This window comes from Gossypium hirsutum, chromosome A13 (assembly GCF_007990345.1).
Source record: "Gossypium hirsutum isolate 1008001.06 chromosome A13, Gossypium_hirsutum_v2.1, whole genome shotgun sequence".
NCBI lineage: Eukaryota > Viridiplantae > Streptophyta > Magnoliopsida > Malvales > Malvaceae > Gossypium > Gossypium hirsutum.
The window spans coordinates 14625438-14697526 of record NC_053436.1 but is presented as its reverse complement, the minus strand read 5'-3'; the positions used below and the strand labels follow the sequence as shown (position 1 = coordinate 14697526).

At 33.3% G+C, this 72089-nt stretch overlaps 5 protein-coding genes and 1 non-coding gene across 8 annotated transcripts; 2 read left to right on the top strand and 4 right to left on the bottom strand.

Annotated features, from left to right (window-relative positions):
- Window positions 1-14027: 14027 nt before the first annotated feature.
- On the bottom strand, window positions 14028-14134 carry LOC121213102 (small nucleolar RNA R71). The gene has a single exon (XR_005908470.1). It is a non-coding gene; the product is annotated as a small nucleolar RNA R71 (small nucleolar RNA).
- Window positions 14135-24441: 10307 nt separating this feature from the next.
- LOC107894007 (calcium-dependent protein kinase 26) lies at window positions 24442-28505 on the top strand. Its single transcript, XM_016819182.2, has 9 exons — window positions 24442-24783; window positions 25041-25735; window positions 25890-26033; window positions 26128-26280; window positions 26414-26529; window positions 26715-26882; window positions 27087-27311; window positions 27595-27743; window positions 28293-28505. The coding sequence occupies exons 2-8, from the start codon at window positions 25093-25095 to the stop codon at window positions 27715-27717; spliced, it is 1572 nt and encodes a 523-aa protein (XP_016674671.1). The 5' UTR covers window positions 24442-24783; window positions 25041-25092; the 3' UTR covers window positions 27718-27743; window positions 28293-28505.
- Window positions 28506-32671: 4166 nt separating this feature from the next.
- LOC121212278 (uncharacterized mitochondrial protein AtMg00860-like) lies at window positions 32672-34032 on the bottom strand. The gene is made up of 2 exons (XM_041084729.1): window positions 33599-34032; window positions 32672-32678 (listed from the first exon to the last, which is right to left on the bottom strand). The coding sequence occupies exons 1-2, from the start codon at window positions 34030-34032 to the stop codon at window positions 32672-32674; spliced, it is 441 nt and encodes a 146-aa protein (XP_040940663.1).
- A 332-nt stretch (window positions 34033-34364) lies between these two features.
- Window positions 34365-35087, bottom strand: LOC121212277 (uncharacterized). The gene is made up of 3 exons (XM_041084728.1): window positions 34973-35087; window positions 34663-34930; window positions 34365-34548 (listed from the first exon to the last, which is right to left on the bottom strand). Exons 1-3 carry the CDS (start codon window positions 35085-35087, stop codon window positions 34365-34367), a joined length of 567 nt encoding a protein of 188 aa, XP_040940662.1.
- Window positions 35088-43728: 8641 nt separating this feature from the next.
- On the top strand, window positions 43729-50868 carry LOC107894632 (CMP-sialic acid transporter 2). The gene is given in 15 exon segments (XM_041084970.1): window positions 43729-43816; window positions 44143-44207; window positions 44319-44367; window positions 44471-44582; window positions 44659-44741; window positions 47328-47400; window positions 47495-47595; window positions 47833-47904; window positions 48267-48315; window positions 48428-48469; window positions 48733-48854; window positions 49099-49158; window positions 49667-49715; window positions 50094-50188; window positions 50305-50868. Coding segments are annotated over 14 exon segments (987 nt in total). The 5' UTR covers window positions 43729-43816; window positions 44143-44179; the 3' UTR covers window positions 50357-50868.
- Window positions 50869-51941: 1073 nt separating this feature from the next.
- LOC107894008 (damage-control phosphatase At2g17340) lies at window positions 51942-56730 on the bottom strand. Of its 3 annotated transcripts, none has more exons than XM_016819183.2 (12): window positions 56339-56730; window positions 55759-55824; window positions 55012-55078; window positions 54855-54923; window positions 54347-54487; window positions 53699-53872; window positions 53493-53579; window positions 53101-53175; window positions 52931-53008; window positions 52765-52842; window positions 52383-52445; window positions 51942-52290 (listed from the first exon to the last, which is right to left on the bottom strand). In XM_016819183.2, exons 1-12 carry the CDS (start codon window positions 56506-56508, stop codon window positions 52210-52212), a joined length of 1149 nt encoding a protein of 382 aa, XP_016674672.1. In that variant the 5' UTR covers window positions 56509-56730; the 3' UTR covers window positions 51942-52209. The 3 variants fall into 3 exon arrangements, with proteins under 3 accessions (XP_016674672.1, XP_016674673.1, XP_016674674.1); XM_016819184.2 differs by having other exon boundaries at window positions 53699-53827; XM_016819185.2 differs by lacking the exon at window positions 53699-53872.
- Window positions 56731-72089: the final 15359 nt, after the last annotated feature.

Below are 72089 nucleotides of genomic sequence, written 5' to 3'. Positions count from 1 at the left end.
ATCGTCAATTCTAGGCCGTGGATACTTGTTCTTAATAGTCACCTTGTTAAGCTGCCGATAATCTATGCACAATCTCATCGAACCATCTTTCTTTTTCACAAAGAGCACTGGTGCACCCTATGGTGAACAACTGGGTCTTGCAAAGCCTTTCTCTGTTAGTTCCTGCAACTGAACTCTCAATTCTCTCAATTCCATAGGAGTCATTCTATAAGGAGAAATAGAAATGGGTGTTGTACCCAGAACCAATTTAATACCAAACTCAACTTCTCTGGTAGGAGGCAAACCTGGTAGTTCTTCCGAAAACACATCAGGAAACTCACATACCACAAGCATTGATTCAATTTTCAACTCTGGATCTTTAGTATTCAACACAAAAGCAAGATAAGCTTCATATCCTTTTCTCAAGCATTTCTGAGCAGACATAACAGAAATCATAACAATTGTACTGTCTGACTCATCTGAATTAACCTGAAGAATTTCACCATTTTTGCATTTCAACTCAATGAATTTCTTTCCACAATTCACTATCACATCATGCGCAGTCAACCAATCCATATCAAGAATCACATCAAACTCACTAAATGGCAATAGCATGAGATCGGCCAGAAAGCAGTAACCTCTAATCATCAAAGGGTAATTTTTACATACTTTGTCTACTAATACATACTGACCCAATGGATTTGATACTTTAATCTTAAATCCCCTAGACTCTATGGTCATGTTCATACTAGGCATCAATTTCATGCAAACATAGGAATGGGTCGAACCTGGATCAATCAAAGCAATAACATTAACATCAGGAAGAGAAAATGTACCCGTAATTACATTGGGGAAGGATGCCTCTTCACGAGCACAAATAGCATAGGTCCTTGCAGGTGATCTAACATCTGGTCTCGCTACTGAATCTCTAGATGCACCTCTACCTGCCCCTATTCCCGAACTTCTCTGAGCTCTGCCTTTAACGGGGGCATTGTCTAACCTTACACTTGGTATTACTTCTCTTTTAACCATCTCAGGACACTCCCGAATGAAATGATCCGATGCACCACATCGAAAACAACCAGTCTCAATTGCTCGACATTGACTTGGATGACATCGACCACATTGAGGACACTCGGGTCTATCAAGCTGAATACTACCAACACTCGCAATTAAAGTGGTCTGAACTTTCTGACTCATAAATCTTCTACCTCTGTTTTGGCTAGAATACCCTGCTGAAAAATTAGATCTCGTAGAGAACTCTCTAAGCCTCTTGGATGTAGACTGAAATGACTTGCTCATCTGTCTTTTATTCGTGTCTTGCATCTCAATTTCAGCTTTACCCTTTCCTTTCAGAAACTCTTCTGCCTTACAAGCTCTTTCACCTAAAATGACGAACTCTTTTATTTCTAAGAAACCGACTCACAGTCAAATATCATCATTGAGCCCATCTTCAAATCTCTTACAAATAATAGCTTCAGTAGACACACACACTCTCGAGCATAATTACGGACCCTGACAAATTTACGTTCATATTCAGTCACTGTTATCTTACCCTGCTTTAGTTCAAGGAATTCTATTCTTTTTTGATCGATTAACCTCTGACTAATGTATTTCTTACAGAACTCCTCCTGAAAGAAATCCCAAGTAACCATCTCTTTCGGTACTACAGACACAAGTGCCTTCCACTAATGGTAGGTCGAGTCTCGTAAAAGTGATACAACACACTTCATGCACTCCTCAGGTGTATAGGATAACTCATCAAAGACCCTGATAGTATTCTCGAGCCAAAATTTAGCTTTCTCTTCATCGTCATCTTTAGTAGCCCGAAACACTTTGGCCCCTTATTTTCTAATTTTATCAATTAGTGGCTTCTCTCTTCTAACTGTATCTATGACTGGGGAAGCTACATGGGTAGTCTGAGGATCATGAGGTGGAAGTCTAACGACCGGATTCGTACGAACGAACTCGGCAAACCATTCATTCATAGCTTGGAAGAAACTTCTCAAGCCCCTTCTCCCTGACTAACTGTAACGGGCCTTTCACTACTATTTAGTGGCACCATCCCTTCTGCGGGAGCGGGTACGTTACTTTGTACATCATCTGCACCAACTCGTTTGGGATCCATAACTATAAAAAGAAAATATTTTAAAATCGTCAGGAGTCGTCACACTATCAAAATATAAGTATGGCATGTATAGCTAGACTCTTACTCATACTGAATATTCCAAGAACCGACTAAACTCTTGCACTGATACCAATAAATGTAACACCCCTTACCCGAGACCGTCATCGAAGTCGAGCAAGAGGCGTTACCAGACTTATCTTACTTGTTCGGGGCATAAAAAAATTTACTTTTAAAAAAATTTTAATTTGCTCACATTATCCAATGAATCCCTAAAAAGGGCCCTCGAGGCCCTAAAATGTGCAATCGGAATGGTTCAGGACCAAATTGGGAACATTAAAAATTTTCTGATTACTTACACAAATCAAAACAATTTATTTCACTATTCATAATAAAACTGTCCATCTACGTAATAGTTACTAAATTAATTATAACTTGAGTTAAAAAAATTAAAATTTAAATCTGTAAATTTTCCCTAAAACTAGACTCATACATATTCTTATCATAACTTTTCCAGAATTTTTGGTCTGGCCAATTAGTACAGTTTATTCATTAAAGGTTCCCTTGTTTTGCAGTTCAGCGAACCTGACCTCTCTTCACTAAAAATTGATTATCTCATTATACAGAATTCGGATAATGTTTCCATTTATTTCTAATGAAAATAGACTCAATAAGATTTAATTATATATCTCATTCACCATTTAATTTCTTTTCTATAATTTTTAGTGATTTTTCAAAACCACGTCACTGCTGCTGTTTCCTAACTGTTCCATGGCCAACTCTTACTCTTTCATAGTTTCTTTGTATCAAACCTCATTTAGGCATACATAATACCAAAACATGTTCTTATTTAGCTATATCATAAGCTAATCATTACCAAGTATTCACATGTCATTCTTTAATCATATCATAAGGACATACACACAAAATAGCCAAGTCCCTTTACATGGCATAACTTAAAGTATTTCTAGTCACAAAATACTGAGATAGCTCGTTGAGTGAAGCGATCTCTGACGTCCTTACGATTTTCTGAGTTGGCTTTGCGATACTATGAAAAAGAGAGAAAAGAAAGGGAGTAAGCATAAAGCTTAGTAAGTTTGCATGTAAATAAATAACAACCTTCTAAATGAATTATCAAGGTAACCTGAACCTTTCGAACATGGACTCATCTTACCTTCCCTTTCGTACACTCTTTGAATTTTCCGTTGAACCATTTGGAATACTAAGGATACACAGGTACCTTTCCTTTTTAAACTTACCATTTCCATGTCTTGACATGGTCTTACGTGGTATCCTTGCCTTATGAACTTACCATTGCCATGCCTTGGCATGGTCTTACATGGGATCTTTGCCTTATAGTAGTTTATCAATGCCATGTCTTGACATGGTCTTGCATGATTTCCTTGCCTTGTAAAACTTACCAATGCAATGCCTTGGCATGGTCTTACTTGGTATCCTTAAACCCTAATGTCATGACATTTGTATCCTACACATTCTTAAGGTTCAACCGGAACTTTTTAGTATCATTTCTCTGTCAATTCTTACTTGAATCATCAAGGAACAAATTTACAAAATAAATATATAGATGCTGAAAAATAACAGCATTAATTATAAATAATAAAACATTGCATTTATTTACTGCAAACTTATCTCGATACAAAATACGATCAAATATTTTGATTTAGTCCTCAACCTTTTTCTTTCCTCGGTCTAACCCCGAATTTTGTTCTTCTTGATCTATAATAGTAAATTTAACTTATTTAATATTCACATTTATCAAAATAGTCATTAACTATAACTTTGGAAAAATTAAGATTTTACCCCTAAAATTTTACATATTTACACTTTTGCCCCAAGGCTCGTAAATGAAACTTTATCCCTAATTCTTATGTTTTATGACATGCTGATCCTTTTTTACCTACGGCAACATCAAATTCCCACTCTAACATCTACTTATGACCATTAGGTATTTTTACCGATTATGTCGTTTTACTCGTTTTCGTTTAAAATCGCTTAGCTCAAGTCGTTTAACATAATTTCAAGTTTCATATTCTACCATAAAACATCAAAATAAACACATTTTACCTATGGGTATTTTTCCAAATATGAACCCTAGGTTAAATTATTGCTAGAATAAGCTAAACCAAGTTACCGGGACTTCAAAAACGTAAAGAACATTAAAAATTGGGCTTGGAATCACTTACTATGAAGCTTGAAAGCTTGACAAAACCCTAGCTATGGAGAACCCTTGAGATTTCGGCCTAATAAAGAAGATGGGCACATTTTGCCATCTTTTTCCCTTTTTTAATCTTTTAATTACCAAATGACTAAAATACCCTTCATTAAAACTTTAGTTATTTTTATCTATGTATGTCCATTTTTGTCCATGAAAACATAATGGTTTAATTACCATTTAAGGACCTCTACTTCAATTATACTCTTCAATTTAATCCTTTAGCATCTAAAACTTATATTTATCAACTTTTGCAATTAAGCACTAGTAGGCAAATTAAGCATGCTATCTATAAAATTTTCCGTCGATACTCTAACACATGCATCTAATCACTCGGTAAATTATAAAAATTAATCGAAATAAACTACTCTATCTCAGATTCATGGTTTCGTAACCACTATTCTATTTAGGTCTTATTTTGGGATTTACAACGGTGACCACCACTGTTTCGTACTGCTTTAATTCAGTTTTTGAATTTACATTATTTTTGGGTATTGCTGTGTAATTTTGGGACTTTGGACAGATTGGTTTTAAATTTTGGATTTTTAACTGCTTTACAATTTTATTACGGCTAGACGGTAAAAACTCGATTTTTCTAAAAACAAAGGTTTCCTTCACCACTAACGGTTTTCCAAAAATAAACGTTTCCAAAGCTTACGCTAAATAGATACGATTTTAGACATAACAAAGAACATGCATTTTACTCCGAATTAAGATAAAGTTTAAATAACTGGAATAGTTTTAATTTGATAAACTCGTTTTCTAACCCCATTCCATGTGACATCGACAGACTCGACCATAACGTCTAGGCTAGGTTTGGGATTTTACATCCTATCTAAACCAACTTGGAGATGGCTCGCGGCACGCCCCTCTGTAGAGACTACCAAAACATAACCACCTTGTACAATCCTGAGGAAAAAAATTTCAAAGCAGGACCACACAATATACTCTATAGTGACAACTAACATGTAACAGTCTTGCCATCTGGCCAGCGTGCATAACCTTGCAGGACATTGCATTGTTGACTATATGGCACTACAAGGCAAGAGATGACCCCCTATATAATCTTAATTGGACGAGGTACCAAAGATAAGCCCCATTTACTCTAAAAACCCTATGTAACAACTTTACAACCTGTTTGGTTCAATAAAATGGCTATGCTATTACAACTTAATTCTTTGGGCCCACCACAAAGCATTGTTTAGTTCAGCGGAATGTCTATTATAGGTGCTGTTGTTTAGCTCTCTATTCCCACTAATAACTTAATAGAGGCTAAATACCATTCTTTGCCCTAACCTTTGAATTGCTCGTTCAGAGCACTATAGGAATGCTGAAAGATTACTTTTCATATTTTCCCTCATTTTTGTCATCATCGTTCTTTTTGCACTTTCAACTACAACCTCCACATTCATTCCTTTCTCCATTTCCAAAGCCCTAAAACATCGTTGCCCCTCACCAATTTTTTCAATCTTTTCCTCATAGGAATCAAGATCGTAGAAATTTCTTAATTAGAGGCAAAATCTTCTGCAAGGAAAAAAATCCAGACTCAATTGAAGAACATTAGCTCATAGAATTTCGAATAAATCTATCAGTATTGATTTAGATTTCTTGAACCGAAAGAAAGTAATTTTCAAAGGAGCTTGTGCAACACACGTAACCCTAAAACTGATGATTGTCTTGATATTTTCTTATGCAAATTAGTATATCAAATCACAAGTTTATTTCTCTATTTTGGGATCAAGATTTTCCTCATTACTTTTTTTTGAAGTTTAAATCTTCAGTGAGTTCTCTTCTCCTTGTGCTTTGCTTATGAAATGTGTTTCCTACTAGTTTTTTATTCCTTTTATGTCTTTATTCTCTTTGTTGTGTTAGGGAGTAGGTTCCAAAGCTAAGACATTATGCTCCAACAGTGTCGATTGTTCTTGTGGGGACCAAACTAGGTGATGGATTCTCTCCCCCTTGATGTATTACTTCTACAATTGGTCATGCCTTTACTTATCAATCCGTGTTCAAAATGCTCTGAATAATTGAGCCATGTCTGATGAAAATAAACTGGAGCTCACTAATATGAAGTGCTTTCTCTTGTTTTTTTTTCCACTGCTTACATTCATAAAAGTTGTTTTTCTTCTCTTTATAACTCTATTTTTCCTGAAAAGTCATCACTGTATTCTCATCCATGTTTATGATTAATTCAACAAATTTATTTCACTTGTATCCAACATGAACAGCATAAAAAAGAGCGCAAAAAAATGAAGCACATAATGTATACATACTTCAATTACATTTGATTTTCTAGTTACAAGCTCTATTTGATTATCTATCATCATGCATGGACAAGCATGATTTTTTTCGGTTAATAAATTTATACTAGATGTAAATTTAAAATATGACAGGCAGTGCCACTTGGATTATCCTGGGGCGTGTACTATTTCAACAGAACAGGTATGTCCTCATTCTCTACTTGTTTGCAGCACCATTAATTTTTTCACTACATAGAACAGAATCTGTACAAGTTATGATTGGGTAGTGTAAGTTGCTGCAATTATGAAAGCTTTACAGAAAATAAACAAAGAGAAACTTTTTTTTTAAAACATGTACAAGTAGACTCCAGTGGGGAATGGACTCGTTCCAAATTTTTAAAGTTTAGTCCATCCTTTCATAAATTTAGTGTTATGTTCATCTAATGAACCAGGTATAGAGTTTTAATCCATTCCAAATAGTGGATATTGTATCTGCCATCATCTGCCGTTACCATCTTTAGGTAGACATGTTCAACTTTTGCCAGCCTAAATTCAACCACTAAAAATATAGTGTTTTTGTAATGTGTCAAAGAAGAAGATAAATTCATCAATTGTGCTTCTTGATTGCAAATCATACATTATTTTTCTTGTTGTAATCTGAATATTCAAATATTATAATTTTATTGCCTTGAACTGAAGCAAATAGGAGCACTAGAATACATAGAGTGCAGCACAAAGACATAGCAGGTTTGTATAACATTTATGTTATTTGTGATGAAACTATTAGCCTGAAGTGCCTATCATATGTACTTGGAGGATCCCAATATACTTCCATTCCACCCAAGTGCAGTCTTACAATGTTTAAGCTAATAGAAAGATCAAATGATGACAAAATCAATTCATTGAGCACCAGCACTAATTTGACATCTTGCTTTGGATTTAAGTTAGTACTTTGGAGGAATTAATGAATGACAACATTAATTTAAAAGTTCATTCTTTCTAGAAATTAAAAAGTTATGTGTTGGATTTTGCAAAATGTTAAAGTTGTATTTGATGCTGCTATCAAGGTTGTTCTTCTGTCACGGGGATAGAATCTTTTGTCTCGTGATCCATGCGACCTTAGGGGATCTATTCGTCCAAACCTAAGTCAACCTTTACTCAAGTGAGGATTCCTTAAGAACTCCTTCAAGGCACCAATTTGTAGAGCGGAAGCAATTTATGCCAAAAGAAGCTTACAAAGAACAATAGAAGAGCACACATAAGGTGTTTGAGTAAATGCTCTTAATATTCTCTTATTCACAAAGAATAATGAAACAATGAATGGAGTGAGTACAAACGAGAGGGAGGCTCTCTGTTTATAGTTGAGCTCCCCCAAAACTGACGGTCAAGATACATTTACATCGACAGACGAGATTAATTATATCCCTTAAATCATGGGATTTACAAGATATGTCATATCAAATCTAATCTAATCTTTACAAGATATGATTCTATCAATCTTTTAAGATTAGTTACCAAAATAGCTTAAGTTGCCATATCTTCATTGTCTGGCCGACCAGGCTTCAATTTGACAGGCTTCTCCAACAAGTTACCGAATCAAGCTAGTTCTTACAGGCCAAATAATCTCCATCTACACAATAGACCTCCATCAGATGCATTTGGTGCGATGGTCACGGGGTTTGAACTGCGGCCCGTGACACTTCAGCCTATAAAGAAAAAGAAGTAAAAGAAAAGAACAAGTATATTCCTTGTCCTATAAACATAAACTCCCAAGTGGAAAACCAATGTGAAGTTGACAATGTGATTCTTTTCTTATAATTCTATGCAGTCTTGATCTTGTTTATTAGAAATCTTTTTCGAGTTGATTTTGAGTGCTTGTTGTCCTTATGAGGCAAGGACTTTGTAATAGTTTGATCAGTGTGAACTACACTTGTGTATTATCTTCAAGAACTTAAGGGTGTTTCAATTTTGTAAATTGACTGCATATTGCAATGATTTGATATGAATGAAAATTGCTTCGTTTTAAACATATTGGTAATATGCCCTGCTTTTCCACCCATATTGATATCATCCATAAACAACAGCCAAACTGTTCTGCAATGGTTTGTGCTCTTCAAATAACTCTTACCACTTAACAGATTGAAGGCATAACCACCTTTATGCATACAAAACAAAACACCAGCTTTGAAGACTTCTTTTGCTAGCTAGTAATCACAAACCATAGCCGTAATATACATACCAATTCATGTAGAAACAATGAAAGACAGGGTTTCTCTACTGGTTTAATCTAAAAATGAAACTAAAATTACAGTTCCTTTGTTGATTCCTACAACTATACAGAGACATTTGTTACGGATAAAAAAAAGTTCCCATGTCATCTACAAAATTGTCAAGATATGTTCTTGATAGCGGAGCAAAGCAATCAAGGGGGGAAGCACTTACATGTTACACCTAATATCAAACAAACAATGTTCTTATGCCTAAATGAAAATTACAACTAGAAAACTAAGATTTGAAGCAAAGTTCATAAAAGAAAAAGAAAGTTATATTAATTTCAGAAAAAGAGGCAAAAGCTACAACCAGATGCACTATTGTTATCACTCGATAATAAATTAAATTATATATTATTCTTATAATATTATATATTATGATTTTTATTTATTCATATTTTATTAATAATTATATTAAGAATGTTATTAAATTATATATTATTTTATTAAATTTTATTTAATAATAATTATGTTAAAATATAATTAAATTATTTTTTATTATTTTTATTAAATTATATATAATATTATTATTAAAATTTAATAACAATAACAATAATCATTTACCTAAAAAAATTCTATTAAGGGTCCTTTGGTCATTTAAGCTTTTTTTTATGCTATTACAACATATATTTCATTCAACCAACACAAGAATATCGTTACAACTCTATCCCATTCCATTGAACTAAACAATTAAATTACTGATTACAGTTTTATTCCATTACAGCCCTATTCCATTCACCCCAACCGAACATGGTGTTAGTAGTCTCTTTCTCCTTATTTGGCTCTCTGCTTGTTACAGGTGAACTAAAATTCCTCTCAATTGGCCTTTCCTCCTTGTAGGACGATCCATAGATGACCCCCTATGTATCATGTTTAAACTAGCCAAGAGACAACTTGCTACACTCTCCTCCCCATAGGGACTACCAAAGCATAACAACCTCGCACAATCTTGAGGACGAGAATGTCAAAATAGGGCCACACTGTACACTCCATGAAGACAACTAACCTATAACAATCATGTCATCTGGCCAGGTGTAAAACCTTGCAGGACATTGCATTTTTGGCTATATGGCATTACAAGACAAGAGGTGAACCCCTATATAAGCCCAAGTGCACGATGTACCAAGGATAGGCCTCTTTTACTCTGAAAAACCTACACAACAACCTCAGTGGTCTCTTTCTCCTTCTCTGGCTCTTCATCTATCACAAGTGAACTAGAATTCCTCTCCACCGGCCTCTCCTCCTTGTTGATTACTTTTATCAACATAATTATATACAAGTTAACATTCAATTATCACCAAAATTTATCTTCAACTAATATTCAACCGAAAATCCTCCATCTAGATCAACCATATTGGATATACTTATCTTAAACCATTAGAAGATATTTCACCAATCAAAGTGTTTCCAAAGTTGAAGTGTCCTTGTTTATCACTATTGGGGATCAAGTGATTGAGCAATGAATAAGTAAAATTATCGAAAGAATTAAGAAATTGAACACATAAATTTAATGTGGAAAAACCCCTCCAAAGAGGATAAAAGACCACAGGTAAAGATAATTTTACTATAATGGCAAAAGAACGAAGAATACAAAAGATAGAGATAAAAACTAAATCCCAATACTCAAAAAAAAAACAACCCTCAAAATGTAAACACTAAATTCTCCAAAAGTGTTACGAGTTCTATTCTTTAATGGGTGTTTTTTCTAAGGTTGTAAAAGATCCTATTTATAGGCTAAATTCGTAGGTCAAATAAATTATGATAATAAATGCTAAAAATATTATAATAATAAATACTAAATCTTGTAGAAAGAGAATATATTTTGATTAACTTGACTTGCAAGCAATCTCTTATTTTATTTAACAGGAATTTGAGTCATACAACTCTAACAATTTCTCACAACGCCATCTTTGCCAAAGCCTACCACGTGCCTATCTTGAACTATGTAGACAATTCATTGAATAGAATACGTACTTAGAAGCTAAAAGACCTCTAACCTTTGACTTGTGCACTTCCAAATTAAAACTAAATTGAGTCTGATTTTCACAAACACAATGCCCTAACCATTCAAAACCTACATCCAAAAGAGAATCTCTCTTCAACAAAATGATCATACATTTTTTCCTCCTATAACCCAGTTGCCTCTACTCCAAACAAGTTGACTTTAACTCCGTAACTGACGAGGGACATCCGATTTTACCAATCATTGTAAAACCTTCCAGAATATAAAGATTTTCATCCCTTTACCTTTTAACAAAGTGAAAGATCCATGTGACACCTTAATATCGCTCAACTTGATGTTGATTCTACAACCTTTTGAGTCTAAAATCCTCAAGGAGATGAGATTCTTTCTTAAATCAGGTACATACTTGAGATCTGAGAGTGTCCTAATTGTCGTATCGTGCATTCTAATTTTAACAGTTCAAATACCAATTACCTTACTGGATGAATCATTTCCCATACGTACGCATAACTCCACCTTAAAATGAATTGTATGTAGAGAATCATTCTCTGTTGGGACATATGTGGAAAGAACATCCTGAATCTAGGATCTACTCGGACATAAACTCGGAGATATTGCACGTTGACACTAACAAGAAATCATCACCATTTTTGTTGGCCAAATTTAACACCAGCTACATCTTCCTCATTACTCTCAGCAACCCTTGTATTTCGCAATTTATAACAATCTGCTTTGACATGACCTAAATTCTTACAATAATGACACATTTTGTCTCACTTATTTGATGCTACCAAAATGGAAGCTTGCATATTTGCCTTACTATCTGAACCAAACTTATTGTCGAGTTTGTCTTTACTCAACAAATGACCCTTTACATCCTTGAACGAGAGTTTGTCTCTACCATAAATCAAGGTCTCTCTTCGTTCATACAAAACGTAAATAGACGTTGTTTCAACACAAAACAATTAGCCAGAGACATAGTCACATAAAGAGTTTCTAACCTTTTTGACAAGATGGATGAGGTTTTATCCATCAATATCTCCTGTAATACCCTATTTGTGAGGCACAATTGGATTGCAAACAGGGCCTTTTTATTAAGGTCTTCCCATTTTGTCTGATCTAGATTCTTAGGCTTTTTTTCAGTAACAACTTTTTTCAGGCCGATCTAAACTAGAATTATCATCATTCGAACTTGAAACAAATTGAAATTTACAAATTTTAATTGGGGACACTATCAAAATTCTCAATGTCAAACCTTGTTGTTATTGATAAGTCATAAAAGTCACATATTTTTAATCTCATTCTTGATGCTTTTTTGGATTATTTATTATGTGAATTAGTGAATTTGATACTTCTAATCCTTTAAATTTATGTTTCTATACTTAAGTGAGCATAGTGGAGTGAAAAGAGCAATCGGAAAAAAGGAGCTATTTTTAGTATCTACACAGCCTGGGCATTTACACACGGGCTGGCCACACGCCCATGTGCCAGCCCATGTCGATTTCGCAACCTACTTCCCAGATACGCGGAAAAGCTCAATTTTTAGGCTTTTTGAGCATTTTAAAGCCTATAAATACCAATCAAAAGAAGACTTAATGGGGCAGACAAAGAAGATCGAAGAAAAGACTCGAAGAACACCATCAAAAGCAACTCGGAAGTGGATCTCCTTCAAAATTGAAAATCATCATTTAACTTCCTTCTAAGTTTTATTGAGTTTCTTTATGTCTTTTTGTTATCCTAATTTTGAGATGTTTCCATTCCAGATTATGAACTAAATTCCCTAGATACCTAAAGAAGATGAAACCTATGATGAATCTTATTATTTAATTTCGGATTTACATGATAAATATTTGATTCTTGTTCTCAATTATGTATGCTTATTTCGTGTTTTAATCTTTCAGTATATTGATTCATGTTTAATGTGCTTATTTTAGTGGAGCAAAAGTCTCTATTTAATAGCAGATCTAGCATAATTGAGTGGAGTTACATGTAATCCTAGAAATAGGATGACATAAATCTACCAGATTAGAGTCAAATCTCATAGGGGAGTCCATAGATCGAGTTAATGCGACAATAGAGGTTTTAATTAGAAAGATATTTCAATTAATCAATGTAGAGTCAATTGTTCTTACTCTTGAAAGAGACATTAACATAATTTAAGGATTCCTACGAATCAAGACACAAGTGAACAAATAGTTTAATTCAGATTTAGAATAATAGGTGAAATCTAGGTGGATCCTTTCCTGGGTATTCTCTATCTAATTGATTATCTTCGATTATTTTCCTATTTCATTCTCTGTTGCGTTCGTAGTTAAATTAGATTAGTAAATTTAGATTAAAAACAATCACTTCAATTTATCGGCTAAGTAATAGAAAAACGGTAATTACTAGTACTTTTAGTCCTCGAGGATACGATATTCCCTACTCACCATAGCTATACTATTGTTCGATAGGTGTGCTTGCCTTTGTCGTAATTATAGTTAGCTTAGTGACCATCAAGTTTTTAGCGCCATTGTTGAGGACTAAAATATTAGGAACACTCAATTTTTATTAATTTAGCCATTTTTATTTTATTATATTTTTACTTTTAGTTTAATTTTTGTTAACTAATTTTTCTTTTATTTTCTTCTGGCAGGTTCCTTTAGTTTATGACTAGAAGAAACCCGTCGGGACCATTACTGTTTGACAGTGAAATTGAAAGTACAGCTTGCAAAAATCGTAGAGAAGCAAGACAGAGTCGACAGAGTATAGTAGATGAGTAAGAGGACGTTATTATTATTACTGAAGATATGGGTGATAATCGGAATAATCAGCTACCTCCTGCAGTTACTGCAAATCCAGATCTTCTTCCTTGTACTATGTACAATTATATCAAGCCCACTCTAATTAGGGCTAAATCGAGTATTGTGAGACCCACTATTGCTTCAAATAATTTTCAACTGAAGTCAAACACTATTCAGATGGTACAATAATTTTTTCAATTCGATGGTTTGCAAGACGAAGATCCAAATACTCATTTGGCTAATTTTTGGAAGTCTGTGACACTTTCAAGATAAATGGTGTTTCTAACGATGCAATTCACCTACGACTGTTTCCCTTCTCGTTGAGGAAAAAAGCTAAACAGTGGTTGAACTCTTTACCACGAGGTTCTATCACTACATAGGACCAAACGACCGAGAAATTCCTACTAAAGTACTTCCCACCGGCTAAGATAGCCAAGTTAAGGAAGGATATCTCTTCCTTCTTTTAGATCAACTTAGAAACCTTATATGATGCATGGGAGAGGTATAAGGACTTATTGAGATGATGTCCTCACCATGGTTTACCTCTATGGCTAGAGGTTCAAACCCTTTACAGCAGTTTGAACCCCTCAACTAGGCAGTTGATTGGTGCAGTAGCCAGTGGTACTCTGAAGAATAAAACACTTGAAGCAGGTTATGAGTTTATAGAGGAGACGACACTGAATAATTATCAATGGCAAGTCATAAGGACGAAACTGACTAGAGCAGCTGCTGTTTTCAATCTAGATGCGATCACCATGCTATTGAATCAGGTCGAATAATTAAATAAAAAATTGATGGTTTATATGGTTCTACGCAGGTACATTCAGTGATGTAATGCGATACGAACGAAGGACGAATGTACAATCCAGAATTTTTACCCTACGGTCCTAGCACAAAGAATGAACAAATCAACTGTACGAGTAATAATTCTAGGCCTCAAAATAATCCTTATAGTAACACCTATAATGTAGGTTGGAGGAACCATCTAATTTCTCTTAGGGTGGTCAAGGAAATCAAAGAGCACAACCCCTTCCAAGCTTCCAACAACAACCTTACCAGCAAAAGAAGAAGTCGAATCTTGAGGAGATGTTAACGAAGTTTATCTCGGTGTTAGAAACTAGCTTTCAAAACACTGAGGTGGCACTTAAAGATCAGCAAGCGTCAATGCAAGGACTCGAGAATCAAATCGGTCAACTTGCTAAATTGATTTCAAAAAGACAACAAGGTAGTTTGACTAGTAATACCAAAACCAACCCTAGAGAGTAACTTCATGCAATTACTGTGCATGATGAAGTAAGGTTAGTTGAATCTGAACCAGAACCGAGGCAAGAAATTATGGTCAGTAACGGTAACGTCGAGGCAAGCTAGAATGAACAAAAATCGATCGGTAATGAACATAAACCTCGTGTGCCATATCCGAATGCAATGAATAGAGACCACACAAACGAACAATTTGGTAAATTTTTTAAACTTCTGAAAAAATTACATATTAACTTATCGTTTATTGAAGATCTTTCGCAGATGCCCAATTCCGTTAAATTTTTAAATGAGCTTTTGGCAAACAAATGGTAGATGATTTGTCACATATGGAGCTAAATGCAGTTTGTTCAGTTATTTGACAAAATAAGCTACCCAACAAATTCAAAGATTCAAGGAGTTTTACTATTCCTTGTTTAATTGATAGTTTTATTTTAATAATGCTTTGGCTGATTTAGGGGCTAGTATTAATGTCATGCCCTATAAAATGTTTAAGCAATTAGGTCTTAGGAAACCCAAACAAACTAGGATGAGTATTCAATTAGCAGATAGAACTATTAGATTTCCTTGGGGGATTATTGAAGATATTCTTGTCAAAATTGATAAATTCATATTCCCAGTTGATTTTGTTGTTTTAAACATGGATGAGGATAGTGACATACCTCTAATTCTAGTCCGGCCTTTTTTAGCAATTTCCAGAACTATTATTGATGTTGGTACAGGTGAATTAATACTTCATGTAGGTGATGACACGATTACACTTCAAGCTCGTGATTCTGTTAAGACATCTAGTGATCGAGATGATTATACAAGTTATGTTAATATGAGTAACCTTGTGACTCAAACTTCTTTGCAAGAAACCCCTCAGAAAAACCTGATGGAGCCACATTCCAGTCCATATGACAGAAAAAAAATGACTCATGAAGAACGAATGCTACAGATCGATGAACTAGACGAATGGCGAGCACATGTCAATGAGAAACCGAGAATACACGATGCAGAACCAAAACGATGCCATGATGAGCATGTGGATGCACTGAACCAATTTAAGGTTGGAGACAAGGTACTTCTAGATAAAACAGATCCTTGAATTACCATTTCGAAGCTTGATCCAATCAAATCAAATCCCTTTACAGTACTAAATATCTTCCCATTCGGTACAGTCGAGGTAACTCATTCTGAATTTGGCACATTTAAGGTAAATAGTACTTGAATTAAACCTTATTTTGATAATAGAATTGATAACTAGAAAGAGGATTTTCGACTCCGCGAACTACCGTGACCAAGCGAATACGAGGCAAGTCGAGGTTAAACTTTAAATAAGCGCTTCTCGGGAGGCAACCCGAATTTTTAAATTTTGCTAATACTTTTTATTCCATTGCATGCTAATTTAAAATCTTAAAAAAAGTGTGTTTTTGACCCACACAGCCTGGACACACGGGCGTATGGGAACACACGGCCTAGACACATGGGCATGTCGCAGGCCGTGTGTGAAATGGGGTAATCGACAGTGAGTTACACAGTCTAGCGACACGGCCGTATGACCCACACAGCCTGGCCACACGGGCATGTGGGATCTCACATGGGCATGGGAGAAGCGAAGGAAAACACACACAGCCTTGAAACACGGCCATGTGGCACACACGGCTTGGACACACGGGCCTGTCCTAGGCCATGTGAAACCTAGAGCTAATTTTTTCAATTTTAAATCAAGTCAAAGAGTTACATGGGCAAGGCACACAGCTGTGTGAGAGACACAGTCGGGTCACATGGGCGTATGGGAGTCCACACGAGCCTGAGAGAAATGAAGGAGATCACACATGGCCTGTACACACGAACGTGTCCATGGCCGTGTAAAAACTGAGTTAATTTTTAATTGCACAGGGCTAAAAATACTCCACACGACCATATGGCCCAAACCCTAGAATTCTTTTCTCAATTTGTCTTTTTCTTCTTCCCCAACCAAGCCACCCCCTTTTATTTTATTTTATGTATTATTATTTTTATATTATTTATTTTTATTTTACTAATTTTATTTTATTTGTTTATTTTTATTTATTACTCCTATACTTAGATTTTTAAATTTATTTTAATTTTTCTACTATTTCTATTTTATTTATTATTATTTTTTTATTATTACAATTACATTTAAGTTTATTGGTATCATTGAATTTATTATTATTATTATTTTTGTTTTCTTTTTTTATTTATCTTTCTTTCTAATGTTGTTTTAGTTGCTTGATTTTTTTTTATTTTCTTCAACTTATTTTCATTATTATCTTTTGAAATATATTTTTGTGGTTTTTTCTAATTGAGTTATAACCTCTTAATCTTCTCTATTATTTTTGTTTACTTTTCTTATTAGTTTGCTCAGAATCATGCATTACATTTAGATTCGACTACAATTCTATTTTTCAGTATTCTGGGGATTTCATCCAATATTCAGGGCAGTTTCAGTTTTCTCCCTCTCTTATGATATTTTATTTATAATGTGATTATATATGTTTGTACAGTGAGGGTAATGTACATTTCAAGTGTGTGGAGGTTATTTATATAATTATTAGAATATCCATGAATTATGTCTTGGGTTTAGTAATTTTCTCATACTTCTATTAGAATGAATTTTTATCGATTTGTGATTTTTATTGATGTGTTTTGGATTAAGTTCATAGATATTTATGCATTGGTTGTTTTAAACTTTAAGATATGAGAGAATCAAGAATGATAAGTTTATTTTCAGAATAAATATTTTTTTAGGTTGTTTCCCTGAATTGAGGTGTTACCTTGAAGTTTTAAATTTACAAGTTTGAAAACCATAGTTTTTTGTGAGATTTTGAGCCTTTAGAGCATACAGTTTTCTTACTCATTTTATTATTGATATGAGTGTGTCAATTTGACTTTTTATTCTAGAACTTGTGTCGATTATACATGTCGAGACCACACCTTCGATTTGATATATTGAGATGATAAAGGCACTTAGGTTTTAACCCACTTATCTCATAAAAAGCCTACCTTTTTAATTAACCCTTAGTGAACCCCGTTGAGCCTAACACATCGTTTCTTAATTTACCTATTAATTTTAACCCATAACTCTTCTTTTTTTTGTTCATTTAAGATTTTTCCTGTTTTATTGATTCCCTTTTTGTCAATATTTGATTTGGTTAGTTGCCTAAGTGTGCTCTTTTGTTTGATTTGCTGAATTATTTATTATTGTTAAAAAAATTGAAAAAGAAAAAGAAAAAGAAAATCGAGAAAAAAATATATTGATTATTATTTAGTTCTATGTTGATTGAGCCTGAACAGTTAAATTCATATTTTAAGAAGAAACTTGTTTTTAATCTTGAATAGTTTTCAATTAATGTAATTGTTTTTAATTCAGTATTTTTTTATTTTTCTAGATTGGTAATTTATCAATTCGATCTCGATTTTAACCATTTTTTTCAGCATTTCTCCAGACCCTTAACCTAAGCCCCATTACAACCTCTTAATGACCTTTTGATCTGTGTATCATATCATTTTATAGTGGTGGAGATTTGATTTTCATGCAATCCTATGGTAATGACTTTTCTTATTTGACTATTGAGTGCTTATTCTTGAACCTTAAACACTTCGAGTGATTTGAGTGAACCTTTAGTAAGGATGTCGATTCTTATCGATTTTGAATTAAAGGTAATTACTTAGATAAATGAAAATACCTATGTTTTCATACTTTAAAAATGTTCGACTTGGATTGTTTAAATCTTTATTACTCTTTTAGTTGAATTATCAATGTATGATTATTTGTGAATTATTTCGAAATATTATTTATGAGAATTATAAGTTGAGAAAGATTAATTTTAATTCTGAGTTGAGGATTTTGCTTAAGGACAAGCAAACACTTAAGTGTGAGGATATTTGATAAGCCATAAAAGTAACATATTTTTAATCTCATTCTTGATGCGTTTTTGGATGATTTATTATGTAAATTAGTGAATTTGATGCTCCTAATCCTTTAAATTCATGTTTCCATACTTAGGTGAGCATAGAGGAGTGAAAAGTGTGGAAAAAAGCCAAAATCGAACAAAAAGAGATGTTTTCAGTATCCACACGGCCTAAGCATTTCCACATGGGCTGGCCACACGCCCATGTGCCAGCCCATGTCAATTTTGCAATCTATTTCCCAAATACGTGAAAAATCCCAATTTTTAGGCTTTCTGAGCATTCTAGAGTCCATAAATACCAATCAGAAGAAGACCTAAGGGGGCACGCAGAGAAGATCGAAGAAAAGACTCAAAGAACGCCATCAGAATCAACTTGAAAACGGATCTCCTTTAATATTGAAGATCTCCATTTAATTTCCTTCAAAGTTTTATTAAGTTTCTTTATATCTTGTTGTTATCCTAATTTTGAGATGTTTCCATTCCAAATTATGAACTAAATTCCCTAGATACCTAGGAAAGATGAAACCTATGATGAATCTTATTGTTTAATTTCTGATTTACATGATAAATACTTGATTCTTGTTCTCAATTATGTATGCTTATTTCGTGTTTTAATATTTTCAAGATATTGATTCATGTTTAATATGCTTATTTCAGTATAACAAAAGACTATGTTTAAGAGTAGATCTAACATAATTGAGTGGAGTTGCATGTAATCCTAAAAATAGGATGACATAAATCTATCGGATTAGAGTCAAATCTCATAAAGGACTCCATAGATCGAGTTAATGCGATAATAGAGGTTTTAATTAGAAAGAGATTTCAATTAATCAACGTAGAGTCAATTGTTCTTACTCTCGAAAGAAACATTAACATAATTTAGGGATTCCTACGGATCAAGACACAAGTGAACAAATAGTTTAATTCAGATTTAGAATAATAGGTGAAATCTAGGTGGATCCTTTCCTGGGTATTCTCTATCTAATTGATTATCTTCGATTATTTTCCTATTTCATTCTCTGTTACGTTCGTAGTTAAATTAGATTAGTAAATTTAGATTAAAAACAATCACTTCAATTTATCGGCTAAGTAATAGAAAAACGGTAATTACTAGTACTTTTAGTCCTCGTGGATACGATATTCCCTACTCACCATAGCTATACTATTGTTCGATAGGTGTGCTTGCCTTTGTCGTAATTATAGTTAGCTTAGTGACCATCAAGTTTTTAGCGCCATTGTTGAGGACTAAAATATTAGGAACACTCAATTTTTATTAATTTAGCCATTTTTATTTTATTATATTTTTACTTTTAGTTTAATTTTTGTTAACTAATTTTTCTTTTATTTTCTTCTGGCATGTTCCTTTAGTTTATGACTAGAATAAACCCGTCGAGACCATTACTGTTTGACAGTGAAATTGAAAGTACAGCTTGCAAAAATCATAGAGAAGCAAGACAGAGTCGACAGAGTATAGTAGATGAGTAAGAGGACGTTATTATTATTACTGAAGATATGGGTGATAATCGGAATATTCAGCTACCTCCTGCAGTTACTGCAAAACCAGATCCTGTTCCTTGTACTATGTACAATTATATCAAGCCCACTCTAACTAGGGCTAAATCGAGTATTGTGAGACCCACTATTGCTGCAAATAAGTTTGAACTGAAGTCAAACACTATTCAGACGGTACAACAATTTGTTCAATTCGATGGTTTGCAAGACGAAGATATCGTCGGTATACCCGACTAGCATTTGGTGCAAATATCGTTGGTTTATCCAACTAGAGCTAGGCTCACAATTACTATCGTCGGTATACCCGACTAGCACTGGGTGTAAATATCGTTGGTTTATCCAACTAGAGCTGGGCTCATATTAATACTATCGGTTAATCCGACTAGTGCTAGGCACAAGTTTTTCTGCAGTTTACAGCAAGGCATCGAGTGCCACGTCGCTAATAGATCTTGCGATAAGGTTACTTGAATTATCAAAAGAACTGAAATCTTATTTGGTTAAGTTATAATTTCATACTAATGTCGATTGTTTTTTTTTGTGTGTGTGTTTATCTAATAAATAGAACCTATTAATGGTAAATTGATTTACATGTTGGCACATAGTGTGCGAGATATTCGCTTATCTAGTATTAGTCTAAGTGGGTCAACAGACACAGGGTTGTTACAAGGTTATATGAGTTCAATACGAATTAGTACAGATATGTATACGAAATATGTAGAAATGATATACATATATGACATATAAATTCATGGCATGGCTAACTAGGTTGATGATTATGTGTTAGGCTTTTTGGCCAAATTGAGTTGTGATATGCCTTGTTTTACTTACTTAAATTGTAGTTAAACGAGTATGAAAAGAAGGAAAGATTGTCAATTGCTTGAATTAGAATTGCTATGAAAGTATGGAAAGGTATGAATTATTAGACAATCGAAATAAGCTTAGGCACATGCTTGAAAATGTGAATGCATTTAAGTAGGGTGTACTTATACTATGATGTTTTGAGATGGTTTTTTAGTTTATGTGAGAATTAAAATTGAGAGGCTAATGTTGTTTTGACTAAGGCCAAGACATGTTGGATTGACTAAAGTGGCTTATGATTATAAATTGTAGTGGTAAGCTTTATTTTTGAATTACGAACTTACTAAGCATTACATGCTTACTTTGTGTTAATTTCTTTGTATATTTAGATATTGGAAGCTCATTCGGGTTGGAAATTGGCAAAGATTTCATCACACTATCTATCGGCTATTTTGGTATTGTGGTTTTATAATTCTGGTTATAATGGCATGTATAAGTCATTTTGGCTAATTGTAGCTTATGTCTCTTGTTGTGTTTTTAGCCATTCGATTTGGCTTGAAAATGGTATATGTTTTGTTATGTAAACATGTGTAAATGGATTTATGATATGTGGGGTATGGCTGCCAAGTGAATGTCTTGTCTGTGAATTGGTATTTTGTGTACAAATGGTTGATTGAGATATGGCATGCATGTTAAATTTTAGGCACAAAGTTTCCTTTATGTGTTTGACCATTTAGATAGATTTTGGAAGTTTAAATTGGCATGTTTAAAGTGGCCAATTAAGGTGCCTATTAGTATCATGGTTGTGTGTGATCTTATAAGATGTTATAAGCTTGTTATTGATTGGTTTGGAATGTCTAAATATGCCATGTTTATATGCACATTGAGGTATTTAGGTTGGTACCAAGTTGGGTGAGAAATATGGCTTGAAAAATAGCCTATTTTCATCCACACGGGCAGAGACACGGGCGTGTGTCTCAGCCATGTATGACACACGGCTTAGCACACGGGTGTGTATCTTGGCTGTGTGACCCCTGCACCTAATTAATGCAAATTCAATTGTTCACATGGCCTAGCACACGGGCGCGTGGCTTGGCCATGTGACCCAAGTCAGAGAGTTACATGGGTATGGGCACGGGCTGGAACACAGTCGTGTGCCTCACATCAAATGCCCACATAGCCTGAGACACGGGTGTATAACTTGGCCATGTGAGCCACACAGCCTGGCCACACGGGCTTGTGTCCCCTGCATTTAGAAGGAATTTTGTGATTTCTCGAAAAATTCTCCGAGCTTCTGGTTTAGTCCCGACTTGATTCTAATCTTTATTTTGGGCCTCGATGACTCATTTAAGGGACTTTATGATTGATTATGAATGGTTTTTTATTTGAATGTGAGATGAACATAAAATGTCTGTTTGTTCGATTATAAGTCCAATAATGCTCCATAACTCTATTCCGGAGTTTGATACGGGTTAAGGGTGTTACAGTTGCATTCGTAGTTAAATTAGATTAGTAAATTTAGATTAAAAACAATCGCTTCAATTTATCGATTAAATAATAGAAAAATGGTAATTACTAGTACTTTTAGTCCTTGTGGATACGATATTCCCTACTCACCATATCTATACTATTGTTCAATAGGTGCGCTTGCCTTTGTCGTAATTATAGTTAGTTTAGTGACCATCAACTACCATTTCTGAATGGGCTGATCTACGAAAATTGAACTAACTCTAATACCACTTGTTGGGGATCGACTCGATTAAGTAACAAATAAGTAAAATTAGTAGAAGAAATTGAGAAATTGAATACACAAATTTAACATGGAAAAACCCGTCCAAAGAGGAAAAAAAAACCCACAGGCAAAGATAATTTTACTATAATTGAAAAAGAACGAAGAGTACAAAAGATGGAGATAAAAACTAAACCCCGAAACCTGAAAAATGAATAAACCTTCAAAACGTAAACACAAAATTCTTCAAAAGTATTATGAGTTGTAATATTTAATAGGTGTTTTTTCTAAGGTTGTAAAATAGCATATTTATATATTAAATTCGTAGGTCAAATAATAAATGCTAAATATATTATATTAATAAATACTAAATCTTCTAAAAATAAAAAATATATTTTGTTTAACTTGACTTGCAAATAATCTCTTATTTTATCTAACAGAAATTTGAGTCACACAATTCTAACAATATCAAATATTGATCTTTTATCATATTTATAAATTTTGTTTGTGAATTAACTCAAATAATATTCTCAGTTAAAAAAATGGTCAATCTCATAAAGTAAAACACAATCTGCCTTAGCCCTTAGATGTGGAATAAGATGTGCCAACATCTACACCCGCACTGCCTAAAACATCACGGCTTGTGAATCAACAGAACCAAAAGACGGAGCCACAACAACATCGGCGCAAGCGTTGACTGTTGGGTTCGGCTTCACAGGCTGATCGCTCTGAGTGTATCAAAAGCCCAATTTGAACCTAGAATTCAAGCTCAATATTGGGCTAAGGAGCCAAAATGGGCAGTTTTTAAGGGTTTTTTTATACTTTTTAATTTTTATCTTTATAACTTTTTTTTAATAATTTTTCTTGTTTATATTTTTCTTTTTTAAGCTTTTTTAAAATATTCATATAATAGCATTATTGTGACATCACCATCTCTCACTTAGCAAAAAGATAGTAGATGAAAACCTCAACCAGTCTTTTTTACGTAAAAAAGAACATAAAGCTAGATCAGGAAAAAAAAGACTAAATTGAGAAAATGGTATGTTTTAAGGACTAAAAGATGTATTAAGCGTTTTGTTTTTCATAATTGGGCAAAACATGTCGTAGACCTGCCTGATGTTTTACTCCCTTGAATATCACACGGACCAATCTGAGAGAGGTCAAACCTTGAATCCGCCAGGTGTTCTATTATCTTCTAAAAACGGTATCCAGTTCAAGTCTTTGTTTAGGGGTTTCATCTATTTCCAACTCAAATTTGCTTGAGGCTTAATGTTATTACTTGATATTAAGAAATATTAAGGAAAACAAATATTTTTAAATTCACTTAAAGTCAAAATTTTGAGTTAACAATACCAAACAGTTTCAATTATCATCTAAATTTTAAATTAGTTCCAAATTTTGAAATAATATTATTTTATAGATGTAGAATATTTTTAAAATATTTAAATTAAATTGTAAATATATATACATGTGGATATATAAAAGACAAACATAGGAAAAAACTTTTTAAGGTTTATAGAATAACTATACGTATTTTTACAATTTAACTCATGAGTTCCGTTGAGATTTAACACAAATTTTTAGAATTTTTAATGCTATTAATCCAAAATATTTGTAGCAGAAAAAAAAAAAGAGGAAACCAAATGCTGGTTACTTTCATTACACAAGATTTTAATCCATGGATGTTTGTAAGAAGAAGAAAAAAAGTTATTTTTCAAAACAAAGAGGGAGGAAAAAGGGGAAGAAATAGTTAGCTTATGAAGCACTTCATATTCTTATTCTATGTATCTAAGCAGTAAGCAACAGCAAAAAAAAATAAATTAAAAAAAAAGAGCAAAATGTACAGAAAAAAAAAAAGAACCCACTAACATGGATGAGTTTAGGATTTAAATATATTCATCCACTTTAGCAATTTCCTTGTTAGACTCTCTCCTATTTCATTTTGCCTTTCTTCATTTTTTTAATTTGAAACTGGTACTTTGATCTTCCTCTATTTTTATTGTTATCTTGATACTATTATGCATGTTTTCATATGAAAATTTTATTCGTTTTTGGTGGATTTTTGGGCTTGGCTTAGTTTCTTTGATATTTATGGCTTTGATATTGTTTATGTATGTTTACATCTTTGATAGCTATGGTTTTTTTTCTTTCTTATCTGATATGGGATTCTTTTGATGCTTAGGTTTTTGGTTTCTGCATGGAAATTTACATTATTATTTTCTTTTTTTCAGTGTAATATTTGAGATATAACTGGATGAGGAAAATACTACTGTGATTGTTTTCATGGGAAATACATGCCTTAGATCTTTCAAGGGTAATAATCATTTTCAGGGCTACAATACCACCACTGGTACCAATTTGGCTCCATCCATCAGCCCCAGAGCTAACACCATGAGAAGAGCCTTTGATCACCAAGCTCATTTTGTTTTAGGCCGTAAGACCCCTAATATCCATGAGCTTTACACTTTTGGCCGCAAATTAGGACAAGGACAGTTTGGGATTACTTACTTATGTACCGATATTTCGACCGGGATTGAATATGCTTGTAAGTCAATATCGAAAAGGAAGTTGATTCGCAAGGAGGATGTGGAGGATGTTAGGAGGGAGATTCAGATTATGCATCATTTGGCTGGTCATAAGAATATCGTGTCGATTAAAGGCGCTTATGAGGATACTTTATATGTGTATATCGTAATGGAGTTTTGCTCCGGAGGCGAACTGTTCGATAGAATTATCCAGAGAGGGCATTACAGTGAGAGGAAGGCAGCTGAGTTGACTAAGATTATTGTTGGTGTTATTGAGGTTTGCCATTCACTCGGGGTTATGCATAGAGACTTGAAGCCTGAGAATTTCTTGTTGGTTAACAAGGATGATGATTTCTCACTCAAGGCAATTGATTTTGGACTCTCGGCCTTCTTTAAACCTGGTATCGAATGTTCTTAACTTTTACTGAATTTGAAGCAACTTAAGTAGCTGGAGCATACACCAAGTAGTAAAAGAGATAACATTTAGTTTGTAATAAAACCAATGTCATTTCGAAATTCAAGCTGTTTAACTTAACGTGTGCTTTACTCCTTCAGGGGAAATCTTTAGTGATGTTGTTGGAAGCCCGTATTATGTCGCTCCTGAAGTACTCCTCAAACATTATGGACCTGAAGCAGACATATGGTCTGCAGGAGTTATACTCTATATATTGCTATGTGGCTTGCCACCGTTTTGGGCAGGTAATTTTTATATTTCGACTCTGCATGGGGATCACTTTTCAAGTAGTTATATGTCTAATATACTTACGGACCTACCACTCTGTATGTACTTCAGAAACAATACAAGGAATCTTCGCTGCTGTGCTAAAAGGACATATTGACTTCAGCTCTTACCCATGGCCCCTAATATCCGATAGCGCAAAGGATCTAATCCGGAAGATGTTGTGCATTCACCCTTCAGAACGGTTGACAGCTCATGAAGTATTATGTATGTCATGCATAGTAGCTCTCTATTATTATCTGTTTGATGGTCATGAATGTTCTGAACCTTGATACAAAGCAATAAGTACTATTATTTATTATATTTATGCACCTTCTCCATTTCTTTTTGAATCATTTAGGTCATCCTTGGATTTGTAAAAATGGGGTTGCCCCGGATAAGGCACTGGATCCGGCAATACTTTCTCGCCTCAAGCAATTCTCGGCAATGAATAAATTAAAGAAGATGGCTTTACGGGTAAGATTCTCAAGATTTATGTGTAATATGATGAAGAATCTGTATGTGTGTGTTACGTACTCTATGTTTAGAGTTCTGTCTTAACAACTATGGAATTTCATGATGGCCTTAAGCATGCTCCTTTTATAGTTAATGCAATCAGACTCATTTGTGACAGATAAAGCTCTGCCCTTTTGTGCTATCAGGTAATAGCTGAAAGCCTCTCTGAGGAGGAGATTGCTGGTTTGCGAGAAATATTTACAGCTATGGATACTGGTAAGAGCGGTGCTATCACATTTGATGAACTCAAAGCCGGTTTGCAAAGATATGGTGCCACCTTGAAAGATACAGAGATTCAGGACCTTATGAATGCAGTAAGTTTGTTTATGAAGCAGATATCTAAATAATTGTTTCATTTTTCAAGCTTTTGTTTCATATTGCTTCTTCTTCCTTTGGTCTAAATGCCCGGTTACATGTTTGCTTGAATTTGCGAGAGATGCAGCAGTTGTTTCCCCTCGAAATTCTCTTTTTGCACAATTATGTGGCTGTTATGCTTATAATGTTATTTGTGTGGTCAGGCTGATGTGAGCAATAGCGGGACCATCGATTACGGTGAATTTATAGCTGCAACAATTCACCTTAATAAGCTAGAGCGCAAGGAGCATCTCGTTGCAGCATTCCAGTACTTTGATAAGGATAAAAGTGGCTATATTACAATTGGTGAGCTTAAACAAGCTTGTGCCGAGCTTAACATGAAAAATGTTTTACTTGAGGATATAATCCAAGAAGTCGATCAAGATAACGTAAGTCATTTTGTACCTTGATGTTCGGGTCATTACATTAGTTGATTTCTTATATGGTTGAACATGGTACTGATAACAACAATGTAGAGTTTCCGAGTACGTCACCATCCCGCTGTTTACAGTTCCTAAATTTTGTCTATGACTTGACATTGATGACACCATGTCAGTTTACATTAAACCAAAGCTGTGGGGTTTTGGCAAAGCAAGTTGTCGTTCAAATGATCTTTTGTTTTGTTTTCAGTTCGTTTGATTAAAATGTTCTGCAACATTTGCTTTATTTCAGGATGGAAGAATCGACTATGCTGAATTTGTTGCCATGATGCAAAAAGGCAATGCAGGAGTTGGTAGACGACCCATGAGAAACAGTCTGAATATGAGCATTAGAGATGTGCCGGGTTCTCAATAATTGCTGGCCACACACATCATGTACAGGTACCTTTAGGCTATATATGTTCTTTTCATGTCTCAATAACTTCCGGGATAGTTGTAGCACCGGTAAAATAGATCACCTTGTACAGGTATCTTTGAATTATATATGCCCTTTCATGTCTTGATATCTTCCGAAATGGCATTCCGACTCGCTTTTAGCCCAAAATTTCAAATGGTCTGTAACTGTGTACTTGTAAAAGCACATGCTGTGGCTTCACCTGTATCTAATTTACTAATTCAAATGGCTTTGAACTATTGTGATACATTAGAAGTTACTGTGAAGAACTGAGAAAGCATTAGAAAACTCAATAATTTCGATGCACAATCAATGAACTATCTCCTATCCTACATGTAATGTGTATGGAAATGAGAATGAATCGAACAGCTCTGAAGAATTTGTGTTGCATCATCGATAGAACTTAAGATATAGACTTAAGTAGGCTTGTTTTTCATTACTGCTAGACTAGCGATTAGAGTTCGTAAAATCAGGTACGTATCATCTTGTTTTTGCGAACTGTTTCTAACCCTCTAATTATATGATACTGTTGGCAGATTGTACAGCAAAACTGGAAAACGGAATATCCAGAATGAAACTTTTTCGGCTTAACAGTTCCGGTTCCTCCGATGTCACCCCGGACTCCCGTCACCAAAGAAATGGTCATGGAAAGGTTCTTTGTTATTGGTTTATAATGCTAGAGGCCAGTTTGTATGAATTAATGAGAAAATAATGTCAATATAGCAATAAGATGACCTAGATTAGATTTATAATACCTGGATTGTATAATAAATTTGTGGTTTTATTAGTACTCCAATTTCCATGGACTTAAAAGTTTTATTTACTAAGGATCAATCTGAAAATTAAGATATAATTTAGGGGTCAACTACTAAATATCCTAAAATTGATCCAAAAATGAAAACTTAAGTTGATTAATTATTTGACCGTAAAAGATGTATAAAAATCTATAACTCGAATCATTTTAACTTAAAATTGATTCGAACTTAAAATTATTTAAAACCAAAATGATCTAAACTGATAATAATCCTACTAAAAAAACTCAAATTTTAATCTTGAATGATTCACACAAAAACAACTCCAACTGGAATGAATTGATGTATACCTTTTGATTTAAATCAAACCAAGTTCTTTACTGTTGCACCAGTACCTTATTTAACTTTGTGTTTACTAAGTATCATTTTGTTTGTATTTTGTCTAAAATTATCAAATCTACTTAAAAAAGATAAATAAAAGGTCAAATTACGAATTTGGTCCTTTTATTATGCAAGAGATATATTGTATATACTTTACTTTGACATAATTTTATTCATTTACTTTTATAATGTCATTATTAATTTAAATAGTTAATATTATTAACTATTTTGACTAAAATGTTGACATGAATTTTTTTATTTAAAAACACTCTTAGCTCATCATATTTGTATTCTTTTTTGTTAAAAGTTTTTTTTTTAAAAACTATGCCAACATTTTAACAGTATGATTAACAACGTCAGCTATTTACACTAACCAATGATATTACAAAAGTAAAAGATCAAATTATGTCAAATTATATAGATTGAATCCCAAATTTAAATAAAATAAAGGGATCAAAAACAGAATTTGACTAAATAATTTAACAAAAAGAAGTGTCATATATAAAACACTAGTAAACTAATATGATGCCGAAATTCATTTTTGGGTGAAAATGCATCATTTTTAAAACTAGACTAATTCGGTCAATCAGACTAGGAACTAATCGAGGTATTGATCCGAACTAAGGGATGAAACCGATTGATCCATGAATCGCTTGAACTAGTTGAATTGAATGGTCGGACTAATTGAATCGATGGTTGAATCAATTTTCTAAATGTAACACCCCAAACCTGGCCTAGACATTATGGCCGAATCCGGAGATATCACAAAAAATGGGTTAGAAAACTGAGTCGTTACGTAAAATCATCTCAGTTTATTAGCTCATATACTTTATAACCATTTTCGAAAATGTTAATTAATTGGTTTGTTTGCCAAAACTTATTTTACAGTGAAAGTTTAACAAACCCATTTCATTTTAGAAATCTTATTCATATTTTTCGAAAAACCTCTTTTTTGAATAAAAACTGTCATTTTCATAAAATATTTTACCAAAGCATGCAAATTATCAACAATCCAAAAATCAACCGTTAGAAATCATATATTCTAGAGAGTCCCAGAAATTACAAACTCTCGAATGAAAACCAAATCATAAATAAAGCCATAATTTGCCAAGTTTAAACTGTTTACGGTTGAGTGGTCACCGTTGAGTCTCCATCGCATCGATCCGCCTAAGTCGGTGGATTACCTAAACAGAACAGACAAATAGATGTGAGTTTTTTAAAACTCAGTGTGTAACCCAACAGAATTAAGCATGCAAACATACAGATACTGAATCGGGCTTATGCCCTTTTTAGATACAGTAAATAGAATCAGATATACAGAATTCTACCCCCATCCTCTACACACCAACTCCGACCATCCCAGCACACCATGTGGGGTTAAAACACTCACCCATCCCTACACACCATATTGTGCCATTACGACACATGTCAGATAATGTGCAGCCAAGTTGCCAGAATATAGGCGATAATCTCCATACAGAAAACTTCCTGCTCATATACAAATCCCACCCCAAAATCATATACGGAAACAGATACAGAATAACATACTAGACATGCTCAACATGCTTATGTACAGATATCAGATATACAGATAGCAGGATAAACAATAATGCATAGTAATGTCTTACTCAGGGCATACTACCAGAATATCAAATCACATAAAATTTAGGGTTTGGTTAGCCTTTAGCGACCCTACGGTAGGCCCACAGTCGATCGGAACAACCTGTACGACCCTAGGGAAAATTTTAGAAATATGGGCCCACATGTCCGTATGGCTTGCCCGTATGGTCCACACGGCCTGGCCCAAAAACCCACACGCCCAACTTGGCCTAGCCTATGTAGCTCACACGGCCACACTCCGACCACCACACGGACGTGTCTTGCACATGGCCATGTCTTCGTCGACCACACGGTCGTGTCTGACACACGACCAACCACACAGCCAAGCACACACCCATGTGGCGTCGACAGTGAGGTTTTTTGGCTTTTGTCGAAGCTTATTTTTCTGCATTTCAGGTACACACTTGTTTCAATTTTACTGCAAAAACACTCCTTAGACCATCAGCACCTAAAAGCAGAATATCCAACCTCTTTAACGACCAAAAATCAAGTTAACAAAAACTAAATCGATCAACAACCAAAAACTTACCACCGCTAAAACGGTCACACGCCGTAATTTAAACCGTTAGAGTCACAACCATTGTCTCACCGTATTCTCCTACGCCACAAAATTCAACGATTACTACTATATATTGGCTATCATTAAGATTTCCTACAATTTCAAAAACCATTCGATAACAAAAACCCAACTTCACTTACCAAACCAATTAACGAAACTGAAAATCGTAGCAGCAATAGTTGAATGAGTAAAACAACAGTAATCTGAAGAAGAATGAACAAAAAATCAAAATTGAAAGATAGGGGAAGAGAGAAAAAAACGTCAGGAGGGGAGTTGTGGGAAAAAGAAAAAAAAACTAACAAATCAAAAATCTGATAACCACCTTATAATTTTAGTTCCACTGAAACTCTCTCAGACAATCGAGCAAAGATTAATACTTTTGCTTATGCAGGGATACAAACATAGGACCTCTAGTATAGCAACCCTCTTACAATTTAAACCAGGAGGCTCATTCTGATATGACTTAACAGACAATTATAAATAAGCCTTTCCAATAAGAGTAAGGCTTAGATCAGAAAAATAACAAAATTTGGCAAAGAAGAGACTTGAACCCAATACCTCATACATACACCCAGAACACTTAACCACTTAAGTAGATATATAATTGTGTCAGATGTTTACAGAAACAAAATAAATTATTTAGGGCGTTACAACTCTAACCTCCTAAAAGAAATTTCAACCTCAAAATTTACCTGATCCGAACAGATGAGGATACTGCTGATGTATCGAGGCCTCAAATTTCCACATGGCCTCCTCAGTACCATGATTCTGCCATAAAACTTTTACTAGAAGAATGGACTTCCTCCTCAAAACCTTAATATCATGATCTAGAATCTGAATTAGCTTCTCCTCAAAAGTCAAATCAGGCCTAACCTCGATCTCCTCAATTGAGACAACATGAGATGGGTCAGACCCCTTCAACATCAAGACGTGAAACACATCATAGATACGGCCTAACTCAAGAAGTAACTCCAACTGGTAAGCAATGGACCTCACAAGCTTCAGAATCCGATACGTCCCAATGAACCTAGGGCTCAACTTGCCCTTACGACCGAATTTCAGAACTTTCTTCCATGGAGAAACCTTAAGAAATATGAAGTCCCCCGCAGAGTACTCAATATCACACCTCTTCAAATCTGTATAATATTTTTGTCTATCAGAAGCTACCTTCAGACGATCCCGAATCTGTCTCACTTTATCCTCAGTCTCATAAACCAACTCAAATCCCATTACTCGATGTTCACCCAACTCAGTTCAACATAGCGAAGTACGACACTTATGACCATATAAAGCCTCGTAAGGTGTCATCTGAATGCTAGCCATGAAACTGTTATTGTAGGCGAACTCAACTAACGACAAATAATCCTCCCAACTACCTTGGAAATCAATCACACAACTCTGAAGCATATCCTCCAGTATCTGAATCACCCTCTCAGATTGACCACGGTCTAAGGATGGAATGCAGTACTGAAGTCCAATCTCGCACCCAAAGTCTCATACAATTTTTTTTTCAAAATCGATAAGTGAAACGAAGATCTCTATAAAAAAAACTATCGAAACAAGAACCCTATGCAATCTACAATCTTAGAAATATACAGCTTTGCTAACTTCTGCAGAAAAAAGTCTATTTGAACTGGAATAAAATAAGCAGACTTGGTCAATCGATCCACGATGACCCAAACAAAATCCTTTTTAGTGGGTGTCAAGGGCAACTCACTAACGAAGTCCATTGTTACTCGTTCCCATTTCCATAAGGGAATCTTAACGGGTTAGAGTAATAAAATCTGTAACCTCACACTTCAAACCCAGCCAACAGTACAATTCACGACGATCGCGATATATTTTGTTACCATCGGGATGCATAGCATAAGGGTTACTATGCACCTCCCTCAGAATTAACTGCCTCAAATCAGAATCACTTGGCACACAGATTCGACCTTGAAAACACATAACACCATCATTATTCTGCCCAAAATCTGAAGTGCTGCCACTCTCAACTAGACGAAATCGCAAACCCAGAGACTCATACCCCAACTACTTAACTCGAATCTAATCAATCCAAGTCGGCTTAACTTGCAACTCCGTGAATAGACTTCCATCATCAAATAGACTAAGTCGAGCGAACTTCGCTCTGTGATTTAGAGCATCGGCTGCCACATTGGCTTTACCAATATGATACTCTATCGTGCAGTCATAATATTTGAGCAGCTCAATCCATCGCTGCTATCTAAGATTCAACTCCTTCTGGGTAAAAGGATACTTGAGGCTCTTGTGATTAGTATAGATAATACACCTCTCACCATACAGATAGTGCCTCCGGATTTTTAATGCAAAAACCACTGCAGCCAACTCGAGATCATGCGTCGGATAATTCCTTTCATGAGTCTTAAGTCGACTGGATGCATAAGCCATAACTTTTCCATCTTGTATCAGTACACATCCCAGTCTGACATGCGACGCATCACTGTATACCACAAACTCTTTTCTAGACTTAGGCTATATCAGAACAGGAGCCTGAGTCAGAACAGACTTGAGCTTCTCGAAGCTCGATTGCTGCTCATCAGTCCAAACAAAAGCAACACCATTGCGCAAAAGCTTAGTTAAAGGAACTGCAATCAGAGAGAATCGTTCAACAAACCGCCAATAATAACCTGCCAGACCCAGAAAACTACGGATTTCAAATGCATTCTTAGGCTGTTTCCAATCAAGCACAGCCTCAACCTTCATAGGATCAACTCGGATCCCCTCAGCAAAAATCACGTACCCTAAAAAAATCACCTCATGCAACCAGAATTTACACTTGCTCAACTTAGCGTAGAGCTGTTTCTCACGAAGAATCTGAAGTACTACTCTAAAATGTTCATCATGCTGATCATCGGTCTTAGAGTAAACCAGAATATCGTCAATGAAGACCACAACGAACTGATCCAGATATGGCTGAAACACTCGGTTCATCAGATCCATGAATACAGCTGGAGCATTTGTCAAACCAAAAGGCATAACTAGGAACTCGTAATGTCCATAATGAGTCCTAAATGCAGTCTTATAAACATCCACTTTCTTGACTCTCAACTAATGATACCCAGAACAAAGATCAATCTTCGAAAACACTGAAGCGCCTTGGAACTAATCAAAGAAATCGTTGATCATCGGAAGTGGATACTTGTTCTTTACAGTTAACTTATTCAGTTATTGATAATCAATACACATCCTCATGGTCCCATCCTTTTTCTTCATAAATAGCCCCACAGAGACACATTAGGGCAGATGAAACCACGATCCAAAAGTTCTTGAAGTTAAGTCTTAAGCTTTGTAAGCTCCTTCGGTGCCATTTGGTAGGGAGCGATGGACACCGGAACTGTACCCGATAGAAGCTCAATGCAGAACTCAAATTCTCGATTAGAAGGTAAACCCAGTAACTCCTCAAGAAAGACATCTGAAAAATCCCTCACTGTTCTGATATCCCCGACAGAAAAGTCTCTAGAAATAGAAACACTGACGTAAGCCAAATACACCTCACACCCTTTTCGAACCAATTTCTTAGCCACAAGCGCGGAGATAACATTAGACAGATAATCTTAATGCTCACCTAACCCAACCACTTCTTTATCATCCTCAGTCCTCAAAACAACCCTCTTAGATGCGCAGTCAAAGCTAACATGGTGCTCAACCAACCAGTCCATACCCAGAATTAATTCAAACTCTCCAAACGGAAACTCCATCAGATTCTTATAAAGCTTATTAACCAGAACAGACTGCCCCAATAGATTCAATATAGTGATCTCACTAAAAGTGCTCTCGACATAAATTTCTAAGTTTTCAGATATAGAACTAGTTACATGGGAGTGTGTAGAACCTATGTCTATCAAAGCAGTATAAGGTACATCAAAAATTAAGAACGTACCGGTGATAACATCTGGAGCATCTCTATCATCTCGGCTTCGAGCATCTCTAACCAGCACTTTTGCCCGGTGCTCTCTGTCCTCGGCCCATACTATTTCCATCCCTAGCCGGTCCATGACCCCTAGGTGGCTACTGAACTACCCTCTAAGGTTGTATAGAGCACAATCCTGAAGCTTGCATCTGATCTGTCCACTGTGGACACTCTCTAATATGGTGTTCCAAAGATCCACACCTTAAACAAGCCCTAATCCTCCTCCAACACTCGTCTAGATGGCGTCTACCACAATCTCCGTACGGCTGAATCCCAGTAGGAGCAATAGGAGTCCCCACTTTAATTGACCCATCAGGTTTGACCCTTTTCCTAGGCCTCTGAATAGAGCTAGACGGCTCTGAATCCCTCTTGTTCTTTCCTCTCTCACGGTCCTTGTTCCGGCGCTCTATGCGCTTAACTTTCTCAATAATCTTTGTCTTTTCTATAATAACAGAAAAATCGCGCTCCCTTTGCGGGGCAATCAGAATCCTCAAACTATCTCTCAAGCTATCCTCAAATCAAACACACTTCTCATACTCAGACGCCATCATGCCTCAAGCATAGCGGCTCAACCTAAAAAACTTAGCCTCATACTCAGCCACTAATCTATCCCATTGAGTGAGATTCATAAACTCACGCCTACGGGCATCTACATAACTCGCCCCCACGTATTTCCCATGGAAGGCAGTATTAAAGAAATCTCAGTTTAGATGATCAAATTGAGTATCCTCTTCAACCGTTAACCACCACTGATATGCCTCATCACGAAGCAAAGAGACTGCACCCTTAAGTTTCTACTCGGGAGTACAGTCTAAATCATTCATAACCCTCTTAATGGCCTCCAACCAATACTCAGCCACAGTAGGGACGACTCTAGTGGCACCCCTAAATAGCTCAACTCCATTAGACCGGAGTTGTTCAGTTACTGATCCACGGCCCTCAAATCCAAATGTGGTCCAGCGACCCTTTCCAATATCCTCAGCATGGCTTGGGACAGTGCATCGTCCCCAATCGAACGGCTTTGAGACTCAGTCTCAGTAACAGGCAAAATCGACGTCTCATTTGTATCTAAATTTGGCATATTGCCCAAAGAGGAAGACTCAGCTCGAGCCCCCTACGGCTTCTACCACGGCCACGAATACCACGTCCACGTGTTCCACGAGCACTCATCATAAATTTTAAATTTTATCTACATTAAAAAGTTTTATGCACTAGTTTCAGTATTTATTAGCAAATATTTTATGCTAAAATTATCAGGAGTTAAGAGATGTTTTCAGAGGTTTCAGTCTTCTAACTATCTTAGTACAGTTTCAAAAAGTACTATCTACAATGTTTTAGAACAGATTTATCTAAGTACAGAGGTACTTATAGGATTGGTGCCGAAGACTATGTATACTACATACCTTCTCAAATTATTCAAATTGTTTGAAAACAATTATTTTGTAATAAGATTTTGGAACCCAAAATTCACAGCCCGAGTTTTACAACCTGACTCTGATACCATTAAATGTAACACACCAAACCCGGCCTAGATGTTATGGCCAAATCTGAAGATGTCACAGAGAATGGGTTAGAAATCAAAGCGTTACGTAAAATCATCTCAGTTTATTAACTCATATACTTTATAACCATTTTTGAAAACATTAATTAATTGGTTTATTTGCCAAAACTTATTTTACAGTGGAAGTTTAACAAACTCATTTCATTTTAGAAATTCGATTCGTATTTTTAGAAAACTTTTTTGCGTAAAAAACATTGTTTTAATAAAATATTTTACCAAAGCATGCAAATTATCAACAATTCAAAAATCAACCGTTAAAAAGCATAAAGTCTAGAGAGTCTCAGAAATTACAAACTCTCGAATGAAAACCAAATCATAAATAAAGCCATAATTTGTCAAGTTTAAACTGTTTACGGTTGAGTGGTCACAGTTGAGTCTCCGTCGCACCGATCTGCCTAAGTTTGTGGATTACCTAAACAGAACAGACAAAAAAATGTGAGTTTTCATAAACTCAGTGTGTAACCCAACAGAATTAAACATGCAAACATACAGATACAGAATCGGGCTCATGCCTTTGTTAAATACAGTAAACAGAATCAGATATACAGAATTCTACCCCTATGCTCTACACGCTAACTCTGACCATCCCAACACACCATATGAGGTTAAAAACATCCACCCATCTCTACACACCATATTGTGTCATTACGACACATGTCAGATAATGTGTAGCCAAGCTACCAGAATATAGGCGATAATCACCGTACAGAAAACTTCCTCCTCATATACAAATCCCACACCAAAATTATATACGGAAACAGATATAGAATAGCATACTAGACATGATCAACATGCTTATGTATAGATATCAAATATACATATAGCAGAATATATAGTAATGTATAGTAATGTCCTAATCAGGGCATATGTAACAACCCAATTTTGACCCTATTCGGAATGGTGGTTTCGGGACCACGAATCTGAGTCAGAAAAATATTTAAAAAGTATTTTCTGTGTTTATTTTGTGTGAATTTATATCTGTGAAATTTTCGTGATTTAATTTTATCGTTTTAGTGTCTGATTAAATAAAATGACTTAATCGCGTAAATTAAAAACTTGATAGTTAAAAGCATAAGGGCCGAATTGTTAGTGGCTTTTTAAATGGAAACCTTTATGTTGCAATTATCCCATTTGAAAAAAGGGTGGACGGTAATGGGCATGTTATATATGGTTTTATAATTTTATTATTATGGTTATAATGGTAAAATAAGTAATAATATGTTTAAAATAAAACATATAATAAAAAAACAATGTTCATATTATCATTTTCATGACCGAAACACTAATAAGAATAAAAGAAAAGAGAAAGCTAGAGTTCGGCACTTAGTCAAGCTCAATCAAGGTTCGTTTTTGTTCGATTTTTGATAATTTTTACGTTTTTGATATCATTACTTCGAGTACTACAAAACCCATGCTTGAATTTTTTATTTTGATGAATATTTTGAGTTGTGTCATTGTTGAAAGCTTGTGATTTTTATTGTTTGATGATGAAATATGAAACATATGTTTTAGATTAACATGTTTTGTATTGGAGTTTTTGATGATTTTGAGTAATTAGGACTAAATTGCAAAAATAATAATTTGAGGGACTAAAAAGTAAAATAAATTAAATATATGGACTTGCATGGGTATGGGTGAAATTCGTCCCAACATGGGTATATTGAAATTTTGTATATTTTGTGTTTTGTGCAATAAAGACTAAATTGTAAAAAGTATAAATGTCAGGGGTAAAATGGTAATTTGCCCATTTATGTGTTTTTGGACTAAATTTAATGAAAATATATTTGAATGAGCTTAATTTGAATATGTTTAGATTAAGAACCAAAAAAATCGGATTTGGATCGGGGGAAAACGAAAGTCGTCGACTGGCTGTCCTGTTCCGTTTTACATCGTCCGAGGTAAGTTTATAAGCAAATATACATGCTTAATTGTAGTTAAATGCTAAATATATATGCTGGTATGAAATGTATGAATTTATATATGTTATGGCCGAATATGAATAAACCTGGCTACTACATTGCCAAATTCGTTTCGACCGAGTTACGACGTCCAAAAGCCCCGTATGAACCTTAGGAATAGTTAGAATACATTTGTCATGACATAGAATTTCGATATGTGATATGTGAGTAAGACCATGGTATCGATATGTGACTCCGATATGTGTGTGCGAGTAAGACCCTGTCTGAGACAGTGGCGTCGATATGTGATTACATGTAAGACCACGTCTGGGACGTTGGCATTGTACGATATATGTGTGATAATCCGAGTGTCCTACCCAATTCCGAATGGTTCATTGGACAAAGGTAAATCGTGAACGGATGTGTAAAACGAGCTAAATGATCAGGTATGAGTAAGCTTGTTGTTTACTTGAGATAAGGTAAAAAAAAGTAAATTGATATTTGTTACTAATTATGTGTGATACAAATAAAGATTACATGTGAATTTAGTAAATTTATTCGGCCTTGTAAATAAATGGTATGAATATTGTAGAATTGATTCTTGGATATGTGTATATAATTGATCATGTATATTCGGTCATATAAGTGGTATATGTACATGGAGTTATATTATGGTTCTTGAGCTTATATAAATGCATATGTGTATGTTTGATTATATTAAGACATTTTGGCTTAGAAAGTTGAATGATATTAGGTCAAATTGTTTAAGTGAGCATTCGGCCAAGGTAGATTTTGTGCATGAAAATGCGTTATTTATCTCATTTGTAGGTTGGAGGTTAAGCTTAATAATGATAATTAAATTTGGATTAGATTAAAATGAGTTGATTATATCATTGGGATATTTATTTGCTTATGACTTACTAAGCTATTATAGCTTACTTTGTGCTTTCATGTTCATTCTGTTTTATAGATTTTGGATTCAAGTTACAAGCTCGGGGATAGTCAGCAAAGTCTGTCACACTATCGACCGTCTTCAGTATTTTATAAGTTGCATTTTGGAATTATTACATGTATAGGTTGGAATGTGTTTTGGAATGCTGTATTTTGGTTAATGTATAAAGGCCATGCGAAAATGGCTTAAATTCTATGCTTGAGTTTGTTTTGGTTAAATTATGGTTTGAGTTTATTCTAGTTATTATGTCTTATACCTTGGATGATTAGAACTTGTGTTGTGTGTATGCATATTGAGATTGGTTGATAACGAAATGGTCATAATACATGATATAAAAGTGTTTGCTCAACTTGGACGCAGTTTATATTAAGAAAAGTTATATATGAAATTTAGGTTATTATGTTGGGTTAACGTGCTTAAAACAAGTTGGTAATAAAGGATATATTGTAATGACCGAATATGATGGGAGATATACTGTATGTTTCTTTTAAATATAGTTCATGGAATTTGTGTCTTGAATATACATATGTATCTATATTCGATGATTGAATTATATTTAAAAAGTACATTTTATATCATGTTTTGGTATTAAAATGTTTTCGGCTATATTTTCATATGACTAGGACTTATTTTGGTATATGTGTATTATTTAATATGCTTGTTTTTGGGAGAATGGTATATAAATTTTGGTTAGCATTGAAATGAAATGACTATGAAATGTATATAAATGTGAATAAGAATTAGTTGTTTAAATTCAGTTATAATAGCAATGTATGATTATACAAATATACAGGTATAAGTCACGGTTATTAGTGTAATGAATTGGCTAAGTGGTAACAAGTTAGATAGGTTAATTCGACTTATTCATGTATTGCTTTATAGTTCAGCAAATATAATAAAAATAGGTCATTATATATTTACTTATACGCTCATGTTATTATGGTGGAATAAAATACTTGTAGTTAAATAGTGTTTGTTATAATGTTGGGTAAAATTTGATAAATGAAAGGGACATTGAGATATATGCTACTCATATGAAATGTGATGATGTCTAACTTTATAATTTGAGTTGGCGAATATAAATTCGCAAGCTGACAGATTCATTTATTTATAAACTATTTGAATGCTTTGAATGTTGAGCTTACATATTCTATTTGAATACGAAATGAATTGTATTGGGTCATAAGTTAAGAATTAGATCTCTATATAAATATTTTTTTTGAAATGTGCAATTGTATCGAACTATGTTATGTCCGGTAATACCTTATAACCCTAATCCGGCAACGGATACGAGTTAGGGGTGTTACAGCGTACTACCAGAATATCAAATCACATAAAATTTAGGGTTTGGTTAGCCCTTACCGACCCTATGGTAGGCTCACAGTCAATCGGAACAACCCGTACGACCCTAGGGAAAATTTCAAAAATATGGGCCCACATGTCCGTGTGGGCCCATACGCCCAGATTGGCCTTGCCCGTGTGGCCCACACGGCCTAGCCCAAAAACCCACATCCTCGTGTGGACCTACACGCCCAACTTGGCCTAGCCTGTGTGGTTCATACGGCTACACTTCGACCATTACACGGTCGTTTCTTGCGCACGACCATGCCTTCATTAACCACACAGTCGTGTCTCGCACACAGCCAACCACACGATCAGGTACACGCCCGTGTGGCATCGATAGTGGTGTTTTTCAGCTTTCATCGAAGCTCATTTTTTACATTTTGGGTACACACCTATTTCGATTTTGCTGCAAAAACACTTTTGAGACCACCAGCATCTAAAAACAGAATATCCAATCCCTTTAGATACCAAAAATCGAGTTAACGAAAACTAAATCGATCAATGACCAACAACTTACCACCGCTAAAACGGTCACATGCCGTAATCTAAACCGTTGGAGTCACAATCACTGCCTCACCGCCTTCTCCTACGCCACAGAATTCAACGATTACTACCATATATCGGTTATCAATAAGATTTCCTACAACTCCAAAAACCATTCGATAACAAAAACTCAACTTCACTTACCAAATCGATTAACGAAACCAAAAATCGTAGCAGAAACAGTTGAACGAGTAAAACAACGGTAATTCAAAGAAGAATGAATAAAAAATCGAAAGTGGAAGATAAGGAAAGAGAGAAAAAAATGTCAGGAGGGGAGTTTTGGGAAAAAGAAAACAAAAACTAACAAATTAGAAATCCGATAACCTCCCTAACTTTCCTCCCACTAACCCACTAACTCACAACCACCTCAGAATTTTAGTTCCACTGAAACTCTATCAAACAATTTGAACACAGGACCCCCAACGCAACAACCCCCTTACCACTCAAACCAACAAGCTAATTCTAATATAAATTAACAGGCAATTTATAAATAAGCCCTTCCAACAAAAGTATGGCTTAGATCAGAAAAATAACAAAGTTTAGCAAAGAAGAGACTTAAACCCAAGACCTCATACACACACTCAAAACACTTAACCATTGAAGCAGATACACAATTATGTTAGAAACAAATATAAATTATTCAGGGTGTTACAATTTCATCTATTTTTTAAAATTTTTAAATATTTATTTAATTGAGTCAACCAAACTAATCGAACCAAGAATTTATGGTTAACCAATTCAAGCCACGATCTAATTTTGAAAACCTTGAAAAATGAAAACTACAAAAGATTTTTCAGATACGATATGATGGGCTGTATCTAAGCCATTGGCCTATGGATTATAAAAAAAAAGAAATTAATCTTTTATTTTAGTCCTCAAACTATTAATGGTTTATCAATCATATTTTTCCGTTAACCTAATCATCGGTTTGAACGTTAAATGCCTCGGATTTGATGGAAAGCATACTCAAAGCACACAAAATTAAATTCTAGACTAGTGTGTATTTATTACATAAACAACTTGGTTATAGCATGTTAAAAAAATAAATAGTGATGTTAAATTCAAGAGGACTCTTTTTTAACATTTCAAATCTAAATTATCCATGCAATAAGTATATATATTATTAAATATGCTCTATATTAATCTAAACTAGTATTTAACATCTAATCAAATGATTAAATAAAAGGAAAATGGGATACTTTTAATAAAGTAATTAGAATGATTCAAAATTTAACAATTAATTTAGAATACGAATCATAAAATTTCAATGCAGTTAGCCCCTTTTTATCATTTAAAAAAAAACTTTATTTGCAAATTAGCTTGAAAATTATATCCAATTCCTAGTTTAGTGCTTAAAGCTTTTCTTTTGCACCTAAACTATCATTTTATCTCATTTTACTCAATAAGTATAACCTATCTAATTTATGGGACAATTTGTGAATCAAGGCATTTGTATATGATAGTGGGGGTGAGCAAAATCCTATTCAATTTGAAAAATTCAATAAAATTTTCAAATTTTGAATTAAATAGTTCGAGTTATTTGAGTTAATCAAGTTATTTGGGTCAACTCGAATAAAAAAATAAGTTTTTAGGTTTAACTCGAATGTGAATTACACAATTCGAGTTATCCGAAAATCCGAATAAAAAAAGGCAAAACTACGTCATTTTGATAAATGTTTACCTTTTTTAACGTTAAAAGTCAAAACCATTAAGTAAGAAGGTAAAACTATGTTGTTTTGATAAATGTTTACTAATTAAGTTAAAAGGTAAAATTATTATATTGTTTATGTTGTTAAATAATTTTATACTTCATTTCCTAGTTAAATAATCGGTTCATGTAAGCGCAACATTGAGTACAAATAATAGGATTCATTAACTCGACTCGACTTGACTCGAAATTTTTTGACTCGATTCGATCTGATTCAAAAAAAATTCAAATTGAGTTCGGTTGCTGAAATAGGATTCGTCAACTCGACTAACTCGAAATTTTTTGATTCGATCCGACTCGACTCGATCGAATGCTCACCCCTATATGATAGGGTTAATAGTATTTGGCATTTGAGTTCTTTTATCTCAATTTGATATCTGAGTTTAGCTTCAATGTTCATTTTGGTACTTGCATTTTTCCAATATGATATTGAGCTTTTTGTCCGAGTTAAGCACTCGAGTTTGGCTTCAATATTCAATTCGGTATCCAAGTTCTTTTTTCCAATTAACTACCTATATTACTTTTATTATAGCACACATCTCAAATATTCATTGGGATACATGATATCATTTGATATATAGGTACCAAATTGAATATTGAAGCCAAACTTAGGTACTAATTGAGACAAAAATCTCAGGTACCAAATTGAACATTAAAGCTAAGCTCGGGTACCAAATGTTATATTAACCTATATAATATATTACACAATAATAATTTAAAAAAAAAAGAAGAAGCAGAGTTAGAAGCAGAACGGTGAGATCTGCTAGGTGCTGCTTCGAAAATGGAGAATCGCAAAATCAAAGATGAGGTATTATTTTTTTCACTATTATCCAACGGCATTAGCGAATTTTCCTTTTCGTTTAGTTTGTTCTGAGCATCTGACGGCGATTTTCTTCTTAAAATTCGTCAAAAAAAATGCGATTTAGTTGTCGTTTATGCTCATATACAGGAATACAGAACTCTAAATTATTTTTTTTTTCATATTATAGTTAATTTATTTTAACAATGTGGTTAATTTTTCATCTAGTTAATTGAAGATGTACTGTCTACTTGCGTAGATGTGAATTTTTTTCAATTTTTTTTTTCTGAATTTGTGTTTGTGAGGCCTCTGTTTGAATGAATTGCGACTTGTAGGATAATGAAGTGGAAACGATAAGTGAGGACGTTGAGAATGCATGAGGCAAAGGATTTCCAAGTAGGTATGTTTTAGTTAATGATCATATATGAATGCACTGCAACTTCCACTGCACAAGTTCTATCACGAGTTTCTTTTCTTTTCTTTTTTTGTTATAATTTCCATTGATATGCAGCTTCTTTACGTAATGTACCTACAAGGGAACAGGCCAAGTGGCAACGCAAGTAAGAACAGCTTTTGAACTTGATTAGTTTAGTAACTATTAGGCTCAAATATGAAAGAAGGAACTGAAAAGATGCATTTTGAATATATCTTTTTCTCGAGTAGGACAGTTGTTACACTTGCTTTGACTTTTCTTACAAGTTCACAAGCTAAACTAATTGTCTGGTCAAAGAGAGCTGGCAAGTATGAGTATAGTGTTACTACGGCGAACTTTTTGGTGAGTTAAATGATCATCCTGTTATTGACTTGACATGCTGCCCACGGGAATGAACTACTTTTTTGTTGGGAATCAGGTGGAGACTTTGAAATGTGCCTTGTCACTTGCAGCCTTAGCAAGAATATGGAATAGTGAAGGTGTTACCGAAGCTAACAGGTGATCTTTAACCTGTGATCTCTTAAGTACATCCTTTTTGCAAATAATGGGAATTATTGACATATATTTTTCCTTCTATCATTGAACTAGGTTGAGTACTGAACAAGTTTTAGGAAGAAGAATGATTCTCTCTTATTACTTCTAATCTGAATACAGCCTTTTAAAGAATAGCAGGAAAAATAAAAAAGGAAATAATCTCTAGAAATTAGCCTATCCCTAAAAATTAGTAATTTGATTATGGCTAATAGTACAAGGAAATTCCTAGCACTAATGTAGAAAATCTGCTTAATTTAAGGAATTCCACCACTCCCCCTCAAGCTGGAGTGTAGATGTGAATCAAACCCAGCTTGCCCATAATTTCTTCGAACATTTTTCTTGAAATGCAACCCCTTACCAGGAGTCCCTTTTAAGTATCTCAATATCCTGTAGGCAACTTCCAAATGTTTCTCCCGTTACTTCTTCTCCATCCTTATCAGTTCCTAATTTAAGGTTGGGTTCCATAGGAGTCTTGTCTATGTTCTTTGGAGTTTCTACAGAGTCAACATTAGAAACAAAGGCATTGTAGGATTTAGACAAGTTTCCATAGGATACAAACCGAGAAATGGGATGTTGAGTGCAGCTACTAGTGCCCTTTCTTACTGCAATTGGAAGATGGATGGAAGATGAAGGAGGTGAAACTTCTTCCTCAGGACAGTCCTCGGGTAAAGATGGCATAGGCACTGCTGTTTCGGTCTCAGGCAGCTGATGTCTCCGAGAGTATACATGAAGTCCCTGAGTTTTTCCTTGTTGTTTTTCAGAATGAGTGGGCTGTTTTTCTTCATTAGTATGATTAATCACCCTTGTTTCTTGTTGCTGAACAGTGGAGATAGGAAAAACAGGTTCCAAAACAGGAATAACAGTGGCTGTAGGATTTTCAGCAGGTTTTGTAGTGGTGGTAGGGCTGATAGAGTCTTGAGGTATAATGAGAAGATTGCTCAAGGTCTCATCTTCACTAAGTATCTCCCCCTGAAGATGAGAGGCTGAAAAATATGGCTCGTTTTCGAAGAAAGTAACATCAAGGGACAAATTCAGTAAGTCTCACTGTCCCCATTCCAGCCACCGGCGAGTAAGATCCATCAGCTATGCGAATCCGAGAGTGATCATGACAAGGTAAATAGGTGTGAAACAAACTTAGATTACCTGTCATGTGGTCGGATGCACCCGAGTCTAGTATCCAGGAAGTTGTGATAGGTTCGTGTGTAGTATTTAAAGCAGTACCTTGAATAGCTAGTGACCCACTGGCTGTAGGAGTCCCGAGTAGTTTATGAAGAGCCTCAAGTTGAGTTTTGGTTAGCCTAACATTCTGAGCATCTTCTTCAGTAGTAGATATCATTGCTGCCTTGTTTTCTTTCTGTTTTTTTTCTTCAGGATAGCCATGGAGTTTGAAGCATTTCTCCTTGGTATGCCCAACCCGATTACAGTGGCTACACCATGGCCTTTTTGAACCAGAATCAATTCCATCTTTGAACCTTTGAGATTGAGGGCCTCTTGAAATAAGAGCAGAGTTCTCGGAAGGATGATGACCAGCTACGGTCAATGGTTTTAATTCTCTTGCGTCTCCCAACATAATAAGACGCCGTTTCTCTTCCCTCCTTACTTAAGCAAATGCTTCTCCTATGGTTGGCAGTGTGGTTCTGCCTAGTATTCGTCCTCGGACCTCATCAAGATCACGATTTAGTCCTGCTAGGAACTCATAGAGACGTTCTTTGTTAAGATGATCCATGAACTTGGTGTGTTCCAAGCCCTCGCCCCAATCAACTTCATAATACATGTCTAACTCCTGCCATAAGATCTTTAGGTGGTTGTAATATTGAGTGACTTCAAGTGTTCCTTGTCGAATATCTTTCAACTTTAATTTGATCTCGAATACTTGGGAAGTATTTCCAAGATCCGAGTAATTCTCCTTGATTGCATCCCACATTTCTTTGGCAGTTTTGAAAAAAAGATACGTTCGGCTTATATGACCTTCCATCGAATTTATAAGCCAAGCCATAACCATTGAGTTGTTAAGCTCCCAAGTTGCATAACCAGAGTCTGTTGATGCTGGTCGAGGAATTTGTCCATTAATGTACCCAATTTTTCCTCGGCCACGAAGAACCATAAGGACAGATTGTGACCATTGCAGGAAATTTTTTCCATCTAATCGATGATTTGTGATTATAAGAGAAGAGTTAAGGTCACCTTGTGGGATTCCTTGACTGTGATTTTGAGTTATTTGTGAGATCTCAGTCTCAGAGAAATTTTCGGTGTCACCCATGGGAGTAGGGTTTCTAACAGAGAAAAACAGAACAAGAGAAGAGAAGAAAGAGCAGGATCAAATGGATTCCTGATGCTCTTGATACCATGAACAAGTTTTAGGAAGAAGAATGATTCTCTCTTATTACTTCTAATCTGAATACAGCCTTTTAAAGAATAGCAGGAAAAATAAAAAAGGAAATAATCTCTAGAAATTAGCCTGTCCCTAAAAATTAGTAATTTGATTATGGCTAATAGTACAAGGAAATTCCTAGCACTAATGTAGAAAATCTGCTTAATTTAAGGAATTCCAACAAGTACAACCCTTGATGAAGTTATTGTTTATCCCATTCCTGCTTTACTATATCTTGTCAAGAATTTGCTACAGGTGGACTCTGATTTTTGTTTGTCTTGTGAGTAATGTTATTTTGGTTTTATTTTCCATAATGTACTTGTATCTGATTTTCAATTTTATGTTGCAGTATTACATCGTTGCCTATGTTGATGCTCCGGGTTATCAGATACTAAAGAACCTGAATATTATCAGTACTGGTGTTCTTTATCGTAGTATCCTTAAGAGAAAGTAAGCTTTGTTAACCATGCTTGTTGGAGTCTTCCAATTCTTGGAAACAATTTGCAAAGACCTGTGAAAATATTTCATGGATGATGTCTGCTGAGCATTCAGTATAGCATAGCATAACAATGGAAAATGACAGTTATGCTAAGTTTTATGAAGTAAATCTAATACACATTCTAATAGAAGATACTCCTTGACTTTTTGGATTCCATCCATTTTGCTCGAATCGATTTTTTATTTCAGATTAAGTGAGATTCAGTGGGCAGCTTTCATTCTTCTATGTGCTGGCTGCATCACAGCACAGCTAAACTCTCGGTAAGACTGATAGAACCTTCCTAACTATTCCCTTGATTGGATGGATCCATAGATCTTCTTCGATTACATGCTTGTTGCTTGATACAAACTTGTTGACATCGGAGATTGCCTTTGTTTAAGCGATGGATGGGTCTATTGCATCTTGGTAAATTTCTAAAATTGAGAGAGAACTATTTAAGAATTTCAAGTTTTATGTTTTATATGGTTATAAGTCCCATATTTGAAATGGCATTCGATATCTCAATTACATGCCATTCGGCTCAATGAAGATGGGGGCTGCTTTTCTTAATTTGGAATGGTATAAGTTTTATGCTAAATTTATCATTCAGCTACGCTTTACTAAGTGGCATTAATTTTTGCAGTTCTGACCACGTTCTTCAAACACCTTTGCAAGGTTGGATAATGGCCATTGTAAGTTGCAAAAAAGTCGAAAGTTCTTTTAATTCAGTGATGGAGAAAAATAAATTTATTTATCACTTCAAAGTTCAGATTTTTTTATAATTGATATCTTTATACTTTGCAGGTGATGGCCCTTTTGAGTGGATTTGCAGGAGTGTACACTGAGGTTAATTTTTTGAGATACTCATTGCAATTTTCTTTTCTTTCTTTTTTAGCTGCAACATGTTTAGAATATTATTTACTGTTGAGATGTTTAATTGTTGTTGCCTGATATGGTCCTATTGAATTTATTTGGTTTATAATGCTACTTGATCTCTGAAAAAGTATTGATTCAATTAAAAGGCACATAGAACTTCTGCAGAGTGCAACTAGTAAAATCCTTAACTGTTATAGGCATTCATGTTGTTTATTTCCTTTCTCTGCTACCAGGCTATAATTAAGAAGCGCCCATCAAGGAATATAAATGTGCAGAATTTCTGGTTGTATATCTTTGGAATGGCCTTCAATGCTGTAGCAATACTGATACAAGATTTCGATGCTGTCATGAACAAGTAATCTGAGCCTCTTAATTTGTTTCTGGTATCTATCTTAGAAATTATCATTGACTTTGCATGTCATGTATGTATGTCTATGGAACATAGATACGACTCATTACTTATAAATGCATCTATATGTCTTACAAAATGAAGAATCCTCTATTTATTACTTTAAAATAGTGTTCTATCTTAATAAATTTATAATTCGAGACAATTTTATCAATTATTTATACTTTTGAACTATGTTTCATTTGCTCAGGGGTTTCTTCCATGGATACTCAATCATTACCACTCTCATTATCCTTAACCATGCACTCAGGTATTTACATTCTCCTTTCTGACTTGATCTGTTTGCCGGCAACTAGCTGCTGACTCCATTCGTTGTTTTGTCATAGACGTTGCATTTAGGAAGATCTTACTATTTTTTCCTGGTAGTTATGAGGAATTAAAGTTTGTTATTGGAGAATAATTATGAACTGTAGAAAATTTCTTAAACCAACATAAAATTTTTAACTGTCAGAATAGCATGTTTCGAAATGCAATGAGCTACAAAGTCATTACTCAATCATTACCACTCTCATGATCCTTAACCATCTGAAGTTCCGCAAACTAACTCTTCACGTCAATCGTCACTGCTATAGCTAAACTACAGCCAGCAATAATAAGAATCTCTGACATCTATACCATAAGTATATATTCTTTTTGCAATGATAGCTTATATTTTTAGACATCCTTTTCCTTGTTCCGGTCAGGTACCGGCTAAGTATTGACTTGTTAGTTTCCCTGTGCTTTTGTGAAATATGCTTATGTATTTGTTCCATTTGCAGTGGCATTGCAGCGTCAATGGTAATGAAATATGCAGACAATATTGTGAAGGTATGTTTTGATTGCAAAATTTATCTGCAGTTGTTGTATTCATTTGTCTGCTTTTACATTCGCCTTTCTGATTGTTAGAATCTTGTGAGTTAGCCCTGTCATGGTTGTCCAAAAACGTAATGTTCATACATTTGCATGGACATACATATGTAATTTAATCAACAATGAAAGAAATTGCTGGTCCTTCCTCAAGATGAATGGATTTACTTGTTTATTCTGCTGGTTACAAGTTACCTTTGATCCCGATAAAGTCCTTTGAGGCTTAATAATAATTTAAGAATCATCTGTAGCTGATGATATTAGATGCCTGCTAGCGAGCAATTGAAGCTAAGAAATGATTTGACTTCCTTGTAATGAGATACCTCTAATGTTGCACAGGTGTATTCTACTTCGGTTGCAATGCTTCTCACAGCCATTGTTTCGGTGTTTCTTTTTGGCTTTAATCTTACACTTGCTTTCTTCCTTGGTGCAATGTAAGTTGTCTCCAACCACATTTTAATATCCATACAGATAATGATATTTCTCATGCATGGCAAACTTTAATTATGTCTCTATGTGGTAAAAACTCATGTTTCTCTTGTTATTTCAGTGTTGTGTCAGTGTCGGTATACTTGCACTCTGCAGGGAAGTTGCAAAGATAGTGATTTCTTATGCCGCATTCCTGCGCATTGTAAATTCTTTCTTACCAAGGTTTTTGCTTTCATTCCCATATGTATTCTCCCTTTCTTCTGTTACCTTACAATCATATATATTTCAAAAGCCAAAAATAGTTTTAGACAAGGTTTGTTGAGGGTCGGGGTCGAATCCAATCATTCACAACGTGCATGGCTCGCCTTATTAGGTACCCGTCGAGGTACCATGCCTCTTCAACCATTCAGGCTTCCATTAGAGTCAGGAGAGAACCCTGACATGGGGTCTGACCCTCAGCAAGGTTTTCTCAAATACTGATATTGTTAAGCTGGCAATTTCCCTGTTCCATATTCTTTGTTTAACCTTTTTCAACAGTTAGACAGTTGAGAGGTTTAAGAAAATATTAAGGACCTTTATTTGTAAATCCACCAACATCTTTAGTAATTTGAGGGGACTTATTTCTTAACACTTTCTATCAACGCTTAAGGTTTAAATATATAGTGTTTCTGTTTTCGCATTGCTACTCTACGTTTCAAACTTGTTCAGTGTGCACGGGAAAATACAATAAAATACTTTAATTTGACAGATGTCATAAAAGGATTGCTTTGTATGTCTCTATGTAGTTTTGGACAGGTGTCATAAAAGGATTGCTTTAATTTTATAGATAAAAGCATTCCTTTATACAAAAAGAGTATAGACTTCTCAAATTTGTAAGAACTTACATTATAATTTCATATATTTGGATTACGATTTCTTGCTTGTATTAGAGTTCATAATATATATTTGGTCTACTATTGGGAAAAGAGTAAAAATAAATGTTTAAAAATGAATTCCATCCCTCTATGAAATTGAGAAGATAGTTCTTTTATTTTAATTTAGTCCATGTCCTTTACAATGATGGATATATAGTCCAACTATTAATAAACACATAAATTTCGAACTAATTTGTTGCATATAAATTACTAAACTAATAATTTTAATGTTAATTTAGGAGGAAAGTATAATTGTATTACCTACTTAAGACTAATTTTCAAGTTTCATAAAATATGATTACCAAATTCAATCAATTTTCGTAAAATAAAGAGATAAAATTCACAGTTATAAACATAATATAAATTTTAAGATGGTTGGGAAGTTTTGAAATTCAATCTTTATACTTTCAACTTTACATAATCTAAATCTGCTTTTATAATATTATTAACTCAAATTACTATTTACCTTTAAGTGTTTGATGTGAAATTTCATAACAAAACAGCTTTAAAACATTCGATTGACGCTAAGTTGTATATATATTTTTAAAATACCCTTAAAGTACAAGGCCTAGAACCCTTTAGCACCAAAACCAGAATTTGGCCTTAAACTTTATAGCTTTGATTTATTACAAACAAGTAATGACAATTTTAATATGACAAATCCTCTAAATGCAAGTAAAAATCAATAACAATTTTAATAAAAAAAATCGACTAAATGATGATACCATAACAGGGACTGACGCCATTATCGTCCCTAAATTTTATCATTATTATTTTATGAAAATATTCCAAGTTTGACTTATGTGAACACTTAAAAAAATCCATAAAAAATGCTCAAAGAAAATTGAATCAATTGTTACATGTTACTCTACCTTCAAGGTATTCAAATTTCATCAGATTATAAAAATGAAAATATAAATATGATGGTAGCTCAAGCCTGCATGAGTTTCTTCATCATCCAATCCCCTAGTTTACATGCATTTTGTGTAGAAATAAAAATGGAAGGGCATGCAACTAGTTTTCACATTTCATTATTAAATTAATTTGAGAGCTTTATAATGTTCCAAGCTGACCTGAGTGGCACTTTTTATATGGTCTTGAATGACTTCTTATCAACCCAAAACTTCATTGTATTTAAAAACGCAATCATATAGCCGTCCTCCGAGAAACTGGGCTACTTCAGGATGTTTTACCTGCGAATTGAATATACATGTCAAACTACATAAAAGTTCTGCAAATGCCTGAAATATTGCAAAAGCAATGTATATAGAGGTGGAACTTTTACCATTCCGATCTTGAGTGAATCACACTTAAACTGAGCATAAAGATTAGTCTCTATTCCGCGACCCTGCAATATACATATAAAGAAACCGAATATCTTAGTTGCAAACAGTTGATTGACAAGGATTAAATCTGAGCATATAACACAGAAGCAACCTAAATCATAGTCAGCAGCACATTTGACCTATTCCACCAAATACACGATGAAGGTTGAACAAGTTAAACACTAACACAATCCTAAGCAATAGATTATGATCAAGTTAGACTATAGATAATGCTATTCAAATAGCTGGGGTTTGATTTTGGTTCTTGTCGCATTCTCAAATTCACAAGGCAAAGGAAGAAAATTTTTACTTGAAATCTGCTGGATTATGAGAAAAACCTACCATGCCTTCCAAAATAACTAGGTCTGCATCACTTGCCAGGTAGGCGAGCTCTTGTGATATTCTCGTAAGATCAATAACCTGCAAAAACAAGAGGCTGTTACTTTGATAACCAAATGAAAGCTCTTTATCAAGTTTGGATGCATTAGGCAAAAATAGCATATCTTACCGGCAAATCATTACCAGAATTGGCAATCAAAAGATTTGAAGTATCAACACCGATAAGCTTACCACTTTCATCCTTCAACTGGTAAAATTAGCATTCAATATGTTAGAGATGGCCACGAGAGGGAAAAAAGCATAATAATCATAATCTAGAACTGTTTCTCTTTCTATCACCTTTGATATAATTTCAATCAATTCGGGATAAGTTACATCATTGATGGAAGGCATGTCATTAGCTGCCAACACAACCTGAGCAAAGAGGAAAATATTACAAACATAATTCTATCTGATCTTTTATAATGAATATCTAATACCAGTAGAACAATGAAATCTTAGTGATCAGGGTTCAATCTCTTGCTTACTATATGAAATAACGACCACAGTTAAGTGCAAGGACTAAAGTTATATACTAAACGTATCAACATAATAAATATATCTAAGACAGACTTTAAGATTGTTGAAACCAATAGTGAAAGTGAAGAACTCACAACAGGCGCATATATAACACATATGCATATATTATTTAAATGAGTATATGAAAATACTTTTAGATTTTAATTGCAAACCTGGGTTCCACGCTTTAGCAACTCTCTTGCAAATGGCAAAATACCCAAGATCACATCTGCACCAGAGTTATCTACAAAAATGACTGCCTGCCATTGCAATAAAAAGAAATGGAAATAAGACAGTATCAACTTTCAATTGTATTGAAAAGTGAATTGCAAAGAGAAGCGATGTCTTAATATATATACATTACATAAGAAGGACTTGCCTTTTTCCAAGATTTTTTGTTCCATTTTGCTTTAAAAGTGTCTAAATCATCAATGACCCAAGGTCGAGGAACAAGATTTTGACAACTAGCCAAAAAGGACATTCCATCCCTTGAGAAAACCTCAGCAAGCTTCCAGAGGTAAGGGAAAATAGTACAAAAGAAAAGTAAGTACCACTGCAAAAGTTATCCTATTCAGTGTACTTTTATTCAAAAAGAATATAAATGCCACAGAAATTATCTAAATCAGAACACATGAAACGTGTTATACAATTAGCCGAACATAAGAGAAGACTTTCATTTATTCAATCATAGTTCATCCATGGGAAAAGATGATCATGACAACCAGCAAAAATAAAAAAGAACCCTAATCCAAATGGAAAATGTTTCAAAGACGGAGTGATTTAAGAGAGCACGAAAAATGCAGGATAATTTATGTTGCAAGAAATCCAGATAGAGCCAAGAGATTATTATGATTCAAGTTGCTTATCTCAGATAGTTTAGATTAAAAAATGCCTGATGGAGATGAGTAAAAAACATGGTAAGTTTGTAACAAGACCAACAAATACAATTGCCAGTTATTGTGAGTGTAAATACTTTTTGACAATTACGGTGATTGATGAGATGAATATCACATAGTGATTGATCTACCTGTGCAGAACCAAGATCGAATATGTTTCCAGCAAATATTCCTCTAACTAGATTCTCAAGGCACTTCCCTCCATCTTCAATATCATCATTAAGACGAACTACATCTGGAAATAGGGAGATAGCCTTGGTATTCTCTTCATCCTATTGCAAATTTTCCAAAGAAGAACAGTGTTCATAAAAATGTGAACAGCATATAACACTGACAATTACATATCTTAACACCTGACATCTCCACTGACCTCCATCAAGTATCAATTATTCTTACATTGCAAGTTGGACAAACCGTAAAATGATTATAACGTAATCCCTACCTTCATCTACAATGTTGTTATTGTTTGTTATTCTTTGAAGAAGCATCAATTTACCAAAAAGGAAATAAAATTACCAGTATCGTTCATGCAAGCTGATGTGTTTTCACTCATCAAAATTAGAAAGTTAAAAAATGGAATTCTGACTACTTGCATTTAAAAAAAACAATTTTTATCATTACATGAACTTAAATACTCACTTTGACTTTCTTGAATATATCTCTAAACCCCAGTTCTCTAAGAACCTGTTCACGAAGTCGGCAGAGAAGCTACAAAACAGCAAAACTATTATGAGGACCACATTGAATATCTTCAAGAAAGACATAGAAATTAGTTTTGAAAAAGAATCTGACTTACAATACAATCAGGTGGCCCGCCATGGCTTTCTGGATCTTTCTTTATGTCATCAAGTATATCAGCATACCTTTCACAGCATTAAGCAAAAAAAATACACAAATGTAATAAGAAATACTGAAGGAAACAGTTGCGCATGCTTATGAATTATGAGCAACCAATGCATTTGATGGAGGAACCATCAAAATTTGCATAAAGAACATGTTCACAGATGAAACCAAATGAACTTTAAAGGAATCGTACCTAGAGATATAGAGGGAGCAAAAGTAGGACTTCTTTTTTAATATGTCAAATGAAGAAATATATTGTTTAAAATTATTTAACAAAATAGGTCAAATTAACAGGAGGATGCCATCCGTTGGAAAAAAAAATGTTCTACTATCTTTTCTAGAGGTTTTTTGAAAGTTTCACTAGTCCAATACAGTACAGTTAGAAGTACAATACAGGTACAAATATATGTCTGACCAATTACAATGTAGAATCCAATCAGTATAACGTGCAGTGGAAGAAGAACCAGGCAAAGCTGGACCAATTAGGAAAGAACCCCACTACATTTCCAGAGGTTTTTTGTGCCATTCTACTACCTAAAATACCTGAAAATGCCATTCAATAATGACATTTCTCTCCTTTACCAATTTGACCTATTTTACTAAAAAACTTCAAACTTAATTCGTTATTTTAAAATGTATTTTAATTTGATATATGTACATATGTGTGTGTGTGTGTGTGTATAAAAGAAATAAACAATACCTTTGAGCAAATTTCTCAGCTTTAGTTGAAGCATCAACCACGGTAGTATCGCTCTCAGCTCTCTTCCTGCAATAAATTGTGGTTACGAGCAAAATCGTACGGAAAAAATTATCCTTTTAGTTTACCATTATCGCCTAATGAACAGCAAAGCAATTCGATTAGAATTTAGAAAGAAAACGTAAAAATCATCAAATAATAGTACATGACAGAAATGAACAATCATTAGAACCAAAGAACTTAATGGAAGAATCTCAAATTACCCAATTTTCCAGGAAAAAAAAGAACAAAATTATTCTTAAAAAAATAAAAATCATAAATAATAGCATACTACCATAAAAGAACCATCATTAGAACCGCCGAACTTAGAACCTCAAATTACCCAATTTTCCAGGTAAAGAAAGAACATAAATCATTAAAAGATTTTTTTAAAAAAAAGAGTAAAATCACAAATAATAGCATAGTAACATAATAGAACACATTAGAACCTAAGAACTACTTAAAAGGGATAATCTCAAATTACCCATTATTCCTGGGTGAAAAATAAGATAGAAATTCAAAAGAAAAAGAAAAAGGGAGGTACTTGAAGGAGGGAATGGAATTGCGGAAAAGGTCGATCCAGGCAATTTCAGTAGGGGTAGCCTTTCGAGGATTATCGGAAGGGAATCTGTAAGGAATGGTGCATGCCCTGTAGTTGGATTCGATGGGCGTTGTCAGCAATGGAAATGCCACCATCGCTGAATCGCTCTCCATCCCTTCCTTTCTCTGTGTTGGGAATATCAGAAATAATAATAATAAACGCAACGAAAACAAGCTCCACCCACGAAGCTCGTTCTAAGTTTTCTTTTCTTTTCCTCTGTATATTTTCTCTCTCTGCTAGGGGTACAAGTAAAATCAATAATTTCAACACTTAAACCATCATCCTCTTCTTCCGTTCCAGATATCGAAAAAGGTCCCCTTTTTCAATATTAGAAAATGTCGGCTAAATTATTTTAATTTTTTTATAAATTGTTGAATTAATTAAAAATTTTATTTTATTCATTGGTTAAAAAAAATTAAAGTTCAATTATGGTCGATAAATTTAAGTTAATATAATAGTTAGCAGTTAGAGATTAAAAAAAATTATTAGCAGTTAGAGATTAAAAAAAATTATTCATAAATTTATGAATTTTAAAATTATTTCATAAAAAATATTAGATTGTAAAAAGAAAAAAAGAAAAGAAAAAAGAATGAAAGTTTTAAATTAGTGTAGGTAGTAGGAAAAAAGAAGCTATGATTCTACGATTTTAACAATTTAATTATAATTTTATAATTTTTGAAAATTAAATGATTAAAACTTAAACTTATAAATAATAATTTATTAACTTTGAGCATATTTTATTTTATTTATTTGGAAAATAAAATAAATTAATTCTTATAAAAATTTAAAATTAATTTGATGGAATAACACTATTAAGAGTGTACATCAGAGTTTAATAACATTTTAAAAGTTAAAATATGTTAAGATATTCTTTATAAAGGGCATGCATATTTTGATTAAAATAATTAATTAATTCAATTAATTTAATTTAATTAATTAATTAAACATTAAAATTTAATTTAATTAAAAATTAACTTAAGATATTGTAAAATTTTGATTATTAATTAATTTCGTTCAAAAATAAATAATTAATTAAATTAATCGAAATTAAGATCAAATAGTATATATTTATAAGCCAAATATATAAATCAAATGGATCTATAATTATTGATATAATAAGTCAAAAGAATATATATATATATATATCATGGAAGATAATATTAATATAATGTTGCCATGAATACTGTTTTTATTATAATGTTTGTACTATGTTTTTAATACAATATTTTAAATTTATTATTTGTTTTTTTTCTTAATTATTTCAAGTAAAACAAAGGGAAAAAAACATTATTATTGTATTTGTTGTCATAATTTTAAATTTGTTCGAATCAAAAGAAGAAAAAAAATGTTACGAATTTCAGTTATTTCAATTTGGTTGACGTGTGTTTCTAAAAAAAAGATTATTTAAGAGTAATTGAATTTCAATTAATGATAATTCATTTAGGATAACAATTGAAATTACAGTTTGAACATAGGTACTTATCAAACATTTAATATTTAGGGAGAAGTTCATTTTTATCTTTAAATTTGATAATTTTATTAATTTGGTCTTTGATTTTGTTTTTATATTAGTCTTAAAACTCGTTAAATTTTTTCAATATTATCTTTAAACTTAGATTTTAATAAAGTATCATGGCGGGATACTTTAATATTGTGTTATATCATCACTTAATTTTTTTAAAATTTATATAATTTAAAAAGTCAAAAAGTAATTAAAAATATAAAGGAATTATTAAGAAATATTTTTAAAGACTAAAGTAAGAAAATTTGTCAAATTTAAAAAATAAAGATTACTTTATCCCTAGAATTTAATTTTTATTTTTAATCTAGTTTCTCTATTTCTTATTTTAAAAATATAAGTCCAGCTTTAAAATCATTTAAATTCATTAAAGTAAAAAAATTAATAAAAAATTTTCAACCATGTTGTCAATCAACCTAAATTTTTAGAAAATAAAAGTAAAAACTAAATTTTGAATATATAAAAATAAGAAGTAAAATTTTTAAATTCTAAACTAAAATAAAAGGGTTAATAAATATAATATTAAAATATTAAAAAAAAACATGTCACAATTTTTTTAAAATATTTATAAAATAAATATATATAAACCAAGACTGAAGAGCACTAAATTGAAAGAATAAACAATGATATTGATTTGTAAGAAATTGGATGTAGACGCGATAAAAAGGTTGATTTGACGCCCAAATAATGCACCTCTTAATTTGTATTTTTAAGAGCGTCGTAATTTGGGATATAACTAAAAGGCTAATTTACTAAAAAAACACCTCAAATTATTTACGAAAATAAGCTAATTTTTAATTATTTATCAAAAAAATTCAAATTCTTCGAAAACACGTCAACGTCAGTACTTTTTTAGGAGATTTGCCAACAAAATGTGTTACTAGAGGAGCGTTTTTACCATGTCAGCACAAATTGTACCCTCATAGACGCACTTTATTGATGTGACAAAAACGCTCCCCAAAGACACGTTTTAGCTCATGTTTAAATTTTTTTTTAAAATTTATTTTTTACATATTATAAAAATAGACTAATTTTTTTAAAAATTTACAAGAGTAAACCTTAAGAAAGGTTCAACGTAACAAAACCATTTTTTTTGAAGGTGTCATCAATTAATATGAAAATAAAACTTACAAAGTAAATATTTATATAGACTCAAAGTTTCATTTCCCTTGTTTTTTTAAGTAATGTGGGATATAAGATATGTGTATCTATAGACTCATGAATAGGTTTGCAGTTTGTTCCTAAATAATGTGAGATTCTTTCCTCTTTTAACTAACAACATAAGACAAAATGTTACACTATATTTTATAATTTTTTTACAAAACAATTTCTATTTTTTTATATTTTGTTAACATTTCATCATATTATAAAATTATCTTTTGAGATATTTAATCTTGTTGCATTTTAGAATTGTTAACATATGCAAAAGAACTATTAAAAAAAGAACAAATTGCACATATAAAACTTGTACATGCAATAATCTTCTATTCAACATTAAATGTTTGAAGTTAATATCAATGCAATTCTAATTTTTAAAATAATCTTCTATTATTTAAATTTAGAAGTTATACTTTTAATTTTTTAATTTTAATTTTATTTTATATTATGAATATTTGATTAATAAATAAATGGTGAGCATTTGGCACTCAAATAATATTTTTTTTGTAATTTTAAAAAATTGATATATCTTTTTTAAATATTTACTTATTTTAATATTTTACTATACTAATTATTTTTTTAATTCTAATTTTAATTTAATTTTCATCACCTAATGAATACTGATTTGACTAGATAGTTAATCTATTTAAACATAGTATATAACTATGTTAAATAAGTTTTTTTATAGAAATATATAATATACATAAAATGTAATAATTATTTTTCATATTTTTATATCTAGATTAAATTAATTAGTAGTCACTTAACTATAATTTTTTAGCTATCGACTTATAAAAAGTTACAAAATGATCACTCAATTATTAGTAATTTTTTAAATATATATTTTTAATATTTTACCATACTAATTTTATATTTTATAATTTTTTTACTTATAGAGTTTAAAATTTTTATTTAAAATGTAACAAATGTTAACTTTTTGTTAAAAAAATTAAACTTTAAGTAAAAAATATAAAATATAGTGTAGCTTTTAATCTCATGTAGTTAGTTAAAAGAGGAAAGAATCCCATTGTTTAGGAACAAGCTGCAAACATATTCATGAGTCTATATATACACATATCTCATATCCCACAGTGCTTAAGAAAACAAGGGAAATGAGACTTTAAGTCTATATAAAGATTTGCTTTGTAAGTTTTGTTTCCATATTAATTGGTGACACCTTAAAAAAATAGTGTTATCACTTTGAGCCTTTTTTAAAGTTTATTCTCGAAAATTTTCAAAAAAATTAGTCTATTTTTATAATATTTAAAAAATGTCCTTTTTTTGAAAATTTAAACACGGGCTAAAACGCATCATTGGGGGAACATTTTTGCCACATTAGCAAAGTGTGTCCATGAGGGTGCGATTTGTGCTGACATGGTAAAAACGCACCCCCAGAGACGCGTTTTGCTGACACAGCCTCTAACTTTGCGCTAATGTGGATGCGCTTTTGGAGAATTCGGCCCTTTCCGGTAAATAATTAAAAATTTAGCTCATTTTTGTAAATAATTTTAGAAATGGGTTTTTTTAGTAAATTGGCCTAACTAAAACTTTTTTTAAAATTTTTGAATAATTTAATAAAAATTTCAAAAGTTTAATAAATCTGATCAAAACTTTCAAAGAAAATTTAAATTTTCATTAACCCTCTAAATTATAAAAAGTATAATCATAAGTTTTCTTTTAAAAAAACAAAAGAAACTAATTTAAAATGTTAAAAAATTTAGGGTAAACTACACCAACAATTACTTAATTTTGAGAAAAATAACAAAACAGTCACTCAACTTTTAACTCAATCATTTAACTTTAGGAAAATAACAAACTAGTCACTAACATTATCGAAAAGTGACAAATCAGTCACCCACTAACATTTTCGATTACAGGCCTAACGGAACAGGTGACGTGACTAATAAACCTGTCACGCTGGACATGAGGAGCTGAAGGATTTAAGGTTGGACAAGCAGAAAGCCAAGATTGAAAAAAAAAAAAAGAAGAGAGAAAATAATGATTAGTGATAATTGAAAATTTTAAGGTTTAGGCTTGAAATTTTCAAGAATAGGAAGGATTGAAATTTTCAAGGTAAAGGAACAATTGAACTATTGAAGGATTGAGGGTTTAAAAAAAAAGTCATTGGGAGAAAAGAAGACTACAAAATATATTAGGTTTTAGGGTTTAGGGTCAGAGTTAATAGAAAAGAAGCAGTTGATGGAGTTGCATCCATTGTAATGGGTAAGTTTCTTCATTGGTTTATGATTTTTTGGATTTAAGGGCATTTGGGTTTATGCACATGGATTTCTTTGTTGAAATATGTTGCATTCACATGAGGTTTATGCACTGTGTATGTTTGTATTCAATTGGTTTTTTTTTTGGATTTTGTTTAAAATATTGTTTAGGGTTTATGACAAAAACGATTTATTTGAATTAAAATGTATGGCATGTAGACCTAGGAAGTGTATGCCAAAGATCCCATTGCCTGTATTGTTTGCCATGTGCATGACAAATAGATTTCTTTGGTTATTTCATCATATTTTATTTATTGATTGTATCATTTTGTGAAAATTTGTTTATGGATTGGGAGCATGAGATTTAGCAAATCAATGGATTTTCAGTTTATAATTTGGTTGTTTACACATTTATAAAAAGGTTCATTTGGGTTAATTTGTTTCCTATTAATTTGAAAAAAATCAGATTATATGAATATGCAATGAATAGGAATCTAGAGTTTAAGAATATTTTTTAAATGTTGATTCAAATATGATTATTAAAGTGTATAAATATGAATATGCAGTGAACGGGATTTCTTTGTTATTAAAGTGTATGGCAGGTTTGGATTTCTTTAGTTATTGTCTGCCATGTGCATGACAAAAATGGATTTGTTTGTATTAGATGTTTATTCAAATATGATTATTAAAGTGTATGGATATGAATATGCAGTGAATTGGATTTCTTTAGTTATTAAAGTGTATAACAGGTTTGGATTTATTTGGTTATTGTTTACTATGAGTATGATGGAAATGAATTTATTTGTATTAAAGTGTGTGACTAGACCTGCCTATGGGTTAGGTCATCTGGCCTGGGCTGAAGGCCCTCCCAAAAAGTGTTAGGGTTTGGGTAAAAATATAGGCCCAAAAATGGGCTTGGGCAAAAAAATAAGACCCATTTAGAAAAAGGGTTGGGCCTCAAGTAAGGTTTTTCTAGCCTGGCCCGAATATGCAAAAAAAAAAGGTTGCTTTTCATTGCTGTTTTTTACTCTCTTTTTTTTCTATTTTCTTGTTATTTTTCACTATTTTGCTTCCATTTCACCATTAAGTTGGTACTATTTTGTTGTTATTGTTTGGATATTATATAACTCTTGTTTTATTGTTAATTTTGTTACTATTTTAGAGACATTTGCTTATTAAATTGCACCTATCTTAGTCTTATTTAAGTATACATACATATTTATTTTCAATTTGTTGAGAAACATTTATTTTAATATTTTTAGTATTTTTGATGTATTATTTTTTTAATTTATATAATAAATAGTATAAAAAATAATACGACCGATTTGGGCTTGGGCAAAATCTTAGGCCAATTTTTCAAGTGGCCAGGCCCGGGCATAGCAATGGGCTTAAAATTTTGGTTGGGCTTGGCCTAGCCCATGGACACCTCTATATATGACATGTGCATGACAGAAATGGATTTGTTTCAATTAAAGTGTATAACATGTGCATGACAGAAATATGTATTATATTGTGTGATTTCTTTTGCTTAGTTATTGTCTACCATTGCTTAGGTTGTGGATGCCAAAGACCCCACTGTTTTTATTGATGTTAAATTTGTTTGACAGGTTTACTTCATGATGCATTTAATGAGAGTGAAGAAAAATTGTCTGATAAAAATTGTTTGGCAAGTTTGTAGCATTTAATTGATGTTAAATTGTTTGGCAAGTTTACTTCATGATGCATTTAATGTAAGAGATAGGTTAGGGTTAATCTAGATGGCTTAAACATATATGATATAGAAGTAGGGGAACTATCTGATAGTGATGATTTTGAAACCTTAAATTGTGCACATGAATCTGACTCAGATGACAAAAATTAGCCTGAGTTCAACTTAAAAAGTGACATGAATTGTAACACTCATACTCGGCCTGGTCGCTAAGCCCAAATATCAAGGTGCCACACCACGTTTCATGTCAAATACTACAAGTAAAAGCTCATTCTTAACAAAACATCTTCCATTTTAACATTCGTACATGTTTAGATTCTATCTTAAACTTTAGTTATCATCGGTACATGCTAACATACACCAAATAGCCTTAAAATAATAGTTAAGCATGCATATGGTCCGTTTTAGCAAAATCTCAAAACATCAATGTAGGTATTGATACAAAAGACTATATTTTGCTCAAGAGTATTGATACCGCATGGAAAATCGGTACCAAAATTGCTTATTGTTTTTCACTTAAAAACCCAAACTTCAAAAATTATCAGTACCCCTGCCAAAGTATTTATATTTCTTCATCGAGTATCGGTACTCGAAATAAGGTATCGATACCGAATCTCTATTCTGTTTTTCTGTACATTTGAAAATACAGAGGTATCATTTTTAAAACACGAATATCAATATCTCTTCTCCAAACCCGAAAAATACAACATTTTTAAGCATATAAGTCATTCCAACTCGTTCCAGTTCAACATGCTATCATATTGCCATCAAATAAACACAGAAACAACCATAATAATAGTTTTAAACATCAAAAGCAAATCCGAGCAATAGTCAACATATAACAAAACAAATATCAAAATCCTAAGAGCAATTAAATCATAGAGACAACTCAAAATATCATATCCAATATTAGCACAAAGACTACCACATTGCCTAATTCCCAAAACATAACCAAATAATAAACACTTACGGATAACGAAAATGGACTTGCTTGGATCACCCCTCAGAAAGCCACACTGCTCATACCAGCACACAACTAATTTGCAAAGTTTAAGAAGTGAGTGGGTGAGCTTAACAATCTCATTGAATGCTCAGAATAACCGCAATGTACACACAATATCAAAGGTCAATCCAAAGCATACTACAACACATTCACAACCATATTCCATTCGAGTCAGAATTACATGTTCTTGCTTCATTAATTCGTTTAACAATAATTCGTCAAGACTAAAACAACGTATTCATGTTTTAATAACTCACAAGTTTAACTTATATATTCACAGGCAATCACAAGTTTAACTTATATATTCATAGGCATTCACAAGTTATATGAAAACAACCCAATCCACAATTACATATGCAATTTACTATACTAACATTTTCATGTAACTAAAATCAGCTCATTTAACATATTATTCGCAATTAAAAGCATTCATCTCTTATTGTATTATCACAATATATAAGATCATATTTAAACACTAAATTGGCACTTGAGGCTATGAAAAATAAAGTGAGCTCTATCATCACTCATCGGATACAGGGATATCCAACATACAAATTGACTCATATAGTCGAATATATCCCAAAAGGGAAGCATAAAGCTAGCACTCTCCAACACACCAAACATGTCCCATTGAATGAAATTTAGCTCACATTCCCTTATCTCTCCAACATGTCTAAGGGCCTCAACAGCCAAATCACATAACACATATAGGTGAGTACTCACTGTAATAACCTATTTTTCAGTGGTGATGGAATAGTGGTTTTAGAACCACAAAGTTTCATCATGTTGACTCGTAAATATTATTTATAGAACAATTATGGAGTCATTAGAGTCGTATTAAAATTTGGTTAAGAAATTTTATCGTTTAGGTAGTTAATTTAAGAAAAATGACTAACTTATAAAAAGTGCAAAACTTGTAAATTATTGCATTTGGATGATTTAATGGCGTAAATAATAAATGTGGGAGGAAAAATAGGAAATTAGACCTTATTAGTAAATAATGGACGGTAATGGGGTTAAAAATTAAAGAAAATTGGTTTAATGGTAATTTTGTAATTAATTCAAAATTATTAAAACAAATTGAATCAAAAGGCATTTTTTTCATTTTTCTCTTCTTCTTGGCCAAAAATCACCATGGAAGAACTAAGAGAGCTTTATTCATCTTTTGGCTTTGCATGGTATGGAAATTGGGCCATTTTCTTGTAATTTTTATGTTTTTGAGATTGTTGCAACTAGGTCCAACTAGCCCGTACCTTCGTTTTTGAATCTGTTAAAAATTTTGGAAGTTACCATTGATGAATCTTGTTTGTTTGTAATAATATTTGTATGTTTGAAGCTTTTATTGTGGTATTTGGTTGTTTTGTGGAGTGATTTTTGTTAGATTTTTATTTAAGGATTAAATTGTTAAAATATCAAAATTTCAAGGTCTGATGGAGAATTTGATGAGTAATAGGGATTTTATAAGGGCCTAGAATACTCAACTGTAATTTGATTCTTAGGAAATGATCAATTTGATGATTTTCGGGTTAAGAGACTAAATTACAAAAACTGTAAAAGTTTGAGGCCATTGTGTAAATTTTGAAAATAAAAGGGTATAAAATGCAGTTTAGATTGGAATATGAATTTTAAGCTAATAATTGAGAAATTTTAGATTTTATATCAATACACTATTGATATACGTGGAAAAAGAAAAATTATGGAATTGTCCTTGAACTTCTACAACTAATACAACTCAATCTAAGTAAGTTCGTTCGGTTTATAATTTGATATTTATATGAATTGTAATATGGTATAATGTGAAATAGTTGATTTTAATTGCTTAATTGATGTTATAATATTGTTGAAAAATTGTTATTGAAATTCGGTACTTGGGCCAGATGAACAGGAGATAGAGTACTACTGAATGACTGCGTGTTACGGAGAGGTTAGAGTGGAGGTTGATTTGGTGTAAGATATATTTTTTATGAGTATACCAAATTTCAGCATTTGTTGCGAACTCTCGTGTTATATTATCCTAATCTGGCGTGTTTTCTATTGGATTAGCAATTCGGAGCACTTGGTGTGTTATGGGGTAAATTAGCTCTAATGAGAATTTGGTGTGTTTCGGTTGGACTAGCTCTTATGAGCGATTGACGTGTTATCGGGTGGATTAGCTCTTATGAGCGATTGATGTGTTTCGATTGAATTATTTGTGTACTCGTATCTGTAAGTCATTCATCAGGTTATAAATTGTAGTATTATAACATATTTAATGATTTTGAAATACATGATGTGTATTTGGCACCTTGAGTTAACCCGTTATGTTTTATATGTGTTTTTCGGAGGTTATGGTTTGAGCTTTGAATTGAACTATGAAATTCACCGACTTGATATTGTGGATGACAGGAAACGCTTGTTGTTGAATTATTTTCGATTGAATTGTTTTATTTACTTCAGTAAGATTTATCATTTCTATACAACAAACTTACTAAGCTTCAATAAGCTTACTTGTGTTAATTTCTGTTCTTGTAGATATTCTTGAAGATTGGAAGATTGGATTAGCACTCGAGTCACACTATCCACCTATTTTTGGTAGTTTTTGGAATGTCCATTTTGGATTATATGGCATGTAATAGGCTTGATTGCCATTACTATTGTTTTGATAAGTAAACATATAAAGAATGATCTTTAGTGCAAGTAGACAACTTATTATGATATATGTGAATGAAGGAAAATGTTTTTAGTACAAGTTTATAGTACGTGTTATATTGAAATGTTGTAATTTGAGGTGCCTATGATAGGCATAACGGTTGGGTGTTAAGTTGTGTGAATTGTCATGTTTTGGTTGATGATTCATATTGTTGTATAATTGTGTATACTTGTGGTACCAATGATGGTACATTGGTTAGGCACTTAGGATGATTGATTTAGCATGTTTTAATCTTATTTAGTGTCATTTTGAATATGTCTAATGGTTGGTAAATGGATTACTTAGGATCCAAGAAATCTTGAAATGGTAAACTTGATGTTTGATGTTCATTTAAGTGTACACGGCCTGGGACACACTCATGTCACTTGACCGTGTGCCACACACAGTCTGAGGCATGGCCGTATGTTTTAACTTAGTGTGTTACATGACCTAGCACACGGTCTGCGACACGATTGTGTGTCACAAGTCAGAAAGTTACATGGTCTGACACACGGCCTGCGACATGACCGTGTGCCCAACTCAGTGAGTTACATGGGCAGGGACACGGGATGAGACACGGCCGTGTGACCCCTTCTTTTTGAAAATTTTCAACTTTTTCTTAAACCTTTTAATTTGTTTTAATTTAGTCCCAAATTGTTTATAAGCTATTTTTAGGGCCTCAAAGGCTTGATTTAGGGATCAAATGCTTGTTTTTGATATATTTTGATTGAGATTAAATTATTGAATGTTATATTGTTAAATGTTATACGATTGATCAGTAATACTCCGTAACCCTAATTCGACAATAGAGACTTGTTAGGGTGTTACACTCACAATCCTATGGCATGCCAACTATATACAACGGTCTCATAAGGTCATAAGGCCAAAATATCCATATCATAATTACACATTTTTAATTATTAATTTGATGCACATTATCTTTGTTCATATTCGTCAATTCACATCACAAACTTGTACACAATGCATACGTACCGAGTTCACATTTAATTGCACTTAAAGTGTCACAATAATGCTCATTGAGCCATCATATATCCGTTAACATGTGAGTGCATTAAAAACAATTTATCACATACAAAAACCTGTTACATTAGCATCATATTCCACAATGTAACACATGCATACTTACTAACTTTTGCACATTTTCACTGCACATCTTTATATCGCTAAAACAATATCATTATTGTCATTTGACATATTTATATACCCACAATATAATATAATTCACAATATTGCATCATAATAATCAATTCATAGTTATTCACATATTTGCATAATTTGCTAAAAATAAAATAAGGAAAATAGAAAGTTTACACTCGAAACTTAGGATAGATTTTTAGGTTATTCCTAAGCTTCCAATCAACACAAGAATCATGTCTACAAGTAGCAATTCCAAACACTCATCAATTACGTTTTCGCTGAAAAGCCGAAAACTTAAATTAGCTTTTCCTTGTCTTTCGTCTTGCTTGTAGAAGGTTCCAACGATTTCGATGCTTCACACATATTAACCACACCATATACACAATCAAAATTCAGCCAAAGACTTAAACCAACCAAAAACGCAAGCCTAAGCTATATTCTTCAAGAAACTGAAATTTCGACTAACAAACTTAAAAATCAAATATCTCGGTCTATATTTAATCTTTTTGCCTAAAACGAATTCCATTCATCTAATTATTCACCTACGAATAATTCTCAACCTTTAAACTACTCAAAACTACTCAATTCATTGTATCGAAATTTTTGACATGTTTATGGCAATTTTCATGAAAATTCATTAAATCATTAGAAATCTTTAACGAAACTTTAAATTAAATTTAGGAACCTTCTAATCTTGTTACAACTAATTGAAAAATATTTTGAAACCATGTTTTTATCCACAAACTCGAAATTCACCATTAAAAACCTGATTTTCGGCTTTTATTTAAAACATGTGTTTCAATGGCTAAGAATTTAGTTTAAGGGGCTAGATATCATTTAAAACTCATAGAAAGTCGAATGGTTACCTTTGATGGAAGAAAAATGAGCTTTGACGCTAATCCAAAAAAACCCACATTTGGAAAAGATATAGATGATGAAGTTTTTAGGTAATTTTCTTGGTTTTTATACTGGTTTATAATTTAAGAGATGACAAAAGTCAAAAGGAATTAGGATTTGGAGTTCAAAATTAATTGAAATTGTAAGAGAGAATCAATGGACGGCAAACACAAATTTTAGGTAGTTTTTACGTGAAATAACTTAGTGAAGAGAGGTTATTTAACTTGGATTTTAAAATCTGGTTAAATTGCTTCATAAAAACTATCAATTTTGACTCTTTTAATCATCATTCTTATTTTGAAATTTAAAGAGATTTAAAACTCATTTTTGAAAATTGATTTAATTTTATAAAATCCATAATTGAAAACATTACCAGTTTTTCGTGTCACAAAATTCTGAATACTCTAAGGCTAAAATTCCTAAAATACCCTTAAAACTCCTAACCCTATTTTGGGGTGTTACATGAATAATCTAGAACTTGAGTTGGATTGTTATTTCCGAAAAAAGACAGTCTAAAAGAAGCTATCAGGTAGTATGGTAGGCTGAATAGTTATTTTATTAAGTTCCCAAAAAATGATCAAAAGAGGTTAAAAACTTTGCAAGTTAAATTGTTTTTTGTATATATGGACTAGAGCTGATCATGGGCTAGGCGGCCTGGCCCGGCCCGAAGGCCCGCCCGAAAAATGGGAGGGTTTGGGTAAAAATATAGGCCCGAAAAATGGGCTTGGGCAAAAAAAGAGGCCCGTTTAGAAAATGGGTCGGGCCTCAGGTAAGAGTTTTTTGGCCCAGGTTCAGCCCGGCCCAGCCCGAATTATATATTAATATATTTTTATTTTATTTTTAATCATTTTAAATTTTTAATATAACCATTTTTTTAGTATCATTTTTATTTGTGAATTATTTTAAGAATTGTTTTAGTATTATTTTTATTTGTTTTAATATTTGTTTTTATGTTTTTAAATATATTTGATTTGTTATATTTTTAAAATTTTTTATTTAATGAAATAAGCAAAAAAAATTAATATGGGTCGGGCCGGGCCGGGCCGGGCTCGAGCTTATCAATTTTATTTCGGGCCGGGCTTGGACAAATTTTTAGGCTTATTGGGCCTAAAATTTTGTCTGGGCCCTGCCTGAACCCGGCACATGATCACCTCTAATATGGACCTTTAGACAAAACTCTAATAACCCTACTGACCAGACTTGGAAAATTAGGAGTTTAAACTTTAACCATAGGTACTCTAAGGTCTTTAAAAATATGAATATAACCTCAACTTGATAAAGAGAAGTTCATGGCTAATCTTGATTATTCTTTGACATCATTGCAACAAGATGTTAAAAGAGATTTCATCTGTCTTGTTTCACTAACCAAATGTAGGAAGGCTAAACTTAAAGCAGTTGAATTAATTGAAAGAGGTTATAAGGCACAATAAGAGAAGGTATATGAGTATCTGTTGGAGATTAGGACCAACAACAATTTGTTATCTAGATAACAAGTTGTTTCAAACGAAGTATGTCTATCTGAAAGCATGCAAAGATGGGTATAAGGCTGGTTGTAGGAGGATATCATATTTAGATGGATATTTCTTGAAGGGCTACTTTGGTGGTTACCTACTGGTAACTGTTAAGATAGATGCAAATAGTGACATTTATCTTATTGCTTATGCTGTAGTTGAAAGTGAAAACCAAGCATCATAGTGCTGGTTCTTGGAGTTGTTCGCATTAGACTTGGAAATTATGAGCTCATATCAAATATCTTTCATGTCTGAAAAACAAAAGTTAAAACTCCATTTGTTTATTTTGTTTGATTTTTTTGTTTAGGATGTATGCCAAAGAATTAAACTGTTTTTGTTCTGTTTGCAGAGACTTGTAGAAGCAATATCCTTGTTTCCTAATGTAGAAACAAAACATTGTGTCTGACACCTACATGCCAATTTCAAAAATGCTTTTTTCAAAATAAAGACATTGAAAGATTTGCTTTAGAAAGCTGCCAGAGCAAGCACTCCAAGGGATTTTGAGGATGCCATGGTTGAATTGAAGAATACCAATCAACATGCTTATGATTAGTTGAAGGGAAAGAACCCTGCTCACTGGTCAAGGTCCAACTTCTTATTAATGAGCAAATCTAACATGCTGGTGAATAATCTTTGTAAATGCTTTAACAAGGTAAACCCTTATTTATTTTTTATATGCAGTTCATTAAGGAGCAAGTTTGATATTCATTCATCTTACTTATTGGTAAGTGATATTGGAAGCAATAGAGAAGCCCATTTTGACCATGATGGAAACAATTAGGTTCAAAATTATGTTGTTGATTGTCAAGACGAAAGAAGAAGGTAAAAAAATTAAAGGAAACTTGTGTCCAAAGACCAAGAAAAAATTGGATGCTAATATCAAATATTTCATGAGGTGATTTATTATTATTTTTAATCTATGTATGCCTTTATTTTGCTATCACATGCTAGTGTTTCCCATCACATGTTGGTGGGGCTCATCACATCTTGTCTTTAATCTGGCTGTGATATGTTAAATTGTTTTTTAGGTATGTTCCATCTAACGCCCTGAATTTTAGGCCTAGAAGTTCTGGGTTTTGAATGTAGGGATAGTGATAAGTTAAGTTGTGCGGTTTAGTGGTAGAATGGGCCCGGTGGTCTAGTGGTTGTGAGTGTGTTGGTTTGTCTCAGGGTTCTGAGTTCAAGTCCCTGTGTGGGCATTTTAGAAAATATTTTAGTTATTTCTGATTTCAGTTAAATTAATTATTTTATTTATTTGTCTTTAGTGTTATTATTAATTATTTTTATTTTTATTTGCTTTTACTTGGCACATTATTTTCTATTCTGTTTCTTCTTGGTTTTTGTTCTTATGTTTTTCTTTTTGCTTTTTGGAATCGGTGGTGTTATGAGGTCGAAAGACCTTGATTTTCTGCTCCTCTGTCGTCTTCTTCATCATCAAAATAGGTGTGGGACTCAACTCCAGCTAATCTACTTATCTTTTATTTTACAAGTGTTGTTTCGGCTTTTCGTGAGAATGCTTTGATTCTCTAGTTTTAGAGCTTTGAAGGCTAAAAGGGATGTGATACTCCATTTTCTGATGTGGTTTCGATAGTACCAAAGTTTGGGGATGGATTGGCGGCCAAAGTGGTTTTCGGGGCTGTTTTGGGGTGGTTTCATGGCTTCCCTGACGGCCACACGGGCGTATAAATTTGGGAAATTAAGGTTTCAGCCAATTTTGGTCCCACATAGCCTAGCCACACGACCGTGTGGCTGTCTTGGGAATTTTTGTCGAAAATCACACGGCCGTGTCCCTTGATCCACCCGGGCGTGTGACTGACTTGAGAATTAGGGATACCACACGGGCTTGTGTTTTGAAA

Excerpts from the sequence above, each read along its gene's own strand:
- LOC107894007 (XM_016819182.2), top strand. The coding sequence starts at position 25,093 with ATGGGAAATACATGCCTTAGATCTTTCAAGGGTAATAATCATTTTCAG. Across the intron at positions 26,281-26,413 it reads GACAGCTCATGAAGTATTAT|GTCATCCTTGGATTTGTAAA; the intron begins GTATGTCATGCA and ends TGAATCATTTAG. Across the intron at positions 27,312-27,594 it reads AAGAAGTCGATCAAGATAAC|GATGGAAGAATCGACTATGC; the intron begins GTAAGTCATTTT and ends GCTTTATTTCAG.
- LOC121212278 (XM_041084729.1), bottom strand. The coding sequence starts at position 34,032 with ATGGATCTGATGAACCGAGTGTTTCAGCCATATCTGGATCAGTTCGTT.
- LOC121212277 (XM_041084728.1), bottom strand. The coding sequence starts at position 35,087 with ATGGACCGGCTAGGGATGGAAATAGTATGGGCCGAGGACAGAGAGCAC. Across the intron at positions 34,931-34,972 it reads TGCTCCAGATGTTATCACCG|ACATAGGTTCTACACACTCC; the intron begins GTACGTTCTTAA and ends CTGCTTTGATAG. Across the intron at positions 34,549-34,662 it reads GATGATAAAGAAGTGGTTGG|AGACTTTTCTGTCGGGGATA; the intron begins GTTAGGTGAGCA and ends TTCTATTTCTAG.
- LOC107894008 (XM_016819183.2), bottom strand. The coding sequence starts at position 56,508 with ATGGAGAGCGATTCAGCGATGGTGGCATTTCCATTGCTGACAACGCCC. Across the intron at positions 53,580-53,698 it reads ACAAAAAATCTTGGAAAAAG|GCAGTCATTTTTGTAGATAA; the intron begins GCAAGTCCTTCT and ends TTGCAATGGCAG. Across the intron at positions 52,446-52,764 it reads TAGTTATTTTGGAAGGCATG|GGTCGCGGAATAGAGACTAA; the intron begins GTAGGTTTTTCT and ends TGTATATTGCAG.